Genomic DNA, 72,089 nt, shown 5'->3' with positions numbered 1-72,089 from the left:
GGTAGCATTTTGGGCGTTAAACGCCAGAATGTATACCATTCTGGGCGTTTAACGCCAGGATGGTGCTAGGGGGAAGATTTTGTTTTCAAATCAATTTTTTTTAAGTTTTTCAAAATCAAATCTTTTTCAAATCATATCTTTTCAATCAAATGCTTTCAAAATCAATTTCTCTCCTTTTTCAAAGATACTTACTAACAATTAATGATTTGATTGAACATTTTTTGCCTTTTCTGTTAAGGAAGGTTTTATGTTTGAATCATATCTTTTCTTGTTAGGCAAGTCATTAATTTTTCAAAATCATATCTTTTCAAATTGTTTTCAAAACATATCTTTTAAAATGGTTTTCAAATCATATCTTCTCAATCACATCTTTTTAAGACAATAACCTTTCAATCATATTTTTTTTATCATATCTTTTTCAAATTAGTTTTCAATCAAATCTTGTTAGTTTCTAATTTCAAAATCTTTTTCAAAAATCACTTGATTTCTCTTCCACTTTCAATTTTCGAAAATTATCAATCAAATTTTCAAAATGTTTTCAAAATCTTTTAATTGAATTTTCGAAAATCCTCTTCCCTCCTTCTCACATCCTTCTATTTATGGAGTACCACTCCTTCTAAATGCACAATTCGAACCTTATCTAATTAAAGTTCGAATTCTTCTTCTCCTTCTTCTTTCTATTTCTCTTTTCCTCTGACATTTCAAGGAATCTCTATACTGTGACATAGAGGATTCCACATTTTCTTTTTCTCTTCTCTTTCATATGAGCAGGAGCAGAGACAAAGGCATTCTTGTTGAAGCTGATCCTGAACCTGAGAGAACCTTGAAGCGAAAGCTAAGAGAAGCCAAAGCACAACTCTCTGTTGAGAACCTGACCGAATTCTTCAAGGAAGAAGCACCCATGGCAGCCGAAAACAACAACAATGCCAACAATGCAAGGAAGGTGCTGGGTGACTTTACTGCACCTACTCCCGACTTCTATGGGAGAAGCATCTCTATCCCTGCCATTGGAGCAAACAACTTTGAGCTTAAGCCTCAATTAGTTTCTCTAATGCAACAGAATTGCAAGTTCCATGGACTTCCAATGGAAGATCCTCATCAGTTTTTAGCTGAATTCTTGCAAATCTGTGACACAGTCAAGACTAATGGGGTTAACCCTGAGGTCTATAGACTGATGCTATTCCCTTTTGCTGTAAGAGACAGAGCTAGAATATGGTTGGATTCTCAACCTAAAGAAAGCCTGGACTCTTGGGAAAAGCTAGTCAATGCCTTCTTGGCAAAGTTCTTTCCACCACAAAGATGGAGTAAGCTTAGAGTGGAAGTCCAAACCTTCAGACAGAAGGATGGAGAATCCCTCTATGAAGCTTGGGAAAGATACAAACAATTAATCAGAAGATGTCCTTCAGACATGCTTTCTGAATGGAGCATCATAGGTATTTTCTATGATGGTCTCTCTGAACTATCTAAGATGTCCTTGGATAGCTCTGCTGGAGGATCTCTTCATCTGAAGAAGACGCCTGCAGAAGCTCAAGAGCTAATTGAAATGGTTGCAAATAACCAATTCATGTACACTTCTGAAAGGAATCCTGTGAACAATGGGACTAGTCAGAAGAAAGGAGTTCTTGAGATTGACACTCTGAATGCCATTTTGGCTCAGAATAAAATATTGACTCAACAAGTCAATTTGATTTCTCAAAGTCTGTCTGGAATGCAAAATGCACCAAGCAGTACTAAGGAAGCTTCATCTGAGGAAGAAGCCTATGATCCTGAGAACCCTTCAATGGAAGAGGTGAATTACCTAGGAGAACCCTATGGAAACACCTACAATTCTTCATGGAGAAATCACCCAAATCTCTCATGGAAGAATCAAGAGAGACCTCAACAAGGTTTCAATAACAATAATGGTGGAAGAAACAGGTTTAGCAATGGCAAGCCTTTTCCATCATCTTCTCAGCAACAGACAGAGAGTTCTAAGCAGAATACTTCTGACTTAGCAACAATGGTCTCTGATCTAATAAAGACCACTCAAAGTTTCATGAATGAAACAAGGTCCTCCATCAGAAATTTGGAAGGACAAGTGGGACAGCTGAGCAAGAAAATTACTGAACTCCCTCCTAGTACTCTCCCAAGTAATACAGAAGAAAATCCAAAAGGAGAGTGCAAGGCCATCAACATGGCCGAATATGGAGAGGAAAGAGAGGAAGAAGACGCCACTGAGAAAGACCTCAGTGGGCGTGCACCACTCTCCTCTGAGTTCCTCAATGAGGAACCTTGGGAATCTGAGGCTCAAAATGAGACCATAGAGATTCCATTGGACTTACTTCTGCCATTCATGAGCTCTGATGAGTATTCTTCCTCTGAAGAGGATGAGTATGTCACTGAAGAACAAGTTGCTAAATATCTTGGAGCAATCATGAAGCTAAATGACAAGTTATTTGGAAATGAGACTTGGGAAGATGAATCTCCTTTGCTCACCAAAGAACTGGATGACTTGTCTAGGCAAAAATTACCTCAAAAGAGACAAGATCCTGGAAAGTTTTCTATACCTTGTACCATAGGCACCATGACCTTCAAGAAGGCCTTGTGTGACTTAGGGTCAAGTGTGAACCTCATGCCCCTCTCTGTAATGGAGAAATTAGGGATCTATGAGGTGCAAGCTGCAAGAATCTCATTAGAGATGGCAGACAATTCAAGAAAACAAGCTCATGGACTTGTAGAGAATGTTTTGGTGAAGATTGAAAACCATTACATCCCTACTGACTTCATAGTCCTAGAGACTAGGAAGTGCATGGATGAATCCATCATCCTTGGCAGACCCTTCCTAGCCACAGCAAAGGCTGTGATTGATGTTGATAGAGGAGAGTTAATCATTCAAGTGAATGAAAAATCCTTGGTGTTTAAGGCCCAAGGACATCCCTCTGTCATCATGGAGAGGAAGCATGAAGAGCTTCTCTCAAAACAGAGCCAAACAGAGCCCCCACAGTCAAACTCTAAGTTTGGTGTTGGGAGGCTACAACCAAACTCTAAGTTTGGTGTTGAAACCCCACATTCAAACTCTAAGTTTGGTGTTGGGAGGTTTCAACACGGTTCTGAGCATTTCTGAGGCTCCATGAGAGCCCTCTGTCAAGCTAATGACATTAAAGAAGCGTTTGTTGGGAGGCAACCCAATGTTTTATAATTAATTATTTTCTTTTGTTATTTTATCTTTTTTGTAGGTTGATGATCATAAGAAGTCACAAAAACAATGAAAAAAGCAAAAACAGAATGAAAAACAGGAAGAAAAACAGCACACCCTGGAGGAGAAGAAACTGGCGTTCAAACGCCAGTAATGCTAGCTGTTGGGCGTTTAACGCCCAGTCTGGCACCATTCTGGGCGTTTAACGCCAGAAAGGGGCACCAGACTGGCGTTAAACGCCAGTAAAGGGCAAGAACCTGGCGTTAAACGCCAGGAATGGGCACCAGCCCGGCGTTTAACGCCAGAAATGGCTCAAAACGTGATTTTGAGCAACATTTGGTGCAGGGATGACTTTTCCTTGACACTACAGGATCTGTGGACCCCACAGGACCCTACCATCACTCTCTCTCTTCTTCCCCCATTCACCAATCACCTCAACACCTCTTCCCAAAACCCCTCACCTATCAAATCCATCTTTCTCTTCACCACTCAATCCATCCCTCATAAACCCCACCAACCTCACCCTTCAAATTCAAACCACTCTCCCTCCCAAACCCACCCATAATGGCCGAACCTTTACCCCCCTCTCCTATAAATACCCTTCTTCAACTCTTCATTTTCACACAACCTAAACACCCTTTCTTCCCCCTTCTTGGCCGAATACACCACCATCTCCCTCTTCTTCATTTCTTCTTCTTCTACTCTCTTCTTTCTTCTTTGCTCGAGGACGAGCAAACATTTTAAGTTTGGTGTGGTAAAAGCGTTGCTTTTTCGTTTTTCCATAACCATTTATGGCATCCAAGGCCGGAGAAACCTCTAAAAAGAGGAAAGGGAAGGCAAAAGCTTCCACCTCCGAGTCATGGGAGATGGATAGATTCCTCTCAAGGGTGCATCAAGACCACTTCTATGAAGTTGTGGCCTTGAAGAAGGTGATCTCCGAGGTCCCCTTTTCACTCAAAAAGGGTGAACATCCGGAGATCCGCCATGAGATCCGAAGAAGAGGTTGGGAAGTTCTTACCAACCCCATTCAACAAGTCGGAATCTTGATGGTTCAAGAGTTCTATGCCAATGCATGGATCACAAAGAACCATGACCAAAGTGTGAACCCGAATCCAAAGAACTATCTCACTATGGTTCGGGGGAAATACTTGGATTTTAGTCCGGAGAGTGTGAGGGTGGCGTTCAACTTGCCTATAATGCAAGGAGATGAGCATCCTTACACTAGAAGGGTCAACTTTGATCAAAGGTTGGACCAAGTCCTCACAGTCATATGTGAAGAGGGCGCACAATGGAAGCAAGATTCAAGAGGAAAGCCGGTCCAATTGAGAAGGCATGACCTCAAGCCCGTGGCTAGAGGATGGTTAGAGTTCATACAACGCTCAATCATCCCCACTAGCAACCGGTCCGAAGTTACCATAGACCGGGCCATCATGATCCATAGTATCATGATTGGAGAAGAAATAGAGGTTCATGAGGTTATAGCCCAAGAACTCTATAAGGTGGCGGACAAGACCTCCACCTTGGCAAGGTTATCCTTTCCTCATCTCATTTGTCACCTCTGTTATTCAGTTGGAGTTGACATAGAGGGAGACATTCCCATTGATAAGGACAAGCCCATCACCAAGAAAAGGATGGAGTACACAAGAGACCCCTCTCATCAAGAGATCCCTGAGATCCCTCAAGGGATGCACCTTCCTCCACAAAATTATTGGGAGCAACTAAACACCTCCCTAGGAGAACTAAGTTCCAACATGGGACAACCGAGGGTGGAGCATCAAGAACACTCCATCATCCTTCATGAAATTAGAGAAGATCAAAGAATCATGAGGGAGGAGCAACAAAGACAAGGAAGAGACATTGAGGAGCTCAAGCACTCCATAGGATCTTCAAGAGCAAGAAAGAGCCGCCATCACTAAGGTGGACCCGTTCTTTGATTTCCTTGTTATTGTTCTTCTGTTTTTCGAATTTTAATGCTTATGTTTATCCATGTTTGTGTCTTATGATCATTAGTGTCTTAGTGTCTATGCCTTAAAGTTATGAATGTCCTATGAATCCATCACCTTTCTTCAATAAAAACGTGCCTAATTGATAAAAGAAAGAATTGCATGAATTTTGAATTTTATATAGTTTAATTATTTTGATGTGGTGGCAATATTTTTGTTCTCTGAATGTATGCTTAAACAGTGCATATGTCTTTTGAATTTGTGGTTCATGAATGTTGGCTCTTGAAAGAATGATGAAAAAGGAGACATGTTACTGAGGATCTGAAAAATCAATAAAATGATTCTTGAAGCAAGAAAAAGCATTTCAAAAAAAAAAAACCGAAAAAAAAAGAGAAAGGAATAAGAGTTGTGATCCAAGGCAATAAGAGTGTGCTTAAGAACCCTGGACACCTCTAATTGGGGACTTTAGCAAAGCTGAGTCACAATCTGAAAAGGTTCACCCAATTATGTGTCTGTGGCATGTATGTATCCGGTGGTAATACTGGAAGACAGAGTGCTTTGGGCCACAGCCAAGACTCAATAATAGCTATGTTCAAGAATCATCATACTTTACTAAGAGAATCATTAACACTATCTGGATTCTAAGTTCCTAAAGAAGCCAACCATTCTGGATTTCAAAGGATAGAGTGAGATGCCAAAACTGTTCGGAGGCAAAAAGTTAAAAGCCCCGCTCATCTGATTAATACTGATCTTCACAGATGTTTTTGGAATTCATTGCATATTCTTTCTTCTTATCTTATTTGATTTTCAGTTGCTTGAGGACAAGCAACAATTTAAGTTTGGTGTTGTGATGAGCGGATAATTTGTATACTTTTTGGCATTGTTTTTAGTATGTTTTGATATGATATAGTTAGTTTTTAGTATATTTTTTATTTTTAATTAAATTCACTTTTCTGGACTTTACTATGAGTTTGTGTGTTTTTCTGTGATTTCAGGTATTTCTGGCTGAAATTGAGGGACCTGAGCAAAAATCTGATCCAGAGACTCAAAAGGACTGCAGATGCTGTTGGATTCTGACCTCCCTGCATTCGAAGCGGATTTTCTGGAGCTACAGAAGCCCAATTGGCGCGCTCTCAACGGCGTTGGAAAGTAGACATCCTGGGCTTTCCAGCAATATATAATAGTCCATACTTTGCCCAAGATTTGATGGCCCAAACCGGCGTTCAAAGTCACCTCAAGAAATCCAGCGTTAAACGCTGGAACTGGCACCCAAATGGGAGTTAAACGCCCAAACTGGCACCAAAGCTGGCGTTTAACTCCAAGAAGAGTCTCTACACGAAATTGCTTCATTGCTCAGCCCAAGCACACACCAAGTGGGCCCGGAAGAGGATTTTTATGTCATTACTCATTTCTGTACACCCTAGGCTACTAGTTTCTTATAAGTAGGACCTTTTACTATTGTATAGAAATCTTTTGATCACTTTTAGATCTCTAGATCATCTTTGGACATTTTAGTTCTTAGATCATTGGGAGGCTGGCCATTCGGCCATGCCTAGACCTTATGCTTATGTATTTTCAACGGTGGAGTTTCTACACACCATAGATTAAGGTGTGGAGCTCTGCTGTACCTCGAGTATTAATGCAATTACTATTGTTCTTTCATTCAAATTCCGCTTGTTCTTTATCCAAGATATCACTTGTTCTTCAACATGATGAAGGTGATGATTGACGCCCATCACCATTCTCACTCATGAACAAAGTGACTGACAACCACTCTTGTTCTACAAGCATCTGAGGCTTGGTGAATATCTCTTGGATTCCTGATTGCACGATGCATGGTTGATCGCCTGACAACCGAGTGCTCGCCTGACAAACGAGCCAACCATTCCGTGAGATCAGAGTCTTCGTGGTATAGGCAAGAACTGATGGCAGCTGATGAGCGGATAATTTGTATGCTTTTTGGCATTGTTTTTAGTATGTTTTTAGTATCCTTTAGTTAGTGTTTAGTATATTTTTATTAGTTTTTAATTAAAATTCACTTTTCTGGACTTTACTATGAGTTTGTGTGTTTTTCTGTGATTTCAGGTATTTTCTGACTGAAATTGAGGGTCCTGAGCAAAAATCTGATCCAGAGACCAAAATGGACTGCAGATGCTGTTGGATTCTGACCTCCCTGCACTCGAAGCGGATTTTCTGGAGCTACAGAAGCCCAATTGGCGCGCTCTCAAACGGCATTGGAAAGTAGACATCCTGGGCTTTCCAGCAATATATAATAGTCCATACTTTGCCCAAGATTTGATGGCCCAAACCGGCGCTCAAAGTCACCTACAGAAATTCCAGCGTTAAACGCCGGAACTGGCATAAAAATTGGAGTTAAACGCCCAAACTGGCATGAAAGCTGGCGTTTAACTCCAGAAAAGGTCTCTACATGAAATTCCTTCATTGCTCAGCCCAAGCACACACCAAGTGGGCCCGGAAGTGGATTTTTCTGTCATTTACTCATTTCTGTAAACCTTAGGATACTAGTTTACTACATATAGGATCTTTTGACTTTGTAATGAGAACCTTATGCAACCTTATGCAACCTTATGACATTGTACACGTTTTCTTCCACAGTATGAGTCTCTAAACCCCATGGTTGGGGGTGAGGAGCTCTGCTGTGTCTTGATGGATTAATGCAATTACTACTGTTTCTTATTCAATCATGCTTGCCTCCATTCTAAGATAACACTTGTTCTTAATCCGGATGAATGTGATGATCCGTGACAATCATCATCATTCTCAACTATGAACACGTGCCTGACAACCACCTCTGTTCTATCTTAGATTGAGTAGTTATCTCTTGGGTTCTTTCACCGGAATCTTCGTGGTATAGGCAGGACCTGATGGCAGCATTCAAGAGAATCCGGAAGGTCTAAACCTTGTCTGTGGTATTCTGAGTAGGATTCAATGATTGAATGACTGTGACGTGCTTCAAACCTGTAATCTACTGGGCGTTAGTGACAGACGCAAAAGAGTGATTCTATTCCGGTAGAGGAGGGAACCAAACCGGTGATTGGCAGCACTGTGACAGAGTGTGTGCATTAGCTTTCACTGCGCGGATGGGAGGTAGCTGCTGACAACAGTGAGACCCTACACGAGCTTGCCATGGAAGGAGACTTGCGTGTTTGATGAAGAAGACATAAGAAAGCAGAGATTCAGAAGATGGAGCATCTCCAAACCTCAACCTATTCTCCATTACTGCAATACAAGTAACCATTACATGTTCTTTTGCTTTTCACAATCAATCCTGATAATTTCTGATCTCCTGACTAAGATTTACAAGATAACCATAGCTTGCTCCAAGCCGACAATCTCCGTGGGATCGACCCTTGCTCACGCAAGGTATTACTTGGACGACCCAGTGCACTTGCTGGTTAGTTGTGCGGGATTGCAAAAAGTGTTATTGCAATTTCGTGCACCAAGTTTTTGGCGCCGTTGCCGGGGATTGTTCGAGTTTGGACAACTAACGGTTTATTTTGTTGCTTAGATTAGGACTGTTTTCTTTTTGTTGGTTTAGAGTCTTTTAGTTGAGTCTAGTTTCATATTCTAAGTTTGGTGTCAATTGCATGCTTTCTTTTGTTTTTCTTCTTTTAATTTTCGAATTTTTTTTCTTCTTGTTCTTAGTCCCTTTTTGATTCATAAAAGTTCTAAGTTTGGTGTCTTTTTGTGTTTTTCTCTTTCCTCTTTTTAAGAATCAAATCTTTTTCATAAAAAATTTTTCAATCATATCTTCTTAATTGCTGTTTTCAAAATCTTTTTCTTTACTAATTGATTCAGTTCTCATTTTGCTTTGATCTTATTCTATTTCTAATTTTCGAATTCTTTTTATTTTATTTTCCTTTTGTTTTATTTTATTTTAATTTTTCTTTTTTTTTCGGTTATTCCAAAAAAAAAAAAAAACAAAAATTTATCTCTTTGCAATTATTATCATTTCCCTTTTGTCCATTATGGACTTAAGTGGAATTAACCAGTCCAGAAGGACTCTGGGGTCCTATGCCAACCCCAGTACAGCTGCATATGGGAGTAGCATCTGTGTACCTCCCATCAAAGCAAGCAGCTTTGAGCTAAACCCTCAACTCATTATCATAGTGCAGCAAAATTGCCAGTATTCCGTCTTCCAGAGGAAGAACCTACTGAGTTTCTGGCACAGTTCCTACAAATGCTGACACAATACATGATAAAGAGGTAGATCAGGATGTCTACAGACTGTTACTGTTTCCGTTTGCTGTAAAAGATCAAGCAAAAAGGTGGTTGAATAACCAACCTACAGCAAGCATAAAGACATGGAAACAGTTATCAGAAAATTCCTGAATCATTTTACCCTCCAAAAAGGATGACCCAGCTAAGGCTGGACATCCAAGGCTTTAAACAAGAGGATAATGAATCCCTTTATGATGCCTGGGAGAGGTATAGAGGTATGCTAAGAAAATGTCCCTCTGAAATGTTTTCAGAGTGGGTACAGTTAGACATTTTCTACTATGGGCTTACAGAAAAAGCTCAGATGTCTTTAGACCACTCAGCTGGTGGATCTATACACATGAGAAAGACAATTGAAGAAGCTCAAGAGCTTATAGACACTGTTGCTAGAAACCAATACTTGTATTCCAGCAATAAGTACGTTCCAAAGGAGGAGGTCATGGCATTAGTCACTGATCCTAATCCTCAGGAACAGATGAATGAGCTCAATCAACAATTGCTCCTGATGACAGAACAGTTAGCAGAATTTAAAGAAATGCTCCATGATACTAAGGTTGCTAACAAGAGCATAGAACTGCAGTTGAATCAAGCAAAACAGCAAATATCTAAACAAATAACAGAAGAATGTCAAGCAGTTCAACTGAGGAGTGGGAAAACACTGAATGCCACTGCTCAAAAGAGCAAGAAGTCAATTAAGGAACAGTTGACAGAGGATGACCAAGTCACTGTTCAAAATCCCTCTGAGGACAGTAAGAGCCCAGAGAGGAATATTATTGGCGTTCAAACGCCAGAAAGGGAAGGAAAGATGGCGCTAAACGCCCATTCCTTGCCCAATACTGGCGTTCAAACGCCAGAACAGGGAGGAAAGCTGGCGTTAAACGCCCATTCCCTGCCCAGTTCTGGCGTTCAAACGCCAGAAAAGGGGGAGAAGTTGGCGTTTAACGCCCAAACTTCATCCATTCCTGGCGTTCAAACGCCCAAGGAGCATCAGACACCTGAGAGTTCTGATGATTATCCCCCTAACAAGGCCTCTTCAACCATTTCTGTAAGGAATAAACCTGCAGCATCTAAGGTTGAAGAATATCAAGCCAAGATGCCTTATCCTCAGAAACTCCGCAAAGCGGAACAGGATAAGCAATTTGCCCACTTTGCAGACTATTTAAGGACTCTTGAAATAAAGATTCCGTTTGCAGAGGCACTTGAGCAAATACCTTCTTATGCTAAATTCATGAAAGAAATTTTAAGCCATAAGAAGGATTGGAGAGAAACTGAAAAAGTGTTTCTCACTGAAGAATGCAGTGCAGTCATTCTGAAAAGCTTACCAGAAAAGCTTCAAGATCCTGGGAGCTTTATGATACCCTGCACATTAGAAGGTGCCTGCACCAAGATAGCTCTATGTGATCTTGGAGCAAGCATCAATCTAATACCTGCATCCACTATCAGAAAGCTTGGGTTGACTGGAGAAGTCAAACCAACCAGGATATGCCTCCAACTTGCTGATGGTTCCATTAAACACCCATCAGGCATAATAGAGGACATGATTGTCAAGGTTGGGCCATTTGCCTTTCCAACTGACTTTGTGGTGCTGGAAATGGAGGAGCACAAAAGTGCAACTCTCATTCTAGGAAGACCTTTCCTAGCAACTGGACGAACTCTCATTGATGTACATAAAGGGGAAGTAACCCTGAGGGTCAATGAGGATGAGTTCAAGTTGAATGCTGTGAAAGCTATGCAGCATCCAGACACACCAGAAGACTGCATGGACGTTGACATTATTGATTCTCTGGTAGAGGAGATCAATATGGCTGAAAGCCTAGAATCAGAGCTTGAGGACATCTTCAAGGATGCTCAAACTGATCAGGAAGAGCCAGAGGAGGCAAAGGAATTTTCGAAAATTCCTCAGGAGGAGGATAAGCCTCCCAAGCCTGAACTCAAACCATTACCATCATCCTTGAAATATGTATTTCTGGGAGAGGATGACACTTTTCCAGTGATTATAAGCTCTGCTTTAAATTCACAGGAAGAGGAAGCACTGATTAAAGTGCTAAGGACACACAAGACAGCTCTTGGGTGGTCCATAAGTGATCTCAAGGGTATTAGCCCAGCTAGATGCATGCACAAGATCCTGTTGGAGGATAATGCCAAACCAGTGGTTCAACCACAAGGAGGCTAAATCCAGCCATGAGGAGGTGGTGCAGAAAGAGGTCACTAAATTACTGGAGGCTGGGATTATTTATCCTATTCTGATAGCCCCTGGTGAGCCCTGTCCAGGTTGTTCCCAAAAAGGAGGCATGACAGTGGTTCATAATGAAAAAATGAACTGGTTCCTACAAGAACAGTCACAGGGTGGCGCATGTGTTTGACTACAGAAGGCTCAATACAGCCACCAGAAAGGATCATTTTCCCTTACCATTCATAGACCAAATGCTAGAAAGACTAGCTGGTCATGATTATTACTGCTTTTTGGATGGCTATTCAGGCTACAACCAAATTGCAGTAGACCCTCAGGACCAAGAGAAACAGCATTCACCTGCCCTTCAGGCGTGTTTGCCTATAGAGAATGCCTTTTGGTCTGTGCAATGCACCTGCAACCTTTCAGAGGTGCATGCTCTCTATCTTTTCAGATATGGTAGAGAAATTTCTGGAAGTCTTCATGGATGACTTTCAGTATATGGAGACTCATTTAGCTCCTGTCTTAACCACCTATCACTTGTCCTGAAAAGATGCCAAGAGACTAACCTGGTTTTAAACTGGGAGAAATGTCACTTTATGGTGACTGAAGGAATTGTCCTTGGGCACAAAATTTCAAGCAGGGGAATAGAGGTGGATAAGGCAAAGGTGGAGGTAATTGAAAAATTACCACCACCTGCCAATGTTAAGGCAATCAGAAGCTTTCTTGGGCATGCAGGATTCTATAGAAGGTTTATCAAGGATTTTTCGAAAATTGCTAAACCTTTGAGTAACCTGCTAGCTGCTGACACTCCATTCATTTTTGACAATGAGTGTCTGCAGGCATTTGAGACCCTGAAAGCTAAGCTGGTCACAGCACCAGTCATCTCTGCACCAGATTGGGCATTACCATTGAATTAATGTGTGATGCCAGTGATCATGCCATTGGTGCAGTGTTGGGACAGAGGCATAACAAACTTCTGCATGTCATTTATTATGCTAGCCGTGTTCTAAATGACGCACAGAAGAATTACACAACCACAGAAAAATAATTACTTGCAGTGGTCTATGCCATTGACAAGTTTAGATCCTACTTAGTGGGATCAAAGGTGATTGTGTACACTGACCATGCTGCTCTTAAATACTTACTCACAAAGCAGGATTCAAAACCCAGGCTTATCAGATGGGTGTTGCTTCTGCAAGAGTTTGATATAGAAATAAGAGACAGAAAAGGGACAGAGAATCAGGTAGCTGATCATCTGTCCAGAATAGAGCCAGTAGTTGGGGCGTCCCTCCCTTCTACTGAGATTTCTGAGACTTTCCCAGATGAGCAATTATTTGCCATTCAGGAAGCTCCATGGTTTGCAGACATTGCAAACTATAAAGCTGTGAGGTTCATACCCAAAGAGTACAGTTACATGCAGAGAAAGAAATTAATTTCAGATGCCAAGTACTACCTTTGGGATGAACCATATCTCTTTAAGAGATGTGCTGACGGAGTGATCCGCAGGTGTGTACCCAGAGAAGAAGCACAGAGGATCCTATGGCACTGCCATGGATCACAATATGGAGGACATTTTGGAAGTGAGCGAACAGCCACTAAAGTCCTCCAATGTGGCTTCTACTGGCCTACTCTATAAAGATTCCCGAGAGTTTGTGCGTAACTGTGACAGTTGCCAAAGAGCTGGTAACCTGCCTCATGGATATGCCATGCCTCAACAAGGGATATTAGAGATAGAGCTGTTTGATGTATGGGGAATTGACTTCATGGGGCCATTCCCACCATCATACTCAAACACTTACATTCTGGTGGCAGTGGACTATGTATCTAAGTGGGTAGAAGCAATTGCTACACCCACTAATGATACTAAGACCGTGCTGAAATTCCTCCAGAAAAACATTTTCAGCAGGTTTGGCGTCCCCAGAGTGCTAATCAGTGATGGGGGCACTCATTTCTGCAATAAACAGCTATACTCTGCTATGGTTAGATATGGAATCAGCCATAAAGTGGCAACTCCGTATCATCCACAGACAAATGGGCAAGCAGAAGTCTCTAATAGAGAGCTAAAAAGAATCCTGGAACGGACTGTGATGGCCCGAAGAAAGGATTGGGCAAAAAGCTTGGATGATGCTCTGTGGACATACAGAACAGCATTCAAGACTCCTATAGGCACCTCTCCATACCAATTGGTGTATGGGAAGGCCTGCCATTTGCCTGTGGAACTGGAACACAAAGCCTACTGGGCAACCAGATTCCTAAACATGGATGCACAGTTAGCTGGTGAGAAAAGACTGCTCCAGCTAAATGAGCTAGAGGAGTTCAGACTCAATGCCTTTGAGAATGCAAAAATTTATAAGGAAAAGGCAAAGAATGGCATGACAAAAGATTGTCAACCAGAGTCTTTGAGCCAGGACAAAAAGTTCTGCTCTTCAACTCCAGGCTCAAGCTGTTTCCAGGAAAACTCAAATCCCGATGGAGGGGTCCGTATGTGATTACAGGAGTCTCCCCATATGGATATGTTGAGCTTCAGGATATTGATTCTGACAAGAAGTTCATTGTTAATGGACAAAGGATCAAGCATTATCTTGAAGGAAATTTGAGCAGGAATGCTCAAAACTGAGGCTTGAGTGATTCTCAGTAAAAGTCCGCTAAAGACAGTAAGAAGCGCTTACTGGGAGGCAACCCAGTCATTAGGAAGTTGTATGATTAGTTCTTACAGAGGCAAGTATCAAAAATGAAGGAATTCACAGAGTTACAGAAGGATTCAGCTCAAAAAGCAGAGAAAATGAGCTTACTGGCGAAAAAAACGCCAGTAAGGGCATTTTGGGCGTTAAACGCCAGAATGGGCACCATTCTGGGCGTTTAACGCCAGTAATGGTACCATTCTGGGCGTTAAACGCCAGAATGGGCACCATTCTGGGCGTTTAACGCCAGGTGTGCAGCATCACTGGGCGTTCAGAAAAACGCCCAGTGAGGAAGGTTTTCTGGCGTTTAACGCCAGCCAGGGTACCTGGCTGGGCGTTAAACGCCCAAAAGGGGTGCCAAGTGGGCGTTAAACGCCAGAATGGGTGCCATTCTGGGCGTTTAACGCCAGAAAGGTGGGGGACCACATTTTGTTTTCAACTCAAATTTTTTCAAACTTTCCTCTTTTTACCCATAATCCTCTACATAAATGCACTTCAACCTTTCATCAATCACTTTCAAATCTTCACAATCAAAACCATTCTTCAAATCTATTTCAAAATAATCTCAAATCTTCTTCAAAAACTCACCCTTTTCTCAAATTTTTTCAAAATCTTTTCAAATTTCCTTTCAAATCTCTCTTTTGTTTTCGAAATTTCCCCCCTACTCTATAAATAAACGTTCCTCACCCCTCCTTCCTCACACCATTCGAATTTCCTCTCTCTCTCTCTCTCTTCTCTTCTTTCTTTTCTTTTTGCTTGAGGACAAGCAAAACCTCTAAGTTTGGTGTGCTTTTCCGTGATCACTAAGCTAAGATCTATCAAGATCATGGCTCCCAAGGGAAAACAAATCAACTCAAGAGGAAAGAAAGAGACTAATCCAAAGAATCTTTGGAATGAAGAGAAGTTCTTAACCAAAGAACATGAAGACCATTATCACAAAATAATGTGTCTGAGGTCAGTGATCCCGGAAGTTAAATTTGATCTGAAAGAAGATGAATATCCGGAGATCCAAGAGCAAATTCGAAACAGAGGTTGGGAAGTTCTGACCAATCCTGAGACAAAGGTTGGAAGGAACATGGTTCAGGAATTCTACTCAAATCTGTGGCTAACAGATAAGCAGAGAATGACTGGAACCGCTTACCATACCCACAGAACCATGGTCAGAGGGAAAGTTATATACTTTCATCTGGACAAAATAAGAGAAATCTTCAAGTTGCCTCAACTACAAGATGATCCTGATTCCTTTAATAGGAGGATGGTGAGAGTAGATAAGGGGTTGGATCAGGTTCTAGAGGACATATGCCTCCCTGGAACTAAGTGGATAACCAATTCTAAGGGTGTCCCAAACCAACTCAAGAGGGGAGACCTCAAGCCAATTGCAAGAGGTTGGCTAGACTTCATTGGGCGTTCCATATTGCCCACTAGCAACCGTTCTGAGGTCACCATCAAGAGAGCAGTGATGATTCATTGCATTATGCTTGGAAAAGAGGTGGAGGTTCATCATGTGATTGCTTGTGAGATCTACACAATTGCAAATAAGAATTCCACTGAAGCCAAACTGGCTTATCCAAGCTTGATTTCCTTGCTCTGTAAAGAGGCTGGGGTGAAGATGGGAGTAGATGAGTTCATACCCATTGAGCATCCAATCACCAAGAAGTCAATGGAAGGACAAGTGCAAGACAACTCCATCAAGAGGAGGGCGCAGGAATTCCTCCCTGAATTCCCAAGAATTGACTACTGGTCCAGCCTAGAAGCATCTATTAACAAGCTGCAAGAGACTATGGAGCAACTGAAGGAAGAACAGCAGAATCAGAACTTCATGCTCTGCAAATTGCTGAAGGAACAAGAGAAGCAGGGGCGTGAAATCCAAGAGATGAAACGCCAAAAGCTCTCCTCTCAAGCTGAGGGAGCATCCACTTCTCAAAATCAAGGTTGTTGAGTCCTAACTCTGTGAACACCTCTATCATTAGGAGCCTAATTTTTTTTTTCATTTTTCTTGTTTTGTTTTCCATTCCTATTTTTATTTTCTTATATCTATATTTGAGTCTTGTTCTTAGTTAATAATTAATAAAATTTGAGTTTATGCCTTAAAGCTATGAATGTCCTATGAATCCATCACCTCTCTTAAAAGAAAAATGCTTTAATCACAAAAGAACAAGAAGTACAGGATTTCGAAATTTATCTCTGAAACTAGTTGAATTAGTTTGATGTGGTGACAATACTTTTTGTTTTCTGAATGAATGCTTGAACAGTGCATATGTCTTTTGAATTTGTTGTCTTAAGAATGTTAAATTTGTTGGCTCTTGAAAGAATGAGGAGAAAGAGAACTGTTATTGAGGATCTGAAAAATCATCAATTTGATTCTTGAAGCAAGAAAAAGCAGTGAAAAAAAAAATATTTTCAAAAAAAAAAAAGAGAAAAGGAATAAAGTTGTGATCCAAAGCAATAAGAGTGTGCTTAAGAACCCTGGACACCTCTAATTGGGGACTTTAGCAAAGCTGAGTCACAATCCAAAAAGGTTCACCCAATTATGTGTCTGTGGCATGTATGTATCCGGTGGTAATACTGGAAGACAGAGTGCTTTGGGCCACAGCCAAGACTCATACACTGGCTATGTTCAAGAATCAATATACTTAACTAGGAGAATCAATAACATTATCTGAGGTCTGAGTTCTTATAGATGCTAATCATTCTGAACTTCAAAGGATAGAGTGAGATGCCAAAACTGTTCGGAGGCAAAAAGCTACTAGTCCCGCTCATCTAATTGGAGCTATGTTTCTTTGATATTTTGGAGTCTATAGTATATTCTCTTCTTTTTATCCTATTTTGATTTTCAGTTGCTTGGGGACAAGCAACAATTTAAGTTTGGTGTTGTGATAAGCGGATAATTTGTATGCTTTTTGGCATTGTTTTTAGTATGTTTTTAGTATCTTTTAGTTAGTTTTTAGTATATTTTTATTAGTTTTTAATTAAAATTCACTTTTCTGGACTTTACTATGAGTTTGTGTTTTTTCTGTGATTTCAGGTATTTTCTGACTGAATTGAGGGTCCTGAGCAAAAATCTGATCCAGAGACCAAAATGGACTGCAGATGCTGTTGGATTCTGACCTCCCTGCACTCGAAGCGGATTTTCTGGAGCTACAGAAGCCCAATTGGCGCGCTCTCAACGGCATTGGAAAGTAAACATCCTGGGCTTTCCAGCAATATATAATAGTCCATACTTTGCCCAAGATTTGATGGCCCAAACCGGCGCTCAAAGTCACCTACAGAAATTCCAGCGTTAAACGCCGGAACTGGCATAAAAATTGGAGTTAAACGCCCAAACTGGCATGAAAGCTAGCGTTTAACTCCAGAAAAGGTCTCTACACGAAATTCCTTCATTGCTCAGCCCAAGCACACACCAAGTGGGCCCGGAAGTGGATTTTTCTGTCATTTACTCATTTCTGTAAACCTTAGGATACTAGTTTACTACATATAGGATCTTTTGACTTTGTAATGAGAACCTTATGCAACCTTATGACATTGTACACGTTTTCTTCCACAGTATGAGTCTCTAAACCCCATGGTTGGGGGTGAGGAGCTCTGCTGTGTCTTGATGGATTAATGCAATTACTACTGTTTCTTATTCAATCATGCTTGCCTCCATTCTAAGATAACACTTGTTCTTAATCCGGATGAATGTGATGATCCGTGACAATCATCATCATTCTCAACTATGAACACGTGCCTGACAACCACCTCTGTTCTATCTTAGATTGAGTAGTTATCTCTTGGGTTCTTTCACCGGAATCTTCGTGGTATAGGCAGGACCTGATGGCAGCATTCAAGAGAATCCGGAAGGTCTAAACCTTGTCTGTGGTATTCTGAGTAGGATTCAATGATTGAATGACTGTGACGTGCTTCAAACCTGTAATCTACTGGGCGTTAGTGACAGACGCAAAAGAGTGATTCTATTCCGGTAGAGGAGGGAACCAAACCGGTGATTGGCAGCACTGTGACAGAGTGTGTGCATTAGCTTTCACTGCGCGGATGGGAGGTAGCTGCTGACAACAGTGAGACCCTACACGAGCTTGCCATGGAAGGAGACTTGCGTGTTTGATGAAGAAGACAGTAAGAAAGCAGAGATTCAGAAGATGGAGCATCTCCAAACCTCAACCTATTCTCCATTACTGCAATACAAGTAACCATTACATGTTCTTTTGCTTTTCACAATCAATCCTGATAATTTCTGATCTCCTGACTAAGATTTACAAGATAACCATAGCTTGCTCCAAGCCGACAATCTCCGTGGGATCGACCCTTGCTCACGCAAGGTATTACTTGGACGACCCAGTGCACTTGCTGGTTAGTTGTGCGGGATTGCAAAAAGTGTTATTGCAATTTCGTGCACCTGCAGCATTCAAGAGAATCCGGAAGGTCTAACCTTGTCTGTGGTATTCTGAGTAGGATTCAATGATTGAATGACTGTGACGTGCTTCAAACCTGTAACCTACTGGGCGTTAGTGACAGACGCAAAAGAGTTATTCTATTCCGGTAGGGGAGGGAACCAAACCGGTGATTGGCAGCACTGTGACAGAGTGTGTGCATTAGCTTTCACTGCGCGGATGGGAGGTAGCTGCTGACAACAGTGAGACCCTATACGAGCTTGCCATGGAAAGGAGTAAGAAGGGTTGGATGAAGACAGTAGGAAAGCAGAGAGACGGAAGGGAAGGCATCTTCATGCGCTTATCTGAAGTTCCTACCAATGAATTACATAAGTATCACTATCTTTATCTTTTATGTTATTTTCGTTCATCACTATATATATCTGAGTTTGCCTGACTAAGATTTACAAGATGACCATAGCTTGCTTCAATACTAACAATCTCCGTGGGATCGACCCTTACTCACATAAGGTTTATTACTTGGACGACCCAGTGCACTTGCTGGTTAGTTGTGCGAAGTTGTGTAATGCCATGGTATTGAGCGCACCAAGTTTTTGGAGCCATTACCAGGGATTATGAGAGTTGTGAAAAAGTATAGTTCACAATTTCGCGCACCAGGCGTTCATCTCCTTGCATCATGGGTAAGTGGAATGCCAACCTCACATTTTTCGGACTAAAATCTAAGTATTTCCCCCGAACCATTGTGAGATAGTTCTTTGGACTTGGGTTCATACTTTGATCATGGTTCCTAGTGATCCATGCATTGGCATAGAACTCTTGAACCATTAAGATTCTGATTTGTTGCATGGGGTTGGTTAGGACTTCCCAACCTCTTCTTCGGATCTCATGTCGGATCTCCGAATACTCATTTTTCCTGAGCTTGAAAGGGACCTCAGGGATCACCTTCTTCTTTGCCACAACATCATAGAAGTGGTCTTGATGGCTCTTGAAGATGAATCTTTCCATCTCCCATGACTCGGAGGTGGAAGCTTTTGTCTTCCCTTTTCCTTTTCTAGAGGATTCTCCGGCCTTAGGTGCCATTGATGGTAATGGAAAAACAAAAAGCTTATGCTTTTACCACACCAAACTTAAAATATTGCTCGCCCTCGAGCAAGAGAAGAAAGAAGAGAAGAAGAAGAAGAAGAAATTGGAGGAGAGTGAGGGGAGATGGATTCGGCCAAGGTATAATAGAGGGGGTAGTGTTGTGTGAAAATGAAGTAGAATGGAGGGGTATATATAGGGAGAGGGGAGAGGTTAAGTTCGGCCATTTAGGGTGGGATTGGGTGGGAAAATATTTTTGAATTTTGAAGGTAGGTCGGGTTTATGGGGAAGAGTGGATGGATGTGAGTGGTGAATAGGTGATGGGGAAGAGAGATTGAGGTGATTGGTGAAGGGTTTTTGGGAAGTGTGACATGGGGAAGAGTAAAAATAGGATTAGGAGGTAAGGTGGGAATATGTTAGGTGGGGATCCTGTGGGGTCCACAGATCCTGAGGTGATCCTGTAGGGTCCACAGATCCTGAGGTGTCAAGGAATTCCATCCCTGCACCAAATAGGCATGTAAAATGCCTTTGCACACCATTCTGGCGTTTAAACGCCGAGTGGTTCACGTTCTGGGCGTTCAACGCCCACATGTAACATGTTTCTGGCGTTGAACGCCAGCTTCATGCTTGTTACTGGCGTTCAGCGCCAGCTTTTCCTTTAGGCACATTCCTGGCGTTCAGCGCCAGAATGTTGCTTGTTTCTGGCGTTCAGCGCCAGTTTCATGCTCTGTTCTGGCGTTGAACGCCAGCCAGATGCTCCTTACTGGCGTTGAACGCCAGCCTGTGCTTCCTCCAGGGTGTGATTTTTCTTCTGCTGTTTGATTCTGTTTTTAATTTTTATATTTTTTTCGTGACTCCACATGATCATGTACCTAATAAAACACAAAATAACAATAAAATAAAATAAAATAAAAATTAGGTAAATAAAATTGGGTTGCCTCCCAACAAGCGCTTCTTTAATGTCAATAGCTTGACAGTGGGCTCTCATGGAGCCACAAAGGTGATCAGGTCAATGTTGTATAGTCCCAACACCCAAACTTAGAGTTTGGATATGGGGTCTTAACACCAAACTTAGAGTTTGGTTGTGGCCTCCCAACACCAAACTTAGAGTTTGACTGTGGGGGCTCTTCTTGACTCTGAACTGAGAGAAGCTCTTCATGCTTACTCTCTTTTGTCACAGAAGGATGGCCATGTGCCTTAAACACAAGGTAGTCCCCATTCAATTGAAGGACTAATTCACCTCTGTTGACATCTATCACAGCTCCTGCTATGGCTAGGAAAGGTCTTCCAAGGATGATGCATTCATCCTCTTCCTTCCTAGTGTCTAAGATTATGAAATCAGCAGGGATGTAAAGGCCTTCAACCTTTAGTAACACGTCCTCTACTAATCCATAAGCTTGTCTTAATGACTTGTCTGCCAATTGTAATGAGAACAAGGCAGGTTGTACCTCAATGATCCCCAGCTTTTCCATTACAAAGAGTGGCATAATATTTATCCTTGACCCCAGATCACATAGAGCTTTTTCAAAGGTCATGGTGCCTATGGTACAAGGTATTAAGAACTTGCCAGGATCTTGTTTCTTTTGAGGTAAAATTTGCTGAATCCAGGTATCCAGTTCACTAATGAGCAAGGGAGGTTCATTTTCCCAAGTCTTATTACCAAACAACTTGGCATTCAGCTTTATGATAGCTCCTAAATATTGAGCAACTTGCTCTCCAGTCACATCTTCATCCTCTTCAGAGAAAGAATAGTCTTTAGAGCTCATGAATGGCAGAAGGAGATTTAATGGAATCTCTATGGTCTCTATATGAGCCTCAGATTCCTTTAGATCCTTAATAGAAAACTCCTTCTTGCTTGAAGGACGTCCCAGGAGGTCTTCCTCACTAGGATTTTCGTCCTCCTCCCCCCTTGTGCATTCGGCCATATTGATTATATCAATGGCCTTGCACTCTCCTTTTGGATTCTCTTCTGTATTGCTTGGGAGAATACTGGGAGGAGTTTCAATGACTTTCTTACTCAGCTGGCCCACTTGTGCCTCCAGATTTCTAATGGAGGATCTTGTTTCACTCATGAAACTGAAAGTGGCCTTTGACAGATCAGAGACTAGATTGGCTAAATTAGAAGTGTTTTGTTCAGAATTCTCTGTCTGTTGCTGAGAAGATGATGGGAAAGGCTTGCCATTGCTCAGCCTATTGCGTCCACCATTGTTAAAGCCTTGTTGAGGCTTTTGTTGATCCTTCCATGAGAAATTTGGATGATTTCTCCATGATGAGTTATAGGTGTTTCCATAAGGTTCACCCATGTAATTAACCTCTGCCATGACAGGGTTCTCAGGATCATAAGCTTCTTCAGAAGCTGCCTCTTTAGTACTGTTGGATGCATGTTGCCATCCATTCAGATTTTGAGAGATCATGTTGACCTGTTGAGTCAACACTTTGTTTTGAGCCAATATGGCATTCAGAGCATCAATTTCAAGAACTCCTTTCTTTTGAGGTATCCCATTATTCACGGAATTCCTCTCAGAAGTATACATGAATTGGTTGTTTGCAACCATATCAATGAGTTCTTGAGCCTCTTCAGGCGTTTTCCTTAGGTGAATAGATCCACCTACAGAATGGTCCAATGACATTTTCAAAAATTCAGATAGACCATAATAAAATATATCTAATATGGTCCATTCTGAAAACATGTCAGATGGACATCTTTTGGTCAGCTGCTTGTATCTTTCCCAAGCTTCATAGAGGGATTCACCATCTTTTTGTTTGAAAGTTTGAACATCCACTCTCAGCTTGCTCAGCTTTTGAGGAGGAAAGAATTTATCCAAGAAGGCAGTGACCAGCTTATCCCAGGAGTCCAGGCTATCCTTAGGTTGTGAATCCAACCATATTCTAGCTCTGTCTCTTACAGCAAAAGGGAAAAGCATGAGTCTGTAGACTTCAGGATCAACTCCATTCGTCTTTACAGTCTCACAGATCTGCAAGAACTCAGTTAAAAACTGATAAGGATCTTCAGATGGAAGTCCATAAAACTTGCAGTTTTGTTGCATTAAGGCAACTAGCTGAGGTTTCAGCTCAAAGTTGTTGGCTCCAATGGCAGGAATGGAGATGCTTCTTCCATCAAATTTGGACGTTGGCTTTGTGAAGTCACCAAGCATTCTCCTTGCATTATTATTATTTTCGGCTGCCATCTCCTTCTCTTGTTCGAAAATTTCTGAAAGGTTGTTTCTGGATTGTTGTAATTTAGTTTCTCTTAGTTTCCTTTTCAGAGTCTTTTCAGGTTCAGGATCAATTTCAACAAGAGTGCCTTTTTTCCTGTTCCTGCTCATATGAAAGAGAAGAAAACAAGAAAAGAAGAGGAATCCTCTATGTCACAGTCTAGAGATTCCTTTATGTTAGTAGAAAAAGAAAGGGGAGAAGAATGTAGAAGAGTGGTTCGGATTTTTAGATGAAGAGAGGTGAAGAGAAGTGTTAGTAAATAATTAAATAATTAAATAGAATAAGAAAAGAGAGGGAGAATTTCGAAAATAATTTTGAAAAAGGGGTTAGTGATTTTCGAAAATTAGAGATAAGAAATAAGATTAAATTTAAATTAAAACTAATTAATTAATTAAAAAGAATTTTGAAAAAGGGTGAGATATTTTCGAAAATTAGAGAGGGAAAAGTAGTTAGGTGGTTTTGAAAAAGATAAGAAACAAACAAAAAGTTAGTTAGTTGATTGAAAAAGATTTGAAATCAAATTTGAAAAGATAAGAAGATAAGAAGTTAGATAAGATATTTTGAAATCAAATTTTTAAAAAGATAAAAGTTTTTTTGAAAAAGATATGATAAAAGATAAAAAGATTTAATTCAAAAATTTGAAATTACTTACTTCACAAACAAGAAATTACAAGATAAGATTCTAGAACTTAAAGATTGAATCTTTCTTAACAAGAAAGTAACAAACTTCAAATTTTTGAATCAATCACATTAATTGTTAGTGAATTCTCGAAAATATGATATAAAGATAAGAAAAAGATTTTGAAAATATTTTGAAAAAGATTTTTGAAATTTTCGAAAAAGAGGAAAAATTGGAAAAGATATGATTTTTGAAAAAGATTTTGAAAAGATAAGATTTTTAAATTTTTGAAAATTTGGAGAGAAATAAGGAAAAGATATTTTTTTTATTTTTGAATTTTTAATTATGAGAGAGAAAAACACAAACATGACCCAAAACATGAAAATTTTGGATCAAATACATGATGCATGCAAGAACACTATGAATGTCAAGATGAACACCAAGAACACTTTGAAGATCATGATGAACATCAAGAACATCTTTTTGAAAAATTTTTGATGCAAAGAAAACATGCAAGACACCAAACTTAGAAATCTTCAATGCATGGACTCTAACAAACAAAAAATGCATATGAAAAACAACAAATAACACAAAACAAGAAAACATCAAGATCAAACAAGAAGACTTGTCAAGAACATCTTGAAGATCATGAAGAACACTATGAATGCATGATATTTTCGAAAAATGCAAGAAAAAATTTTTAAAGCATGCAATTGACACCAAACTTAAAAATTGACTCAAGACTCAAACAAGAAACACAAAGTATTTTTGATTTTTATGACTTTCTAATTTTTTTTTTGGATTTTTATTAATTTTTTTTCGAAAATATTTTTGGAAAAACGAAAAAGAAAAGAAAAATTTTGAAAAAGTTTTTTTGAAAAGAAAATTACCTAATCTGAGCAACAAGATGAACCGTCAGTTGTCCATACTCGAACAATCCCCGGCAACGGCGCCAAAAACTTGGTGGACGAAATTGTGATCCTCTTTGTATTTGCAGGAGATTTAAAATTTGGCTCTATTGGAATTTATGATCACAACTTTATTCAACTTAACCAGCAAGTATACTGGGTCATCCAAGTAATACCTTACGTGAGTAAGGGTCGATCCCACAGAGATTGTTGGTATGAAGCAAGCTATGGTCACCTTGTAAATCTCAGTAGGCAGATTAAATGGTTATGGGTTTCGAAAATTAATAATAAATAGAAAATAAAAACGGATAGAAATACTTATGTAAATCAATAGTGGGAATTTCAGATAGGCGTGTGGAGATGCTAGAATCCTTTCGAATCTCTACTTTCTTATTGCTTTCATCCAATCCTTCTTACTCCTTTCCATGGCAAGCTGTATGTAGGGTATCACCATCATCAATGGCTACTTTTAATCCTCTCGGGAAAATGGTCTTATGCGCTGTCACTGCACGGCTAACCGTCTGGAGGCATCACCCTTGTTGATAGCTACATCCCATCCTCTCAGTGAAAATGGTCCAAATGCTCTGTCACAGCACGGCTAATCAGCTGTTGGTTCTCGATCATGATGGAATAGGATCCATTGATCCTTTTGCGTTTGTCATCACGCCCAGCAATCGCGAGTTTGAAGCTCGTCACAGTCATTCAATACTGGAATACTACTCGGAATACCACAGACAAGGTTAGACTTTCCGGATTCCCAGGATCCTACTCGGAATACCACAGACAAGGTTAGACATTCCGGATGCCCATGAATGCCGCCATCTATCTAGCTTATACCACGAAGATTCTGTTGGGGAATCTAAGAGATATGCGCCCGGCCTAAAGTAGAACGGAAGTGGTTGTCAATCACGCGCGTTCATAGGTGAGAATGATGATGAGTGTCACAGATCATCACGTTCATCAAAGTGTTATGCAACGTATATCTTGGAATAAGAATAAAAGAGAATTGAATAGAAAGTAATAGAGATTGTATTGAAACTTGAGGTACAGCAGAGCTCCACACCCTTAATCTATGGTGTGCAGAAACTCCACCGTTGAAAATACATAAGTGAAAGGTTCAGGCATGGCCGAATGGCCAGCCCCCTGAATGATCAAGAGACCGAATGATCAAAGACTAAACAGTCAAAAGATTAAACTGTCAAAAGATGTCTAATACAATAGTAAATTATCCTATTTATACTAGATTAGCTACTAGGGTTTACATGAGTAAGTAATTGATGCATAAATCCACTTTCGGGGCCCACTTGGTGTATGCTTGGGCTGAGCTTGATCTATCCACGAGCTGAGGCTTTTCTTGGAGTTGAACTCCAAGTTATAACGTGTTTTGGGCGTTCAACTCCGGATCATGACGTGTTTCTGGCGTTTAACTCCTGAACGCCAAGTTACGTCATCAATTTCCGAATAAAGTATGGACTATTATATATTGCTGGAAATCTCTGGATGTCTACTTTCCAACGCCATTGAGAGCGCGCCATTTGGAGTTCTGTAGCTCCAAAAAATCCATTTCGAGTACAGGAAGGTCAGATTCCAACAGCATCAACAGTCCTTTTTGTCAGCCTTTTTTAGAGTTTTGCTCAAGTCTTTCAATTTCAGCCAGAAATTACCTGAAATTACAGAAAAACACACAAACTCATAGTAAAGTCCAGAAATGTGAATTTAACATAAAAACTAATGAAAACATCCCTAAAAGTAGCTTGAACTTACTAAAAACTACCTAAAAACAATGCCAAAAAGCGTATAAATTATCCGCTCATCAGTAGGATTGGGGGAGAGGATAACATCGTTTTTAACTTTTGAAAAGCCGCTTCACAATCTGCGTTCCAGTTAAAGCGTGTTTGCTTCTTGAGTGTATTGAAGAAGTGTTGGGAGTGTGTAGATATTGCTGGTATGAAGCGGGATAGTGTGGCTAGTCTCCCGTTTAGTTGCTGTATTTCCTTTATTGACCGAGGACTCCTCATGTTGATTATCACCTCACACTTCTCGGGGTTTGCCTCGATTCCTCATGCTGTCAGCATGAAGCCGAGGAATTTGCCACCCTTGACCCCAAAAGCACATTTCTCCGGGTTGAGCATCATGTTGTGTTTTCTTATCTGATTGAATACCTCTTCTAAGTCAGTCTTGTGAATGTGGTCTTGTTGAGACTTGACGACCATGTCGTCGACATATACCTCCAAATTTCTTCCTATTTATTTGCTGAAAACCTTATCCATCAGTCGTTGATAAGTAGCACCTGCATTCTTAAGTCCAAAGGGCATAACTCTATAACAATAGTTCCCTAGTTCGGTTATGAAAGCTATTTTGTCTTTATCTTTTGGGTTCATTAGAATTTGGTTGTATCCAGAGTATGCGTCTAGAAAGCTCAAAATATTGTATCCTGATGCATTATCTACCAGTTTATCTATGCTTGGGAGTGGATAAGCGTCCTTAGGACATGCTTTGTTTAGGTTAGTGAAGTCTACACACATTCGTCATTTACCTAATGTCTTTCTTACCATGACCACATTCGAGAGCCATGTTATAAATCGTGGCTCCTCTATGAAACCTGCTCGCAAGAGTTTCTGGGTTTCCTCTAGACAAGCGGCTCTTTTTTCATCACCCATGTTTTGCTTCTTTTGTGATATTGGCCGAGCTTTTGGATCAATTTGTAGCTTGTGGCATATGAGGTCGGGATCGATTCCGGGCATATCTGCGGGCGTCCAAGCAAACAGGTCGGCATTAGCCCAGAGTAAGTTGATGATTCGTTGTTTAGCTCCTGAAAGAAGGGAACAACTTATATAAGTAAAATGGTCGTCATTGTTATCCAATTGTACCTTTTCGAGATCGTCTGTTGGTGCGGGCCTGTCTTGAAGATCTTCTCTGGGATCCAGGTCAGTGACGCCGACGATGTTGGCGACATCATATATTTCCTTGTTGGTATTGGCTTTCTGATTGTTTTCCGATCTTATCTTTAGGCTTTCGTTGTAGCATTGCCTAGCTTCAATGTGATCGGAATATATGGTGGCTATTTGGTCCCCCTGTACCTGAAATTTAACACACAGATGGATGGTTGAAACAATAGCCCCAAAAGAATTTAGAAAGGGCCTGCCTAAGATGATGTTGTAGGGGCTGTTGCAGTTAACGACTAAGAATTGTATATCTTTGGTTTTGCTCAGGGGATGGTCTCCAATGGTTATTTGTAACCATATGCTGCCGAGTATGGATACACGTTCTCCCGAGAATCCGACTAGTTCCCCGGAGGATGGTAGCATGGCTTGTTCGCTGAGCTTCATTTTTTTGAAGGTGGAATAGAAAAATACGTCCGCGCTACTGCCGGGGTCGAGTAAGACTTTCTTCCCGAGGAGATCTCCTGCTTGGACCGAGATTACCACCGAATCGTCTAGGTTATCTAACCTTGCTTGGTAGTCAGATTGTTTGAAAGATATGTTCGGTGTTTGTGGTTTGTTCACTGTTGCCTCAGTTGTTTGTTGCATTGTTAGCATTTCTCGGAATCGGCGTTTACGTGCCGAGTTGGTTTGACCACCGCTTGTAAATCCTCCCGAGATGCAATTTATAACTCCTCTTGGCGGTGGGGGCTGTGTTCTAAGTTTGTCTGGTGTGTTTGGTGTTCGTTCTTGGCGTCTGTCATTGTGACCATCTAAAGCTGGTCGAGCTTTGCTTATGTATTTGTCCAGGTGTCCTTGCCTCGCTAGTCTTTCCAGGAGGTCCTTGGCAATGACACATTCGTTGGTTGTATGCCCGAACTTCTGGTGAAAGGTACAGTGTTTCGATTTGTTGACGAACCTCTGGTCTTGGGATGAGCCGGCCCGGCTTGGTGGTTTGATGAGCTTGTTATGTAATATTTCTTTCAAGATGTCCTCCCTTCTTGTGTTAAATCTCGTGTATGAGTCAAACTTCGGGGTTAACTTGAAAGGCCTCTTGGAGTCCCTTGTTTGAGATTTGTCCTCCTCTTTTCGGGGCGGTTGTTTCTCGTTCCTTCGAGTTTCACACAGCTCCTCAATTTCAATATGCCCTGTTGCTTTGTCTCGAAATTCTTCCAACGTCTTTGGCTTTGCGACGGCTATGGCCTCTTAGAACTTCCCAGGTCGGAGGCCGCTCTTCAGGGCGTGGAGCTGTACTTCAGGATTGAGGTCGGGGATTTGCATGGCAGCTGTTGTGAAGCGCGTCATGTAATCTTTCAGGCTCTCGTGTTATCCTTGTCTGATCGTGCTAAGGTAGTCCGAGTCCCTTACATAGATCTTTGAGGCTGCAAACTGATTGATGAACAACTTAGAGAAGTCGTCAAAGCTGGTTATTGACCCTGCAGGCAAATTAGAGAACCATAATAACGCGACACCATCTAAAAAGGTGGAAAAAGATCGGCACAGAATGAAATCAGAGTCACTGTTCAGGAATATCATAGATTCAAATTTCGTAACGTGAACTTTAGGATCTCCGATCCCTTTGTACGGTGCCAGGGTCATAGGAAGTGTGAAATTTTGAGGCATTTTAAAACTCATAATCTCTTCAGAAAAAGGGTTAGCGCGTTGTCTCCCTGTTTTCGGGGGTGTTTCCCCTGTTTTTGCATTGGATTCTGACTGATGTTCTTCGTGCTGTTCGGTATTTGCTCCTTTGTTGACATTCTTCCTTTCGCCACCATTTTGTAGTGTGGCTAACAGTTCGGCCATGCACTGATTCTCTGTGAGCAAAACGGCGTTGGCCGCCATAAGATCAGCATTGGTATGAGAATATGGTTGGGTATCCGACTGATCCGTCATGCTTCGGTTTCTGAAATGAAAGCAGAGCACGAGGTGTGTGAAATAGTGTTATTACTGGAAAGAGAGGAAAAAAAAGAAGGGGGTTAATTATACTCGGCCCCACGGTGGGCGCCAAATGTTCCTTGCGGGATAAAGCTTCTGAGGTGTGGTCGGTTACGAGCTCCGTCGGAGACCCGGAAGCGCTTTCCTTGGAACTGAAGACCTCGACGTGGGACCTGCAAAAAGGACTCCGACGCCCAAGTTAGTGCTCGGTAATATATACTTCAACAAGTAAAAGTAAAAATAAGGAATCAGTAGGGTTTGATGCTATGGTGTTATTTTCCTCAATAGCTTATGATCACTGTTGCTGTTTTTATTGCCCCAGACGAGGTTTGCTCGTCTGTTTAAATAGACTGCGTAGTGGAGGAATGTGGACGTTTGAGTAGTGTTCGGCTTTTTAGGGTTTGTTACCGGGAATCAATGTATGGGTTAAGTGTGAGATTCTTGGCACTTGAGACGTGTTTGACCTGTTCTCAATTGTGAGATTGTTAGTTGAGGATATCGTAAGGTACATGTGTGTTGTGATATTTAGGATTTGGAGTTGTCCAATCTAGTTGACCCAAAAAAAAAAAAATTAGGACATTTTCCAATTTATTCATTATAATTTCATCAACTTAAAACCATCTATGCAATATTAAAAAATTGTGTACAGAAATAATCACAACCACAAAAACTGTATCTTCTTGTCTGATCCTTAAAAAACCCGGTTATTCTTTCTCTCGATAGACAAATCAATGGGGTGGAAGTAACGATTTGACGCTAAAAGAAGCGTTAAAACAGACATACAGTAGTGATGTGATTAATTAAACTTTTAAGTTATAATAAGACAAGACTGCTATTTAAATAAGAGTCGTGTAGGCAATTTGAATTATAAAACTAATGGTATAATGATAATGAGGAGTGTTTTTTCAAAAGAAAAAAAAAATGAGGAGTGGGGATAGACAGAGAAGAGTACTACACTGCTACTAACCCCCACTAAGATTCGTGAATTAAGTAGTGCATTGGTTAGAGCTTGATTTAGAGCTTTGTTTTAGAGAAACTTTTCAGAAGTGGTGCTTTTTTTCTTCGGAGTCCGAAAATTTCATACACTGGCACAACTCACAACTAAAAAGGAGTGTTGCGGGTATTGATGTACATGATTCGGTCCAACTTGAAAATTCGGTTCGGATTCAAACATTTTTTGAATTAATTTGGTGTAATTTCATTGAATTTATGATAGAATAGATGCCTCAAAAATAGATTTGGTTATTATTTGGATTTGAGTTTGGATTAAGGTGAATCTAGTTTCACTCAACTCTTTGTACATTTAAGAAAATTAAAAAAGGTATATATATTTTAAATTAATTCCAATGTTATGTTATATTAATTATAAATTTATTATTTTATTTTTAGGGGGATGCTACGGTAAAGATGCCATTTTCATCTTTTCGTAAAGACGTTTTCATTTTGTGGTTGTTATTGATTTAAAAGCGTATCACTAAAAGTGTTGCTTAAAGAGAAAGTGTTACCCTTAATTGTTAACTTGGCTCTGATACCAATTTTTTAATGTCGACTTTTCTTTTAATTTCTTTTTCGAAATTTCTATTAACTCTTCATATTTTACTTTTATAATTTGTATAGATTCAATTGGTGGTGCTTTATTTAAAGGATTTTGATAAAAATAATTTGCAAATTCATAATCTAAAGTATTGATCATTTCTACTATTTCTCTTGAATTTATTACTAATCCTTGATGTATATTTATAATTTTGATTTATAACTTTTCAATCTTGTTTTAGTTTATAATATTCTTTTTTTGCATGGATTATTGTATATAAAATCTTTTATCTGTTTGTCTTTTTCTTTAATATAATTTCTCAAATCCTCAATAACTTCTTTTATTTCTACACTTTCTCTTGTTTCTAAATATCTGTTTAATTTTTCAATTTTATTCTCCATTTTTTCTTTCAACATCTTTAATTCTTTTAAGTCATAATATGGTTTTCCAGGCATTTATAAATTTTTTAAGTTTAATTCCAACTTGTTTATATTTATTCTTATTTCTATCCTTTTATTATAAGATCATCAATTTCAATCTGAAGATTATTTAATTCCTTTTTATACTCCTTTATTTTACTTTTTAATTTTCTCGCCCTTTTTCTTTTTATTTTATTTTCTGGTTTTTCAATCTTTTTATGCTTCATTATTTATTTTAAAATTTCTGCAAACTCTATCATCGATTCATCACTATTTTCTAGAGATTCTATTAATTTTTCTAGCTCTTCAACTTCTCTTTTCAACTTGTCATAGATTATTTTTAGGGCTTCAAATGATCTTTGATTTATTTCAGAAAACTGTAAATAATTCAAACGATTTTCTCTTTCAAAGAGCTCTTGTTTCTTGTCTTGATAAGTTACATATATTTCTTCTTTATTTATTGTCATAATTTAGTGTTTAGGGTTTCATTTAATTTTTCGACCTTTTTTGTTAGTTCTTTTATTTCAGAATTTTCTTCTTTAATTTTTAACTTAGATAAACTTAAAGGGCTATTAATTTTAGATTCTCTTATTTGAAAATTCGATGAAACTAATTTTCCTGATGTTTCTTTTAATAATAGAACTGGGTTTTCAATAGCTTTATATTTTGGTATTTCTGTTTTTACAATTTTCTGGAACAATTCATCAACATAAATTCTTTCTCTGTTTTTAAATATTATACTATGATGGCTATTTGTTAAAGCATAATTTATTGCATATGTAATTGAAAATGGTTCATCATCTTGTTCCATTAGATTCTTTTTGTGAAATTTATAAGCCAAACTTATAGATCTTCCAAGATTTTCAGTTGATAAAGGTATAGCGTATCCAAGATGGGCATTGAATTTAACATTTACGTTTGCCAAGTTTCCATGAACAATTCCAATTATTTGATCTATTGGGTCATCCGTATTTCTTTTGTCACAGATTGTTAAGCTTATTGGTGAATTAATTCCTTTCATATATGTAGATTTGATTAAGACTTGTATAGTACTAATATGAATCCATCCAATTTTAGATCTTTTTTGTTGATCCTTAATTTTCTCAATCTGTTTACTCAATTCTTCATCATTTATCAAAACTATTTCAAGTTCTCCATTGGCGGATTTTATCTTTATAGGGGCTTCAAGTTGAATTTTTTCATAGTATATTATATTTTTTCTATTAAAAACTTCTTTTAAAAGATTTTGTTTATTAAAATTTTCATTTGATTTGAGATTTAATTCTGTTTTTAGAACAGCCTGTTTTTCATTATCTAATAAGGCAGATAATCTATAATAATCAGATTCTTCCGTTAATTCTAAGATTTCTAAATAATTCATAACTAAGAGATTAGGATAAAGGCGTACCTTTCTGGAGAAAAACTTCCTTTATTTAGTATATTTTACATAAGATGTTTTTATCTCCAGAGGGGAGATTATAGATATTAACTCCAGAGGGGAGTTTAAAACTATTTTTTTTCTAAGGGAATTCTTTTGTCAGACTACAGAATCGCCTCGGCAGCTTCCTCCTTGCTCTCCTAGCATATGAGTACTCTTAGCCTTCTGCTTTCTATTTTCTGATACTCCTACAATTGCCTAACCAATCTATTTATAATGGTTGGGTCTGATAGACAATTTCCATCCTTACCCTTCTTATGACGTCATTGCTTACGTCATTGTTCATTATCTTGCACCAGCTACATCGTTGGTGCTCTATGACCTAAGCGCTTACGTCATTATGCAATAATGTTGAGGGATTCTCCAGATGCGCTGTCTCCTTCTTTTATCATGTGGGTGGATGCGCTGTCTTCTTCTTTTATCATGTGGGTGGATCCCATTTCATTATTGCTTTCTTCAGATATTTCTGAGACACACAGCTGGCACTTGTGGTCTTCTCTGTCTTTTATCAAATAGCAGAGATTCCTTTTTATCCATTCAGGGAGCTTTTCTAAAAGTCCGGATAGATTGTAGAATACAGATTCAAATTCCACCAAAAGTCTCATCTCTCTTTCTTCAATTTCATTTCTTTTACTGGACACAAGCAAAGTATTTCTGCTTTTATAATTAATTCTTGTGTGAGATTCCCTTGTTATCTTTTGAGTTCTTCCAAAGACCCTTGCTAATGTGCTGGCTAGCCTTCCTTTATGACTGTAAACTGTTAAATCTTGAATCTGATCAATTGGTTGAAAATTTCCTGGGAAGACGGACATGAATATTACTTGGTGTGCTGGAACCAAGCATTCTTCTTCTTCATTAAAAATAGGTTGACTGTTTATAAATTTTAGGGATATATCCCTTGGATTTACATTGTCAATCATATTTTTAAATCTCTTTATTGCATCAACGAATCCTGCAGGAAACTCACTAATAATTTTTATATCATTAAAAATTAAAATTGTATCAATTAATCCATACTGAAAAAACTGATAGGTGTCAGATGGGGAAGCATCTGGAAATATAACCAGCTTTGTTAGCTGTTCTTTGGCAATAGGATAATATCCCAAAATTGCCCTTTTTTCTTCAGTCCAATTCAGGACTATGTTAAGGGTTTCTCTGAGATTTGATCTACAGACCCTTCTTTTCCTTGATTTCAGCCCTTGTAGGAATGTTTCTTATTATCCCTGTTCTCTGGGTTTGAATTGGAGCTTTATCTGCTCTTTTTCGGGTTTGCTCTGGATGAAGAGCTTCTTATTCCCTGAAGGATTCCTTTGCCTCTTCCAGTGTTAAAAACCATCCTTTATGAATTATCCTTGATTGATGTGTAAATGGTGCTGCTTTTTCCCAGGCATCATATACTCCTTTCATGGGGCCATTATAAATTACATAATATTTTTTATCTTGGGTGGATTTTTTAATAATTTCAGCAATTGTTTTATTTTCTGAAATTTTTCTTCACCTGATTTGTCCACCATGCTTAGCTGGCTGAACTCTGATGGTTTTGGTTGTTGTGTCGATTTCATTGCTTCGATTGCCTTCTTGAGGGATTGGATCTGTGTCCTTATTTGCTGACAATGCTTGCATTTTTTGAGTTCTTGCTCATATTTTTGAATTTCTTGATCTAATGCGTTGTAGACGAACTCCATTCTCTTGTTAATGTATCTGCAATAATATTTTTGTCACCCTTAATATATTCAATTTTTATTGGATATTGTAACAAAAATAATTTCCATCTTACCAGTCGTCCATGATTATAATCAACTTTTAAATTATATATGATGATTGGATTTTTGACGGTTTAGAATTTCACAAATGAAATCTCGTTGAAGTATAGTCTCTAAACCAACAATAATCCTTTCATGCAAAAATTTGTTTGTCACAAGTACAAACCCCTAAAATCTATAAACCGAAGTATTTAAACCTCGGGTCGTTCTCCCTAGGATTTACAATAAAGTGTCTTGTTATTGGTTATGAGTTATATTTGGGGTTTTTGAGATTTTATACAAGAAATATAAATGGCAAAGGAAATAAACTAATAACTAACAAAGCTCTTGGCGAGATATGAGAACTAGAAGTCCTATCCTAGTTATCCTCCTCAATTGTGATGAGAATTGTTCATTGCTCCCACTTAGTTAACCTCTAACCATGGAGGAAAGTCAAGTGGATGAATCAATTTGATTCCTCAAGTCCTAATCAACTCCTAGAGGAATGACTAGCTTTAGAGGCATTCAAATCAATTAGCAATCCCTAATTATCAATCAACAAAAGAATTAGATAACTCAAGAGTCACTAATCACTCTACCAAAGCCAAGAGGGATAAAATCTATACTAAAATCCAACCAAGCATTTCATCAAACACTTGGAAGGCACAAAAGAAAAGTATAGTAAATCACAACAAGAATGAATTCTAACTACAATTGAATACAAAGAATTAACAACAACAATCAAGGAAATCACAATTATCATGAATTACCTCAAATTGCATTATTGAAAGAAAACAAATGAACAACAATCTATCCAAAACAAAATGAAGAATTACAATTATTAAAGCATCTAACTAGAAAGAGGAAGAGGAGAAGATTAAGATTTGATAAAGAAGAAGTGAATTAAAGCATGAATTAAACGTAGATCTAAGAAGAGAGATTAACCTAAACCTAATCCTAATTCTAGAGAGAAGTGAGAGCTTCTCTCTCTAAAACTAACTAATCCTAATTATGCTATATGATAGATTGACGCCTTCCCCTCAATCCTTGATCCTTTTATTCCTTTCTATCAGTAATTGGCGCCAAAATGGGTTCAGAAACCCTTCCAAATCACCAGGCACGTGTTGCTTTAATGAAGTCATGTGCGGGCTTCGACGCGCGCATCCCTGGTCGATTCTGTAATGTGCCCGCGGGCGCCTTGTGCGCGTGCGCGTGCTTGGCCGAGATCAATTCTTTGTCTTTTGTGCTTCTCTCCACTTGCATGCTTCCTTCCTTGCTCCTTTGATCCATGTCTAGCCTATTTCAACCTGAGATTACTAGCAAACACATCAAGGCATCTTATGGAATCAAAGAGGAATTAGAATTCATCAAAACAAGGCTTAAAAGGCATGTTTTTACACTTAAGCACAAATACGGGAGAGATTACAAAACCATGCTGATTCATAGGTTAAATGCGAGAAAAGGTCATCAAAATACTCTAAATTCAATACAAGATAAACCCTAAAAATGGGGTTTATCAATATCGTATGAAACCTGTTAGGTAACTTGAATCTGTCCTTAATGTAAATTCTCTGGGTAGTAAATCAATTTTCCATTTCTTAAGAGATTTAATTGCTGCTAGAGTTTTCTTTTCATGAGTGGTATATCTCTGTTCTGTTGGAGTAAAAGTCCCTGAAATATACCTGCAAAGTAGTTCCTTTGGGGAATATTTAGAATCTAGTGATTCTTTTTCTTGTTCCAAACTATTTATAGCTTTCTTAGCTTTTAGACATCCTGACCAGGTTATGTCTGAAGCATCTGTTTCTACTATTAAGTAGTCATTTTCTTCTGGAATATAAAGTTCTGGAAGTTTTTCACATAATTCTTTAACTCTTTGAATTTGCATACTATCTTTTTCATCCCATTTCCATTCTTTTTTAGTACTTATTTTTGGAAATAAGCTTTTAGTGTATTCTGTTATATTCTTTAAAAATCCTTGATCAGAAATATAATTTATACACCCTAAAAATCTTTGTAATTGTTTTCTATCTTCTATTTTATTAGGAAATAAATTTACCTTTTCTAAAACATTTGGTTGAAGTTTTAGTTTTCCTTGAGTGGATAGAATTAATCCAAAAAACTCTATTTCTTGTTTTGCTATTCTTGCTTTCTTTTTGCTAAGAACTAATCCTTTTTCTTTACATCTTTCTAAAACTATTAATAATTTTTGAAGATGATCTTCTTTATCCTGTTTTGTAAAAATTAGTATATCATCAATGTATACTAAAACAAATTCATTTAACTCTTTTAGATTTTCTTCCATAAATCTTTGATAAATACCTGGGGCTTGTTTTAATCCGAATGGTAATACATTCCATTCATAGAGCAACACACTTGTTGATTCTTTTGTTGGGCAAGTAAAAGCAGTTAATTTCTTTGTTTCTTCGTCTAAACGAAGTTGCCAATATCTTGATTTTGCATCAAGAGATGAAAACCAAGTTGCTCCTTTGATTTTTTCTAAAATAGAATCTTTTCTTGGAAGTTTACGAGCATCACCAATAGTTGCTTCATTCATCTTCTTATAGTTAATAACCATTCTTCGTTTTCCCCTTTTAATTTCATTATTATTTTCGACATAAAAGGCCGGAGCCGCATGAGGACTTCTACTTAATCTTATAATTCCTTTTTCCAAAAGATCTCTACATTCTAATGAGAACTCTTCTCTATCTCTTGCAGAATAAGGAATTTTATTTGGAACATTTATCTCTTTTGTAGGATCTTTTAATTTAATGCTTACTAATTCGTTATTTGTATTTTTAATATCTAAAGGATTTTTAGCACAAATTTCATCCAAAAGTTCTTCTATCTTTATTTCAAGATTATTTTTTGGAATATTTATCTGAAAGTATAAATTTAAATAACATGTCTCTAATATAGAAAATATTTTGAATTTTAAGATCTTATCTATAGTAGTAGTTGGTATTTTTATACGTTTTGATTTTTGATTTACTGAAGAATCTTGTAGAGCTTTTAAAACTATATATGTTAATTCTTGAATGAATGGATGATATAGCTTTAAAAAGTTATTTCCTATGATAAAATCCATTCCAGAATCTAACATATATATATAGATGGAATGATGAACCTATAATTTTGAATAAAAATTTCAGCCATCTCTGCTTTTTGGTCAATTTTATGTATTGATTTGTCAGCTATTCTAACTCTTAATGGTTTCTTTAATTTTTTCCAATCAAGTTTTATATTTGTACTAGCAAAGCATTGTGTTGCTCCAGTATCTATGAAAGCATTTATAAACTTTTTTGTTATTTTTATAGTAATAAACGTGGCATTATTACTCAGTCTCTGAGTCTGTTTCTGAGACATATTCAAAAATATAGTCTAAGTTATCATCAGATTCTTCTAATGGTTCCATGAAACAAGACTTAGCAATTTCTATTTGTTTGGTAAGATCTTTTTTATCCTTCTTTTTTGGACATTTATTTGCATAGTGTCCTTCTTCTTGGCAATACCAACACTTATAATTTTCTTTTTTATTTGGGCAATAGTCATTTTTTTGTCTTTTGTTTTTATTGTTATTTCTTTTTCTAAAATACCTCTTTTTTCTCCAGTTTGGATAGTATTTTCTTTTTCTAAATTGATATTTTCTTTTTCTTTGAAAATTTTTATTAAAACCATATTTTTGGGGTATCTCTTCATTATCCTGACAGCAAATTCTAATTATATTTGTAAATCTTTTTTGAGTCGCTTCTTGCATACAACGTTCTTTTATTTCCTCTCTTATTGCAGAGGTTGCTCCACCAAAATTATTTTCAATTGTCCCTCTATTTATTTCTCTTATAAATCTCCCTATTATAAATTCATTAGCAAGATATGGAAGTTTTGTTATATACATACTAAGATAATGATTTTTATCTTCTTCTTTTAATTTGTAATAATGTATTCTATATTCACATATATAAGACTCTACATTACATAAATCATATATCTGAATATTAGCTAAATAGTTTTTTGCTTCTTGATATTCTTTATCATAGACTTCTTGTCTATGATCTATAATATTTTTTCCAAAAAATTCCTTATATAGAATCATCATTATATGTAATATCTTATCATAAGCTGTTGTTTTTGTTGCTAATTCTTCTATTATTTGGTTTTCTATTGATGTCATATAATCTCTTATAGTTTCTTTAGTATGAAACCTTATGTAATTTCAAATATCTCTTCCAGACAATTCACTAAGTTTTGGATTAGTAAAGGCTTCTAATAAGAAGGACTTCAACCAATTTTCGAAAATTTCTTTTTCATTCTTTTTACAGTCTAAATCGAGCATTCTTTCTCCTTCCATTTTCTGGATTTTAGGAACATATTTTGATGGTATTTTTGTATATTTTGAATCTTTATTTATAAACCCTTTTTTAAAAGCATAATTATCAAAACCTGTTTCCCATTTAAATTGGGATTGATTATCATTAGATGTTCCAGCTTCATTTTTTACTTGTATTGGAATTGTTGGTTCTTCGTCACTTGAATAATCTAGGATGTGTTCTTCATTTTCTATATTTTCAGAATTTACTAATTCTTCTTCTATTTGAAATCCTTGTTCCGTAATATTATTTTCTTGAGCCATTTTTAATTGTTTAAAGAGCATTGTAACTTCTTCTAATTTTTCTTCAATATTTATAATTTCAATGGTGGTTTTACTTTTAAATCTGTTATGTTGATTATATTTTGAAAATTTTCTTCTTTGGGATTCTCTTTTTCCTTATTTCTTTGAAATTTTATTGATACTAATATTTTTTCAAGCATATCTACTATAGAATTTAATTGTGGGTTAAAAGTATGATAAAGATGTGGGGAATCATTTCCATGATAACATTTTTTTGAAATTCCGTGTGGAAAATAAGTTTTTTCAGGTTTTTGAAGTCCTTCAATAAAACTTATAGTAAAATAAAGATTTTGAGAAAAATCATTTTGTATTGATTTTAAGAATTCGATGTCATTACAATTAACATTAGTTAAAATCATTAATTTTTGATCTATTAATTTTGATAATTTAATTATTTCTTCTCTTAAATCTTCTAATTTACTTTTTTCCATTAGGTGACGCTTTTCTTTGTGAAGAGTTACTGTTTTAAGTAAAAAGTGTGGCTTTAGAATGTATGGTTTAGGCTTTGCCACGTAGGCGTCTTTACCATAAAGTCATTTTTGGGATCTTTATTTAAGTGGTGCCTTTATTTTTAATTACATTTGTTGAATTAGAAAATAGATAAAAAAATATGAAATTAAAATTTATGGACAAATTCAAATTTAAATATAGAAAAGGTAATAATTTTCTTATTATTAAATTTATCATTTTTATTATATATAAATTTTATTATCTTGATTAAAAAATCATTAAATTCTTGTTTTCTTATTTTACTAACCTCTTCATTTAAAAAAAATTTAATTCTACAATAATATCATAAGTTATGAATATATTTTTTATTTACTTTTAATTTGTTATTTATGAAAAATATAAACAAGAATATCCAATTACGTATTATTATATTATTAAAATTAATTAATTTTTATATTTTATTATTTTAATAACCATTCGAAAGAATATTTTATTGTTGATAATATTTTTAATACATTGAAAATATATATATTCTTAATAATTTTTAGTAAGATTTTTATGGTGTTTATATAATTATATTAACAAGAGCAGAGGAAAACAGCAAATTGAAGGGAAGATAAGGAGGCTGAAGCAAATTTTGATTGCAAATGATTCCATGTTTTGAGTTTTGACATTCACAATAGAGACGTGATTGACTAACCATTCTCATGCATCTGAACGTGAACATGCCAATTGTTAATAAACCTTTTTTTTTTCTTTTTCCCATTTTCCTTGTTTTTCGTATTAGAACTTTAGAAGTAGAAGTGGAACTCTTTTGACCATTCGCGCCAACCTCGTCCTTTTTTCTTATTTATAAAATTTTTTATATTTATTTTATAGTTAGCAATCGGCATTCGGCAATATCATCATCTCCGTCATCGCATTTAATTCAATTCAATTCAATTTCATATATATCTCTCTCTCTGATTGGATCTATATTCATTTTTTATTTTCTTCCCTTTCTCTTTCTCTTCTGAGCTACGTTCTGCACTGAACTAATCAAAACACAGGTAACAGAATCTTCCATTCCAGTTCACGCTTCAATCACTCTCTTATTTCGATTTCTCGTGTTTTCCTCTGATGAATTCTCACACACATACACATATCGCAATAACTTCTTCTCTCTTTTCCTGATGAATTAGTTATGAACTTATGATGTTTATATATGCGATGAACTTTGCTGTTATTTGATCGTGTCGAAGTTTGAATTTTCGTTCCATATCACTCTGTGCAACCGATTATCAGTGTTTGATTTGTTAGTTGCTTTAATTTATATATATTTTTGTGTGCGAATGAATGAATTGATGATGACGAGGGAGATATACCTGTATGTGTTTATGTAGATTCAGTTTCCGACTTTGTACCTAAGCAATTGAGATGGAAAGTAGGAAGATGCTTAGCGAGGCTGAGACTAATAAATCTGCGGATCAAGTGGCCAGTTTTGACTTTGACTTGTTCGTTATTGGTGGTGGAAGTGGTGGCGTTCGTGCCGCTAGGTTCTCAGCTAATTTTGGAGCTAAGGTATCAAATTTACTGACATAACACCGTTTTTATACTGAAACAATTTGTAATTAAGTGACAAATACCTATATGCTCTCAAATAATATTTAATCTGTATTCCAAAATCGTTTACTCTTTTTTTTTTTATTATTATTATTCAACTTTTAACTATTTGTACATGAAACTTAGTAATCGTGAAGTTCTTAGGTGATAGTAAATTATCAATTTGAAGATGTGTAAAATCACGTTTCTTTGTGAGTCAACACTAAAATAGGGAATGCAATTTTGTAAGTGGTCGAGAAGCATATCCGAAGTGCTGCTCTCATGAGTTATGACCACTCAAGAATTTATCTTTTGATGAATGTAATCTAGTGTATGAGAGTCTTGACATTAACAACAGATTTTAAGTTGTGAAGTTTTTCAGCTTGGAACATGGATGTATTTAGTAACAGGGAATAGTAAAATTGGAGACATATAATGCTAGTAGAATTCTAGTTTATCCTCCCTTTCGACCTCCATATTCTTCTTCTTTTATTGGATCATCTAATAATATTCTAAAACTTGCTTTAAAAAGGTTGGAATTTGTGAGCTTCCGTATCATCCAATTAGCTCGGACAAGCATGGAGGCTTTGGTGGAACGTAAGTTCATTATAAGCTTGTACATTCTGTGCTAACATCTACATTAGCTCCAAGCAGTTACTTTTACGGTTATTTTTTATTTTGCGCCTTCTTTAAGCTGCATTCGTAGATATACATTAATTTGGCTTTATGCTTCCGTTGTGTTATTGTCCCTCATTCTCCTTGCTGCTCAATAATATCACTTCAAGTACTGAGCAGTTCTTCAAAAATCTTATAATTTTTAAGTAATTAATTATTTTATTTTTCATTTCAAAGGTGTGTGATTCGTGGTTGTGTTCCCAAAAAGATTTTAGTCTATGGAGGAACTTTTGGAGGTGATCTTGAGGTTAGTATTCGATAATCGATATAAAGCTTATAATGCCAGCCATTATGTAGACCGATTGACATACTTTGCTCAATTGGTGTGTCTTTTCTTGCTGATTAAAGTTGATCTTTTGGAACTAAATGGAAAACAGTACAATTTGGTGGACAGAAGAGTATTTGATAATCGAATTAGAAAACAACTCATATTTTATAATTAGTATAACTATTAATTTGATAGCAGCAAGCAACCAAAATTATTCAGTTATTAACAAATAAACAGAAGGTTTTCTGTTACCTGTGAATAACTCTAGGAAGTCTAGGTTTAAGTTCAGCCCTATATATTCTTCTAAGCTTTTGCAGGACTTCTTACACTAGGTTCATAAGATTAGATAAGATCTGTTGCTGTTCTGTACGATTGGTTCAATTTCTCATGAAATATGCGATGCAAACGGAATCCATATTTGATTTTCTCTAGTTGATCTATCAGAGTGTGTGTGTATGTGTGTGTGTGTGTGTACACCGCTATACTCAATTCATCAGTAGATAATTCTTATTTCAGACTTTCAGTACTTCCTGTATCTTCATTTTTTTGTTCACCTGTTATAACGATTTAAGAAATTTGACTGTTGTAGGATGCCAGAAATTTTGGTTGGGAATTAAGTGAGAAAATTGATTTCAACTGGAAGAAGCTCTTGCAAAAGAAGGTATTTCAAGTATCTTATGATTTTATTTGAGTAGAATTTTTAATCTTCTATTCATGTTATTTGTAGTTACTTCTACCAAAATTAGAAATATATTAATTGTTTTCTGTGAAGATGTTATTATCAAATCAAAATACGCAAGTGAAATTTCACAAAAAGATTAAAAATTATAAGGAGGGATAATAACTTAACATCGGTATATCATTCCACCTTATTCTGTAATTGTATTATCTACAAAATAGTGCCAGTAAAGTGTTGAACAAGGAAACTATTTCAAGATATTATATCATCCAGGTTCTGACTGGCCTTTTTCTGATTATATGTATAAAGTTGTCAACTTACATTTATTTTAACTTCCGACGAAATGTAATTGGAAAATTTGGTTCTTATATTGACTTTTATGAGACTGGCCAATTGAGATGAGAGATTAGCATATCTCTTTTATGTTATGTATTGCTTGATATCGCTGTACCTAAGAACCTTTATGAGGTGAACCTTTTATTATCTTTGCTTTTCTGGATGCTGATTTGTTTATAAAATCTTAATGTTTGTCCTCCTAACTATGCTTATATGCGGAAGCATAAAGGAATCTACTAATTACCGGAGAAATTTAGAAACTGTTTATCTATCTGTCGCTCAATATTCAAAAATTGTGTTGCAAAACTGCAGACAGACGAAATAAGCAGATTAAATGGAGTATACAAGCGGTTGTTATCCAGTGCTGGAGTTAAAACATTTGAAGGCCAGGGAAAGATAACGGGTCCAAATGAAGTTGAGGTGACCCAAATTGATGGCACAAAGTTGTCCTATACAGCGAAGCACATACTGATTGCAACTGGTAGCAGGGCCCAATTCCCAAATATTCCTGGACAGGTGAGTTTGTCTCTTTCAGAATACCGCTGCAAAATGGTGCAACCAAGGTGCAGTTGTTTACCAATCTATCTGATTATCATAGGCATATACCTTTGATCTTGTGATACCTATATTATGAAGTATTACTTAATAAGCTACTTACTTTAAAACGTGATACTTGTGAATTTCTACGTGCAAATCTGTTTTAGCTAAGTTTGAATATTTAAATTTCCTTATTGAAGGAAAGTATCTCTCTGAAAATTTTATTTGTCTTGTTTTATCATTCCAAAGCTGAAAGATGGGAATGACAAAAAACTTGTCAGGTTTGTTTTGTTTAGAGGGATGCATAATGCTTAATGTGGAATGCGCCAACTAATATGAATGTCGTGACTTTTTGTATATACAGGAGCTCGGTATAACATCTGATGAGGCATTAAGTTTGGAGGAAATTCCAAAGCGGGTGGTAGTTCATGGCGCTGGGTCTGTGTCTCTATCTTCTTAAGATGTAAATATCGGTTAACCTGCATACCGTGTTACTATGATTAATTTGTGCTATGTTGTTTTCAGTTATATTGCAGTTGAGTTTGCATCCATATGGCGCGGGATGGGTTCCGAAGTCCATCTAGTCTACAGGAAGGAACTTCCGTTGAGGTTGGACTATAAGGCTCTTATTTTATTAAACTTCATTATTGTGAAATCTTCTAGACAGAGGGGGAAAAAAATGGAAAGACAAGCTATGGGTATACACTAAGTGAAAATAAGACCAAACATATAGCTTCCAAATTGTGTTAGCTTGAATTCTTGCTCTGTATGTTTTTGCATACTCGCATTCTGAATAATGTTTTTTCGCAGAGGTTTTGATGATGAAATGAGAGCAGTGGTTGCAAAAAATCTTGAAGGCAGGGGGATTGTTTTACACCCGTCGACAAATTTGGCTCAGGTATTCCCTTTTGGGAATTTGCAACTCATGTTGAAGTAACTTCTAAGAAGTATAAATTATTTTTTCATCCCTGTCTTCAAGACTTCTCTGATTGCAAATTCGATACACTTATTTTCTAGTTGATCAAAACGGAGGATGGTATTAAAGTCATCACAGACCATGGTGAGGAGCTGATGGCCGATACTGTACTATTTGCCACTGGTAAGGATACATACTAATTCTCAAATGATGAAGAGCCGGACAAGTTAGTATATACATATTGTGCAACAACAAATGCCATAGGGCTCAAATGTCAAATCAGTTATTCTGTCTTTAAGTTAGTCACTCGGTTCAGCAATATACTAATTTAAGTGATAAATAATGCTTTCTGCAAGCAATTTTTTCTTGTGGTATTTAAGTGTTCTTTTGTTGGCTACAGGTAGGGCTCCTAATTCCAAGAGGTTAAATTTAGAAGCTGTAGGTGTGCAAGTTGACAAGATTGGAGCCATCAAGGTTTGCAGCTTTATCTTTCTATCTTTTGTTAATATCTTGAAAGTTGAACTTCAACTATGTTTTTCAGGTTGAAATGAGCTGAGAATGAGTGCCATCCATATGTTATGCCAGTATCTGTAATATGTTAATTCATTTCTTTTTATTTTGGGTTAAAAAAAATATGAATCCAGTTTGATTATGTATTACTAATGATCTCCAAACTTAAGTATGATATTTTCTATTGGAATTGTGTTTTGCAACAAGGAAATACAGTGAATAAAGCTAAAAATCCCGTAAGATTATTATAACGTTGATTAGATGCTGCTCTAGTTTGTCGTTAACTCCGGATAAATTATATTTATAAGGAATTTGTAAATCTAGTCTACATACATATGAAGTATAAGACAGACCCATGTCTGCTCTATCTTATATTGTTATACATACAGAACATACACATTACAGAGAAGTTAAGGTCCAAATTATCTAGTATTTTGCTTTGTATGTTCTAGTATTTATTTTATTTCTTCACCCCCATCAATTCCATGATCTTCATGTTATGCAATGCTTTTGTGAGTGGATGATTAGTAAATAGGTAAATAATGATTGCGATATTCATATAACTTATACATTTTCTGTGTTTTTAATTTTTTTTCCAGGTTGATGAATACTCACGCACTAATGTACCTAGCATATGGGCAATTGGTGATGTGACGAATCGAATGAATCTTACTCCGGTGGCCTTGATGGAAGGCACATACTTTGCAGTAAGTGTTCCTCTTGCTGAAGTAATATCCCCTTTCATTTGTTTTTTCGTTTTAAATTTGGTGTTTGTCTGTGTCACCAATTACACCAACATAGTGAGGTATAGTATATCAATTTATTTGCTACTCTATGCAGAATACGGTATTTGGTAACAGACCATCGAAGCCAGACTACAGTAATATCCCCTGTGCAGTGTTCTGGTATGATTTTCTATCTCCTTACTTCTCAGTGTTACTCTTTTTTCATTTTCAATTATTCTATCGGCTGAATATTTCACTAACACATTTTTCTTCTGCAGTAATCCACCACTTTCTTGTGTTGGTCTCAGCGAGGAGCAGGCAATAAAGCAAGCAAATGGAGATGTGTTGGTTTTCACATCATCCTTTAATCCTATGAAAAACACCATCTCCGGGTATGTGTAGACTGTGCATGTGTAGTGATTATAGAGTTTTCAGCCATTTGTCATTTATTGAAGAGCAATGACTTACAGAATTCATGATAGCCCGATCCTTGGAACTCTTTTTTTCATATCGTGTTTTCCTTAATAGTTACAAAATATGTTATTTTGTGTCTTATTTTCAAAGCTTTGTGAAGGAAATGGTAAAAACAATTTTACCTTGATTCAAGTATTTATATATCAATACATTGAATAGGAGCCTGAATGAAAATTAACATGAAGTCAGAATGAAATTCGAAAATTATATCAGACACCCCATGTTGATTTACATAGAACCACCGCATTTGGAAATCGCTATCAATCTATTTTAAATGGAAAAAAAAAAAAGAAAAAGAAAAAGCCCTGGCTAGTCGTGAGCTTTTTTCTGAGTTCGAGCTCTTCAATATTGGATATTTTTCTTACATCCTTTGTCTATGTGTATCCTTTTCATAATCATCTCAAAATGCTTAAAATTTTGAAATAGGCGACAAGAAAAAACTGTTATGAAGCTGCTTGTGGATGCTGCGACAGATAAGGTCCTTGGAGCATCCATGTGTGGACCAGATGCACCTGAAATCATGCAGGTATCTATCTATCCATCTTAATGCCCTCACACAGGCTGTTAGCTATGAAGAAATCCTTGGCTATCTGATAAAATTTCATTTCCTCATGATGGTTTATAGTTATGATTCCTGATATGCATTTTGATGATCAATAGGGTATTGCTATTGCCCTGAAATGCGGTGCTACAAAGGCTCAATTTGACACCACAGTAAGTTCAGATCTTCATGAATCTTGTATTATTTTTGTTAATATTTTCTTAGGTACTAGTGGCTTTAATGATATTGCCACTCCTAAACGCATTTACTAACACATTTCAAATAGTTGTGCAAGTTCCATTTATAAATATATATTTCTCTAATTGCGTGACTTGACTTTTTTACTCTAGGTGGGAATACACCCATCTTCTGCAGAAGAATTCGTTACCATGAGGTCCGTGACAAGGCGCATCCCTGTTGGTACCACACCTAAGACAAACCTATGAACTATGCCAAGTTTGAACTTTAATTTATTTCCCTCCCTTAGAATTACTTGTATTATTTTATATATTAAATATCTATCTTAAATGTACCAATATGGAGGTTCTTTGTTATCATTTAGTATCTGTAAAATGCATTTCATTAAAAGTTTCACATGAGAGCTGCTCAATTCACTGCCTTTTCGTCTTTGATGCGTTCTCTTAGTCATTTTTTTCACTATGGTCCTGCTAAATTTGCAGAGTCCCCTTCCTTATGAGTGGCTATGACAAATAGGATTTTTTATTTAAATAAATAAAATAAATTTAATAATTATCAAAATAAAAAATATTTATCGAAATAAATACTCATCTCTTATCTCGTTTACACTAGATAATTTTGCATATATTTCGTTTACACTATAAACGAAATACATGCAAAATTATCTCGTAAACGAAATAAGAGAAAAATATTCATTTCGATAAATATTTTTTAAATTATTTATTTCGATAATTATTATAATTAATTTATTATTAAAATAAAAAATCCATGACAAATATTGTTCGTTTGACGATAACTGACATTAAGAGTATATGAAATAAGACATTATATTATATTATATAGTACTCCAAAACTATGAAACATTTAATTCTATTATCCACGTCGCGTCTTACCTGTCTCGTATCCTATCATTTCTTCATAGACTTGAAAATAAATTCAATAAGTCTCCTTGTGAAAAATCTTCAAATTAACAGAGCGTTACGCAATTTTGTTTTTGTGATAAAAAATATATTAAGTCTGTAGCAAACGCAGTTCGTACATGGGAGGAAGAGGAATTGTAGGCTTCCGACAGCAATAAAATTGTTGGCCTCTGTAAAGCTTCAGTAAGCTCCAAAGCCCCTAATCATTTTTTATATTCAACTTATTTAACTTTTCACTCCAAGGTTGTTTTGTATTAAATAGTTTTATCTGTTTGAAGAAAATCTCAGAACACAAAATTCGTAATGCACTGATATTGATAATCATATACATGTTTGAAATCATAAGGAAATGTATGGCATACCTATACCCTAGCTTTCCCTCCACAAATATCACATATAGTATACCCTAGGCCTTCACAATATGGACATTTTGCATCCTCATCTACCCATTCCAAAAACTGCATTGAGGGATTCATTGGTGAGTTCAAAGCTTTGTTCAACACAAGAAAATTACAAAATAAAGCTTTCTTGGAAATAAACAATATTACTTACTTGAGGTTCAACATTTGGCTCACCACTTCCATCACACTCTGCCAAAAAGGAAATGGAAAACTGAGTGGAGATAAGTAGGATATTTTCAGAGTTGATCATGAATAGTAATTTAAGTAGACAGTGTTATCATAACTCATAAGCAAGTCAAAAAGCAATGATTTTCCTTGTAATGGTTATTATAAGAGACCTGAATGAAGTTTAATAGTATCAGTTAAACTAACATGAAATAGAATATTTTCTCACCAAAATTATTTATAATAAAAGAGTATTAATCAAAGAAGTTAAATAAACAAACATTAGTATGAACAGGGCAAAAATAAAATATCTTCTCACTTCAAAGCAAAACAAAAATCTCAATATTAATTACTCCCATTATTATTGTCCTTTTAACAATCTCAATAATTTTTTTTCAAGTAATCTAAGCACAATAGCAAGTGATAGCTCTAAGGAATATTTTCTACTTGATACTAGAAATGAAACTATCCATCATGTATCCTGCAAAATCAGGCAGCTAAGAAATGGAATGGTGTTTTATAGAAGTTACTTGTGTACTACTTCTATTCCAAATGAATTATGAAAGCTCTTGAAACAAATTTCCTTGGAATTAAGAGTTCCTGAAGAGACTAATTGGTAGTCACTGGACCGTACATACCTGTACATAACAAACGGCCTTCCCCACGACATTGAAGGCATTTGGTTGTTCCATCCTTCTTCTTGCTCTTATCAAGTCCATCACTTGAGGTGAGTCTTGAGGGTTCTTCCCACCGATTCTCTCCAAGAAGAAAAACTCCCCGACGGGTGGCTTCTATTTCTGTGTCACCTTTCTTCACAACTTTCTGCTGAACTTCTGAAATTTCTGTCACAGAAGCAACCACAGCTCCATTTTCCCCTTCCTAGAACACATGGAGAATAGAAATTCAATTCAAAACCATTTTTATATTTTCTCTCATCATTATTTTATACATATATAACCAATCGTATGAGTGAAGAGCATTTAAGCTCTATCAGAAACCAAGTTTTCAGACAGAAATTTAATAAAAGCAACATAGAAGATTAACGTAAACAAGAAGCTACAAATTAATAACCAGCATACATGCGATGAAACACTAGTGGATTTTCTGTTTTCATTGGCATTGCCTGAATCCTTGGTTTGTATCTCCAAATAAAGCCTTTCAAGAAGTTCAGATGTCATAACACCATCCTCAGAGGCACCTAATGCAGCCTGTCAATAAAATGTCATTACCCTTATATGAAAAAAACCCATGAAAAACAAGTCAACAGGGCGTGATATACAGAAAAACAGTTTTTGAAAGTGAGCTTTGAAACAATAGTTGAGTTGTCCACGAGACCACAAGGTCACTGAGTTCAAATCAGGTTTAGAGGCCTACGTTCCTACATAACATATAATGCTGGATGCTTTGCACCAAGCTGTCTTTTAACTCTTTTAGTACAATAAGTTTATAACAAAAATACAATAATCTTCTCTCAGCAATTTCACATAAAAAAAACTTTATGCAAAATAATATTAATAACAAGTTAACAACACCATTAACGATTTTTTTTAAATAGAAAAATGGGGGACTAACTTGCCAAGTCTTGACAGCTCGTTCAGTGCCACTGGAGAAGCTGGAAAACTCCATGTCCTCCTCGCCTGAGTAAAATCCTAATTTCAGCAACGCTTCCTATCATTATTTCATTCCACACAAAATAAATAAATAAATAAATAATCACAAAAACACCAATTCCCAGCACAAACAAGTAAAGAGGGAATTAATAACAATAATTGTAATAATGACAATAATAGAAAATTGCAACAAACCTGCATCTCTCGAACTTGTTCTCCTTCGGAACCCATCCGCAGAGTGATCCTCTTCTCAACCTTAGCAGCAGCGTCCTCAATAAGCACAACCTCCTTTTCATGCTCAAGAACCTCTTCTTCTTCTTTTTCTGCATCGAGTTCCTCCTTCTTCTTCTCGACCAGTACCAGCCTCTGCTGCTGCGAATTCGATCCACTCTCCAAAACAAGGTTCTTATCCTTCAAAGCTTGCAACAGCGCTGCCACATTCGGAACCGCCTCCGAAGAAGAAACCTCCTGCGCCAGAAGCCGTCGCTCCAGGGCCTGAACCTGCATCCTGAGCTCGGCAATCTCCCGGAGCAGAGCGTCCCGCTCACGCGCCCAACGCTGCTCCTCCCGGAGCCAGCGCTGCTCTTCGCGGATCCAACGCTTCTCCTCGCGGAGCCAGCGCTGCTCCTCGCGGTCGGAACTGGAAGGAGAAGAGGTGGAGCAGCGGCATGTGAGGGACGAGAAGTTGTTGGAGGGAAGAAGGAGGAGTAGAGTGGGGGATTTAGGAGAGAAGAGCGGGGAGTGGCTTTTGGTGGTTAGGGAGAGAGGGGGAAGAGGTAGGGAGGCAGAAGAAGACATTGATGAGAAAGAGAGTATGCTTTGAGTGTGGTTGCCATGGATGCTCCCGTAATAGTGATGGGTAAGAGGAACTCAGGAACGAAGATATTTTCGTTGCTAATTGCGATTACTCTATTATCTCCAGCACAAGGCGCTTTTCAAAGAATTGGTACTCACAGAATTTAAAACTAGACACTTTAGTTTCCAACTAAAATTAATTACTCGATTGATTCCTAATAATTAATTCTGTCGGTTATTTAGGTTCTTTACTTCGTTAATTCTAACGGATGATAAAATAGTCTCTGACAACTCTAATGGAGGACAAAATAGTCCTTGAAAACTCTAATAAGGGATAAAATGATCCATAACTCCTTTATTCGAAAACGACACTGTTCTTTCCCAATTTTTATCGTATCTCGCATAACCCTAATATTCATATTCTCCTTCTTCACCTTCACAGTCTTTTTTTCCATCTTTTCCTTCCTCCTCTTTATCTCCAAGATTAAGTCATGGTGTGATTGTCACACGTGTCGCACCTAGCTCAACATGCCATAGACCACACACTTCCTAAATATTTGTGACCGGTACATCCACCTCCTCTGCACTTCACTCATCAAAAGCATTCACTTTCACGTCTTCGATAACATCACCTCCAACCCTGACACGTCCACGACATCCTCAACACCAAGTTCCACTCAACACCAAGTTCCACAACTACTCCAAAGGCACGCCTTTCTCCACTCTTTGACAAGTAATATAGATTGTTGGACATTAGGACATCATGAGAAGATTCTCCTTCGACATCATATACAAATTCTCATTTGAAATAGACACCGAGTGCTTCATTCCTTCTTTTCCAGAGTCTAACTTGGCAGACAGTTTCGACCTCGCATCCAAGTTATTAGTACAACGAACAATGTCGTCGTTGCCGCTCATATGGAAACTGAAGCGATTACTGAGCATTGGGTCAGAGAAGAAGCTAAAGGAAGCGATCGGAGTGGTGGATAATGTGGTCATGGAGATGATAGGGCAGAAGAGGAGGGAGATGGCAACGATGACGACGGGTCTTAACAAATCAGACTTGCTGTCTAGATTCATGGGATCCATTGAAGACGATAACTAGTTGAGAGACGTAGGCATTATTTTCCTGAGTATGAATTAGTTGAGAACAAGTTGAGGATTTTTTCTTGTGAACATTAAATTTATAGAGTGTGCATTCTGTAGTTTGAAGTTACAGTGTTAAACTGCTAGTGTTATGCGAGATATGATGAAAATTATGAGAGAACAATATCGTTTCCGAACAGAGAAGATCAGGGACCATTTTGTCCCCTGTTAGAGTTGTCACTTGTCAGGGACTATTTTGTCCTCCGTTAGAGTTAACGGAGTCAAGGACTTAAGTGACTGATGGAATTAATTGTTAGGGACCAATCGAGTAATTAATTTTAGTTGGGGACTAAAGTGTCCAGTCTGAAATTCTTTAAGGACCAAAATGGATATATACTCAAATTTTTTCAATCATGTACCACTAAAATTAGTTATTTGCGTAAAATATATATTAAAATATAAAATATATATTAAAATTAATTAAATTAAATATATTAATATAAAAATATAGTAGTTAATTTTAATTAGGAGTGGCAATATATATCTAATCTGCGTGTACCCAATTCGACTTTATTCTATGCCAATACGATCCGTAGTGGGTAGGGTGCGGGTAGGGCTCTTGTGCGAATGCAAAAGATTTTGTCACTAAAAAAATCGTTAATTGATAATTTAATTTTTTTTTACATAAAATTCAGTTTTATTTTAAATTATCATCAAGTTATATAATAATGTTGTATCTTTTTTGTAATTCGCGGGTAAGGCCAGATACCCGCAAATTAATAACGGATAGGATTATGGTTAAGTTTATATAAAAATATTAACCTGCGAGTAGGGTTAGGGTTGGATCAGGATTGGATCCAAACCTTACCCTATCCTACCCTACCCATTGTCAGCCCTAATTTTAATATATAAATAATATTTTTAAAATTTTTAATCTAGAGATAACATATATTTGTTGGATATAGTTCGATAAACTTAGTACATAAGCTTGTGAATTGAATTTTAGTGCGAATTTAAATTCATATATTAAATAGAGTAAAGACTCAATCCAATTTTTATCCATTTTTACGAAAGATAACTTGATTTTCGTCCAAAAAAAATAGACACTTCTTTCCTCAATCTTTTTATTTTGGGACAATATGATCTCTCTGCTAAAAGAATTATTAAATAATAACAAAAATTAATTTTGTGGCGGTTTTAAACCCCTCAAAATTCTTTTCAATAATATAATCAATTACTACCATTATTACCACTATCTTCTTCATGCTTATTATTATCACTCCTACCTTTATTATTTTTATTGTGAAATCATATTCTATCATTATCATCATCTCCTCTACCGTCATCATCACCAATACCAATATTATTAACATTAAAGTTCTCTTCTTTTATTTTTTATTAGGTATTATTTTTTTCCTTTAAAAGGTATTGTACTACAATTACTTTTTTTGCGACATTATTTTAATCAATGATTTTTCTTCACTTAACTATCATTGGTGAAAGAATTTTTCAAAAACAAACTTATTAATAGTTTGTGGAGGTTTAAAACCTCCACAAAATACAAATAAAATTTTCACAAAACTAATTTTTGTTATTATTTAACAAATTTTTTAACAGAAATATCATATTGTCCCAAAATAAAAAGGTTGAGAGTCGAAGTGTCCCATTTTTTAAGACAAAAATCGCTATATCCTTCGTAAAAATAGACAAGAATCAGATTGGATATTTACTCTATTAAATATGATAATCTCATTTCATTAATTCGTAAGTTAATTCATATATATATATATATATATATATATATATATATATATAATAAAAAATGATAACTTATAATTTTTGTATCTAACTTTTATAATTAAAAAAAATATTTTTAAAATTTTATTTTATTTAATTCTATTCACAACAGCTTCGATTTATTTTAAAATGTTAACTTCATCTAATTAGTTAAGGAATAAAATCAATTCAAAAATAATTTTAAACCAAATAAAAAATATTAAGAATAAAAAAATTAAAATTAAAATATTTAAAAAATTAAAAACGTTAACAAAAAAATATCTTTTATCCTAATAAAAAAATGTTAGCAAAAGAAAAATGGTCTTTAAAAATTATTTAAAATCTTACAAATTTCTAAAAAATAATAAAAATAAATAATATTTTAGGTAAAAAAAGTTTATAAATTAAAATAATATTTTAAAATTTATAATTATAACCAAAAAGTGATTATTTTGGTATGGTAATAATTTTATAATTTTTTTTGTGACTAATAATTTTATGAATTTAATCTAAGAATTAACTATTAAATAATACAAACGATAAAAAAAGATAACAGAATACAATGTTAATTTGTAATGAATAAACACATGATATTATTTGGGAAGAAAAAGAAAGACATTTTAATATTGATAATACTCACTATTGAAATTTGAGGTCGGACTCAAGTTGACCCCTAAAATTATAATTGACTCAATTCAATCTTAAAATTTACAATAGTAACTCATATTAATTTTTAAGCTAATTTTTATAAATGGCATATTGATTTTGTATCTTAACTTGCTAAGATTTAGATTTCTCGTCTAAGATTTCATATGACTAAGACTTACTAGGTTTCCTAACAATTTGATTGCCTCTCCAACATTCTCAAGAAGACGATAATAACAAGTTCAATTTGAAAATTTTGTGGTTCTGAGAGCAATAATCAAACTTTAGAGGATCTAATAAATCATGATTACATAGAATTTGGGTTAAAAATCTAAATCACAACAAGTTAATGTATCAATTAATGGAGATTAGCTCAAGGTTAATGTGAGTTGCGATTATAAATTTCATGGTGTAATTTAAGTCCATTAAAATTTTAAGGATCAAATTGAATCCGACTTTAAATTTTAAGGGACAAATTGAATATTAACTCGCACAACTACAACATCTTTCATGGTTGTCCTTTCCTTAGCTGATTCAGCTAAGTAATTCAAAGTAAGTTTCATGAGAGATGATAGGCAAAATTGTGATTTACTCTTTTCATAACTTGAACAATTCTTAGCAATGGCTCCAAAAACTTGGTGCACACTACAATGGTTCACTCACATTCTTCACAACTTCGCACAACTAACCATCAAGTGCACTGGGTCGTCCAAGTAAAACCTTACGTGAGTAAGGGTCGATCCCACGGAGATTGTGGTATGAAACAAGCTATGGTCATCTTGTAAATCTCAGTTAGGCGGATTCAAATGGTTATAATGGTTTTTGAAAATAATAATAAATAAAGCATAAAATAAAGATAGAGATATTTATGTAAATCATTAGTGGGAATTTCAGATAAGCGCATGAAGATGCTGTGTTCCTTCTGAATCTCTGCTTTCCTACTGCTTTCATCCAATCATTCTTACTCCTTTCTATGGCAAGCTGTATGTAGGGCATCACTGTTGTTAATGGCTACTTTCCATCCTTTCAGTAAAAATGATCTAAATGCTCTTGTCACAGCACGGCTAATCATCTGTCGGTTCTCGATCATGTCGAAATAGAATCCATTGATTCTTTTGCGTCTGTCACTACGCCCAACAATCGCGAGTTTGAAACTCGTCACAGTCATTCAATCCCTGAATCCTACTCGGAATACCACAGACAATGTTTAGACTTTCTGGATTCTCAAGAATGGCTACCAATAATTCTAGCTTATACCACGAAGATTCTGATTAAAGAATCCAAGAGATACACGCTCGATCTAAGGTAGAACGGAAGTGGTTGTCAGTCACGCGTTCATAAGGACGGATGATGATGAGTGTCACGGATCATCACATCCATCAGGTTGAAGTGCAGCGAATATCTTAGAATAAGAATAAGCTTGAATTGAATAGAAGAACAGTAGTACTTGTATTAATTCTCGAGGTACAGCAGAGCTCCACACCTTAATCTATGGTGTGTAGAAACTCCACCGTTGAAAATACATAAGTGATGGTCCAGGCATGCCGAATGGCCAACCTCCAAAACGTGATCAAGGGATCAAAAGATAATCCAAAGATAGATACAAGATGAAATTACAATAGTAAAAAGTCCTATTTATACAAGACTAGCTACTAGGGTTTACAGAAATAAGTCTAAGTGCAGAAATCCACTTCCAGGACCCACTTTGGTGTGTGCTTGGACTGAGCTTGAGCTTTACACGTGCAGAGGCTTCTCTTGGGGTTAAATGCCAAGTTGTAACGTCTGTTTGGCGTTTAACTCTGGTTTGTGACGTGTTTCTGGCGTTTTACTCTAGAATGCAGCATGGAACTGGCGTTGAACGCCAGTTTGTGTCATCTAAGCTCGAACAAAGTATGGACCATTATATATTGCTGAAAAGCCCTGGATGTCTACTTTCCAACGCAGTTAAGAGCGCGCCATTTGGAGTTTTGTAGCTCCAGAAAAGTTATTTCGAGTGCAGGGAGGTCAGAATCCAACAACATCAGCATTCCTTTTTTAGCCTGAATCAGATTTTTGCTCAGGTCCCTCAATTTCAGCCAGAAAATACCTGAAATCACAGAAAAACACACAAACTCATAGTAAAGTCCAGAAATGTGAATTTAACATAAAAACTAATGAAAACATCCCTAAAAGTTGCTTGAACTTACTAAAAACTACCTAAAAACAATGCCAAAAAGCGTATAAATTATCCGCTCATCACAACACCAAACTTAAATTGTTGCTTGTCCCCAAGCAACTGAAAATCAAATAGGATAAAAAGAAGAGAATATACTATAAATTCCAGAATATCAATGAATATTAATTATAATTAGATGAGCGGGACTTGTAGCTTTTTGCTTCTGAACAGTTTTGGCATCTCACTTTTTCCTTTGAAGTTTAGAATGATTGGCTTCTCTAGGAACTTAGAATTTCGGATAGTGTTATTGACTTTCCTAGTTAAGCATGTTGATTCTTGAACACAGCTACTTATGAGTCTTGGTCGTGGCCCTAAGCACTTTGTTTTCCAGTATTACCACCGGATACATAAATGCCACAGACACATAACTGGGTGAACCTTTTCAGATTGTGACTCAGCTTTGCTAGAGTCCCCAGTTAGAGGTGTCCAGAGCTCTTAAGCACACTCTTTTTGCTTTGGATCACGACTTTAACCACTCAGTCTCAAGTTTTTCACTTGGACCTTCATGACACAAGCACATGGTTAGGGACAGCTTGATTTTGCCGCTTAGGCCTGGATTTTATTTCCTTGGGCCCTCCTATCCATTGATGCTCAAAGCCTTGGATCCTTTTTACCCTTGCCTTTTGGTTTTAAGGGCTATTGGCTTTTCTGCTTGCTTTTTCTTTTTCTTTCTAATTTTTTTCGCCATTTTTTTTCTTTTTTTTTTCGCAAGCTTTTTCTTTTTCACTGCTTTTTCTTGTTTCAAGAATCAATTTTATGATTTTTCAGATCATCAACAACATTTCTCTTTTTCATCATTCTTTCAAGAGCCAACAATTTTAACATTCATAAACAACAAGATAAAAAATATGCACTATTCAAGCATTCATTCAGAAAACAAAAAGTATTGTCACCACATCAATATAATTAAACTAATTTCAAGGATGAATTCGAAACTCATGTACTTCTTGTTCTTTTGTATTAAAAATATTTTTTATTTAAGAAAGGTGAAGGATTCATGGAATTATTCATAGCCTTAAGACATAGTTACTAAATACTAATGATCATGTAGTTAAGACACAAACATAGACAAACATGAAGCTTAAAAATTGAAAAACAGAGAGATAAGAACAAGGAAGTTAAGGAATGATTCCACCTTAGTGATGGTGGCGTCTTCTTCTTGAAGGACCAATAGCGTCCTTGAGCTCCTCTATGTCTCTTCTTTGCCTTTGTTGCTCCTCCCTCATAGCTCTTTGATCTTCTCTAATTTCATTGAGAATGATGGAGTGCTCTTGGTGTTCCACCCTTAATTGGTTCATGTCATGACTCAATCCTTCTAGAGAAGTGTTGAGTTGTTCCCAATAGTTGTTTGGAGGAAAATGCATCACTTGAGGCATCTCAGGGATTTCTTGATGATGAGCTTCCTCATGCGTCTCTTGAGATCCATGGATGGCCTCTCTTGGTTGCTCCATCCTCTTTTTAGTGATGGGCTTGTCCTCTTCAATGAGGATGTCTCCTTCTATGACAACTCCAGCTGAGTAGCATAGATGGCAAATGAGATGAGGAAAAGATAGCCTTGCTAAGGTGGAGGGTTTTTCGGCTACTTTGTAGAGTTCTAGAGAGATGACTTCATGAACTTCTACTTCTTCTCCACTCATGATGCTATGGATCATGATGGCCCGATCCACAGTAACTTCGGATCGGTTGCTAGTGGGGATGATGGAGCGTTGGATAAACTCCAACCATCCTCTAGCTACAGGCCTAAGGTCCAGTCTTCTTAATTGAACCGGCTTGCCTTTTGAGTCTCTTTTCCATTAAGCTCCTTCCACACATATGTTCATGAGGACTTGGTCCAACCTTTGATCAAAGTTGACCCTTCTAGTGTAGGGGCGTGCATCTTCTTGCATCATAGGCAAGTTGAATGCCAACCTTACATTCTCCGGACTGAAATCTAAGCATTTCCCCCGAACCATTGTAAGATAATTCTTTGGGTTCGGGTTTATACTTTGATCATGATTCCTAGTGATCCATGCATTAGCATAGAACTCTTGAACCATTAAGATTCCGACTTGTTGAATGGGGTTGGTAAGAACTTCCCAACCTCTTCTTTGGATCTCATGTCAGATCTCCGGATACTCATTTTTCTTGAGCATGAAAAGGACCTCGGGGATCACCTTCTTCCTGGCCACAACTTCATAGAAGTGGTCTTGATGGGCTTTTGAGATGAATCTCTCCATCTCCCATGACTCGGAGGTGGAAGCTTTGTCTTCCCTTTTCTCTTTCTAGAGGTATCTCCGGCCTTAGGTGCCATCAATGGTTATGGAAAAACAAAAAAGCTATGCTTTTACCACACCAAACTTAGAATGTTGCTCGTCCTCGAGCAAAAGAAGAAAGAATAGATGATGAAGAAGAAGAAATGGAGGAGAGGGAGAGAGATGTGTATTCGGCCAAGGAAGATAAGAGAGGGTAGTGATGTGTGAAAATGAAGAAGGATAGAGGGGTTTATATAGTGGAGGGAGATGGGTTAGGGTTCGGTCATTTAGGGTGGGTTTGGGTGGGAAATAGATTTTGAATTTGAAGGTAGGTGGGGTTTATGGGGAAGAGTGGATGGATGTGAGTGGTAAAGAGGTGATGGGGAAGAGAGATTGAGGTGAGTGGTGAAGGGTGTTTGGGGAAGAGTGTTATTGGATTGTGTGAAGAGGAGAGAAGGTGAGTTGAGGTAGGTGGGGATCCTGTGGGGTCTACAGATCCTGAGGTGATCCTGTAGGGTCTACAGATCCTGAGGTGTCAAAGATGAATCATTCCTGCACTAATTAGGCGTGTAAAACGCCCTCTACCTGCAATCCTGGGCCAGACTGAAGCTTGTTTCTGGCGTTAAACGCCCAAATGTAGCATGTTTCTGGCATTTAACGCCAGCCTAATGTTTGTTGCTGGCGTTAAATGCCAGCTTTCCTCAGGGTGCAATCCTGGCGTTTAAACGCCAGACTGCTGCTTGTTTCTGGCGTTCAACGCCAGATTCATGCTCTGTTCTGGCGTTGAACGCTAGCCAGATGCTCCTTACTGGCATTTAAACGCCAGTAAGCTCTTCTTCCAGGGTGTGCTTTTTCTTCTGCTATTTTTGATTCTGTTTTTAATTTTTGCAATTATTTTGTGACTCCACATGATCATAAACCTAATAAAACATAAAAGAACAAGAGAAATATAGATAAATAAAAATTGGGTTGCCTCCCAATAAGCGCTTCTTTAATGTCAATAGCTTGACAGTGAGCTCTCATTGGAGCTTCACAGATCATCAGAGCATTGTTGGGACCTCCCAACACCAAACTTAGAGTTTAAATGTGGGGGTTCAACACCAAACTTAGAGTTTGACTGTGGGGGCTTTGTTTGAATTTGTATTGAGAGAAGCTTTTCATGCTTCCTCTCCATGTTTACAGAAGGATAACCTTGAGCTTTAAACACAAGGTAGTCCCCATTCAATTGAAGGACTAGTTTACCTCTGTCAACATCAATCACAGCTCCTGCTGTGGCTAGGAAGGGTCTTCCAAGGATGATGTATTCATCCTCCTCCTTTCCAGTGTTTAGGATTATGAAATCAGCAGGGATGTAAAGGCCTTTAACCTTCACTAACACGTCCTCTACCAATCCATAAGCTTGTTTTATTGACTTGTCTGCCATCTCTAATGAGATTCTTGCAGCTTGTACCTCAAAGATCCCCAGCTTCTCCATTACAGAGAGTGGTATAAGATTTATACCTGACCCCAAGTCACACAGAGCCTTCTCAAAGGTCATGGTGCCTATGGTACAGGATATTAAGAATTTACCAGGATCTTGTTTCTTTTGAGGTAGAGTTTGCTGAACCCATGTATCTAGTTCACTAATGAGCAAGGGAGGTTCACCTTTCCAAGTCTCATTACCAAACAACTTGGCATTCAGCTTTATGATGGCTCCTAGATATTGAGCAACTTGCTCTTCAGTTACATCTTCATCCTCTTCAGAGAAAGAATAGTTCTCAAAGTTCTAAATGGCAAAAGGAGGTTCAATGGAATCTCTATGGTCTCTAGGTGAGCCTCAGATTCCTTAGGTTTCTTAGTTTGGAACTCCTTTTTGTTCAGAGGACGTCCCAGGAGGTCTTCCTCACTGGGATTTGGTGCACGAAATTGCAATCACACTTTTGCAATCCCGCACAACTAACCAGCAAGTGCACTGGGTCGTCCAAGTAATACCTTACGTGAGTAAGGGTCGATCCCACGGAGATTGTCGGATTGAAGCAAGCTATGGTTATCTTGTAACTCTTAGTCAGGATATCAAAAATTATCAGGATTGATTGTGAAAAGCAAAAGAACATGAAATAAGTACTTGTTTTGCAGTAATGGGGAACAGGTTGAGGTTTGGAGATGCTCTATCTTCTGAACCTCTGCTTTCCTACTGTCTTCTTCTTCAAGCACGCTAGGCTCCTTCCATGGCAAGCTGTATGTAGGGTTTCACCGTTGTCAATGGCTACCTCCCATCCTCTCAGTGAAAATGTTCAACGCACCCTGTCACGGCACGGCTATTCAGCTGTCGGTTCTCGATCATGTCGGAATAGAATCCAGTGATTCTTTTGCGTCTGTCACTAACGCCCCACAATCGCGAGTTTGAAGCTCGTCACAGTCATTCAATCATTGAATCCTACTCAGAATACCACAGACAAGGTTTAGACCTTCCGGATTCTCTTGAATGCCGCCATCAATTCTAGCTTATACCACGAAGATTCTGATTAAGGAATCCAAGAGATATCTACTCAATCTAAGATAGAACGGAGGTGGTTGTCAGGCACGCGTTCATAGTTGAGAATGATGATGAGTGTCACGGATCATCACATTCATCCGGGTTAAGAACAAGTGATATCTTAGAACGGAAGCAAGCATGATTGAATGAGAAACAGTAGTAATTGCATTAATCCATCAAGACACAGCAGAGCTCCTCACCCCTAACCATGGGGTTTAGAGACTCATGCTGTAGAAGATACAATGAGAAACGTGTAAAGTGTCATGAGGTAGAGATACAATGTCAAAAGATCCTATTAATAGTGAACTAGTAACCTAGGGTTTACAGAAATGAGTAAATGAAAGAAAAATCCACTTCTGGGCCCACTTGGTGTGTGCTTGGGCTGAGCATTGAAGCATTTTCGTGTAGAGACTCTTCTCGGAGTTAAACGCCAGCTTTTGTGCCAGTTTGCGCATTTAACTCCAATTTTTATGCCAGTTCCAGCGTTAAACGCCGGGAATTCTGAAGCTGATTTGCAACGCCGGTTTGGGCCATCAAATCTCGGGCAAAGTATGGACTATTATACATTGCTGGAAAGCCCAGGATGTCTACTTTCCAACGCCGTTGAGAGCGCGCCAATTGGGCTTCTGTAGCTCCAGAAAATCCACTTCGAGTGTAGAGAGGTCAGAATCCAACAGCATCTGCAGTCCTTTTCAGCCTCTGAATCAGATTTTTGCTCAGGACCCTCGATTTCAGCCAGAAAATACCTGAAATCACAAAAAAACACACAAACTCATAGTAAAGTCTAGAAAAGTAAATTTTAACTAAAAACTAATAAGAATATAATAAAAACTAACTAAAATATACTAAAAACATACTAAAAACAATGCCAAAAAGCGTACAAATTATCCGCTCATCACAACACCAAACTTAAATTGTTGCTTGTCCCCAAGCAACTGAAAATCAAATAAGATAAAATGAAGAGAATATGCAATGAATTCCAAAAACATCTATGAAGATCAGTATTAATTAGATGAGCGGGGCTTTTAGCTTTTTGCCTCTGAACAGTTTTGGCATCTCACTCTATCCTTTGAAATTCAGAATGATTGGCTTCTATAGGAACTCAGAATCCAGATAGTGTTATTGATTCTCCTAGTTAAGTATGATGATTCTTGAACACAGCTACTTTATGAGTCTTGGCCGTGGCCCAAAGCACTCTGTCTTCCAGTATTACCACCGGATACATACATGCCACAGACACATAATTGTGTGAACCTTTTCAGATTGTGACTCAGCTTTGCTAGAGTCCCCAATTAGAGGTGTCCAGGGTTCTTAAGCACACTCTTTTTGCCTTGGATAACAACTTTATTTCTTTCTTTTTCTTTCTTTTTTTTCTTTCTCCCTTTTTTTTCGTTTTTTTATCTTTTTCTCTTTTTTTTCGCTTCCATTTTTTTTTGTATTCACTGCTTTTTCTTGCTTCAAGAATCATTTTTATGATTTTTCAGATCCTCAGTAACATGTCTCCTTTTTCATCATTCTTTCAAGAGCCAACCAATCATGAACAACAAATTCAAAAGACATATGCACTGTTTAAGCATACATTCAGAAAACAAAAGTATTGCCACCACATCAAAATAATTAATCTGTTATAAAATTCAAAATTCATGCAATTCTTCTCTTTTTCAATTAAGAACATTTTTCATTTAAGAAAGGTGATGGATTCATAGGACATTCATAACTTTAAGGCATAGACACTAAGACACTAATGATCACAAGACACAAACATGGATAAACATAAGCATGAAATTCGAAAAACAAGAAAATAAAGAACAAGGAAATTAAAGAACGGGTCCACCTTAGTAATAGCGGCTTGTTCTTCCTCTTGAAGATCTTATGGAGTGCTTGAGCTCCTCAATGTCTCTTTCTTGCTTTTGTTGCTCCTCTCTCATGATTCTATGATCTTCTTTAATTTCATGGAGGAGGATGGAATGTTCTTGGTGCTCCACCCTTAGTTGTCCCATGTTGGAACTCAATTCTCCTAGGGAGGTGTTGATTTGCTCCCAATAGTTTTGTGGAGGAAAGTGCATCCCTTGAGATGAATCTCTCCATCTCCCATGGCTCTGAGGTGGAAGCTTTTGCCTTCCCTTTCCTCTTTCTAGAGGTTTCTCCGGCCTTAGGTGCCAAAAATGGTTATGGAGAAACAAAAAGCAACGCTTTTACCACACCAAACTTAGAAGGTTTGCTCGTCCTCGAGCAAAAGAAGAAAGAAGAGAGAGGGTGGTGGGGTAGGTGGGGATCCTGTGGGGTCCACAGATCCTGAGGTGTCAAGGATAATTCATCCCTGCACCAAGTGGCGAGCAAAAATGCTCCTACTGCCAATCCTGGCGTTAAACGCCGGGCTGGTGCCCATTTCTGGCGTTTAACGCCAGCTTGGTGCCCATTCCTGGTGTTTAACGCCAGTCTGGTGCCCCTTTCTGGCGTTAAACGCCCAGAATGGTGCCAGACTGGGCGTTAAACGCCTATTTGCTGCCCTTACTGGCGTTTAAACGCCAGCAAGGTTTTTCTCTAGGGTGAGCTGTTTTTCTTTCTGTTTTTCATTCTGTTTCTGCTTTTTCAATTGATTTTGTGACCTTCCATGATCATCAACCTATAGAAAACATAAAATCACAAAGGAAAATAATAAATATAACATTGGGTTGCCTCCCAACAAGCGCTTCTTTAATGTCAGTAGCTTGACAGTGGGCTCTCATGGAGCCTCACAGATGTTCAGAGCAATGTTGGAACCTCTCCAACACCAAACTTAGAGTTTGGTTGTGACTTCCCAACACCAAACTTAGAGTTTGACTGTGGGGGCTTTATTTGACTCTGTTTTGAGAGAAGCTCTTCATGCTTCCTCTCCATGGTTACAGAAGGAGAACCTTGAGTCTTATAGTTTGCACTGTCTGCAAGCCACGGAGCTTCCTGAATAGCAAATAATTGCTCATCCGGAAAGGCTTCAGAGATCTCAGTAGGAGGGAGAGATGCTCCTGCTACTGGTTCTATTCGGGACAGGTGATCAGCTACTTGATTTTCTGTCCCTTTTCTGTCTCTTATTTCTATATCAAACTCCTGCAGAAGCAACACCCATCTTATGAGCCTGGGTTTTGAATCCTGCTTTGTGAGTAGATATTTAAGAGCAGCATGGTCAGTGTACACAATCACTTTTGATCCTACTAAATAAGATCTGAACTTGTCAAGGGCATAAACCACTGCAAGTAATTCCTTTTCTGTGGTTGTGTAGTTCTTCTGTGCATCATTTAGAATTTGGCTGCCGTAATAGATGACGTGCAGAAGCTTACCATGCCTTTGTGCCAAAACTGCACCAATGGCATGGTCACTGGCATCACACATTAGTTCAAATGGTAATGTCCAGTTTGGTACAGAGATGACTGGTGCTGTGACCAGCTTAGCTTTCAGAGTCTCAAACGCCTACAGGCACTCATTATCAAAGATAAATGGAGTGTCAGCAGCTAGCAGATTACTCAGAGGTTTGGCAATTTTTGAAAAATCCTTTATAAACCTTCTGTAGAATCCTGCATGCCCCCAGAAAGCTTTTGATTGCCTTAACATTGGCAGGTGGTGGTAATCTTTCAATTACCTCCACCTTAGCTTGATCCACCTCTATTCCTTTGTTCGAAATTTTATGCCCAAGGACAATTCCTTCAGTCACCATGAAGTGACATTTTTTCCAGTTTAAAACTAGGTTGGTCTCTTGGCATCTTTTCAGAACAAGTGCTAGATGGTTAAGGCAGGAGCTGAATGAGTCTCCAAATACTGAAAAGTTATCCATGAAGACTTCCAGAAATTTCTCTACCATATCTGAGAAGATAGAGAGCATGCACCTTTGAAAGGTTGCAGGTGCATTGCACAGACCAAAAGGCATCTTTCTGTAGGCAAATACTCCAGAAGGACATGTAAATGCTGTTTTCTCTTGGTCCTGAGGATCTACTGCAATTTGGTTGTAACCTGAATAGCCATCCAAAAAGCAGTAATATTCATGACCTGCCAGTCTCTCTAGCATCTGGTCTATGAATGGTAAAGGAAAATGATCCTTCCTGGTGGCTGTGTTGAGCCTTCTGTAGTTGATGAGCGGATAATTTGTATACTTTTTGGCATTGTTTTTAGTATGTTTCTAGTATCTTTTAGTTAGTTTTTAGTATATTTTTATTAGTTTTTAATTAAAATTCACTTTTCTGGACTTTACTATGAGTTTGTGTGTTTTTCTGTGATTTCAGGTATTTTCTGACTGAAATTGAAGGTTCTGAGCAAAAATCTGATTCAGAGACCAAAAAGGACTGCAGATGCTGTTGGATTCTGACCTCCCTGCACTCGAAGTGGATTTTCTGGAGCTACAGAAGCCCAATTGGCGCGCTCTCAACGGCATTGGAAAGTAGACATCCAGGGCTTTCCAGCAATATATAATAGTCCATATTTTGTCCAAGATTTGATGGCCCAAACCCGCGTTGCAATCCGGCCTCAGAAATTCCAGCGTTAAACGCCGGAACAGGATTAAAAGTTGGAGTTAAACGCCCAAACTGGCACCAAAGCTGGCGTTTAACTCCAGAACAGGTCTCTACACGAATTTCCTTGATTGCTCAGCCCAAGCACACACCAAGTGGGCCAGGAAGAGGATTTTTCTGTCATTTACTCATTTCTGTAAACCTTAGGAGACTAGTTTACTACATATAGGACCTTTTTACATTGTAATCAGCACCGAATACTACTCTAAGACATTGTACACGTTTCTTCCACAGTATGAGTCTCTAAACCCCATGGTTGGGGGTGAGGAGCTCTGCTGTGTCTTGATGGATTAATGCAATTACTACTGTTTCTTATTCAATCATGCTTGCTTCCATTCTAAGATAACACTTGTTCTTAATCCGGATGAATGTGATGATCCGTGACAATCATCATCATTCTCAACCATGAACACGTGCCTGACAAGCACCTCTGTTCTATCTTAGATTGAGTAGTTATCTCTTGGATTCTTCGGAGTCTTCGTGGTATAGGCAGGACCTGATGGCAGCATTCAAGAGAATCCGGAAGGTCTAAACCTTGTCTGTGGTATTCTGAGTAGGATTCAATGATTGAATGACTGTGACGTGCTTCAAACCTATAATCTACTGGGCGTTAGTGACAGACGCAAAAGAGTGATTCTATTCCGGTAGAGGAGGGAACCAAACCGGTGATTGGCGGCACTGTGACAGAGTGCTCTGCATTAGCTTTCACTGCGCGGATGGGAGGTAGCTGCTGACAACAGTGAGACCCTACACGAGCTTGCCATGGAAGGAGACATGCGTGTTTGATGAAGAAGACAGTAGGAAAGCAGAGATTCGGAAGATGGAGCATCTCCAAACCTAACCCATTCTCCATTACTGCAGTACAAGTAACTATTACATGTTCTTTGCTTCTTACAATCAATCCTGATACTTTCTAATCTCCTAACTAAGATTTACAAGATAACCATAGCTTGCTTCAAGCCGACAATCTCCGTGGGATCGACCCTTGCTCACGCAAGGTATTACTTGGACGACCCAGTGCACTTGCTGGTTAGTTGTGCGGGATTGCAAAAGTGTTATTGCAATTTCGTGCACCAAGTTTTTGGCGCCGTTGCCGGGGATTGTTCGAGTTTGGACAACTAACGGTTTATTTGTTGCTTAGATTAGGACTGTTTTCTTTTTGGTGGTTTAGAGTCTTTTAGTTGAGTCTAGTTCATATTCTAAGTTTGGTGTCAATTGCATGCTTTTTGTTTTTCTTTTAAATTTTCGAAATTTTCTTGTTCTTAGTCCCTTCTTGATTCTTAAAAGTTCTAAGTTTGGTGTCCTCTTTGTGTTTTTCTCTTTAAAATTTTTCGAAAATATTAGTGTTTGATTTTCTAAAATTTTAAGTTTGGTGTCTTTTGTGTTTTTCTCTTTCCTCTTTTTAAAAATCAAATCTTTTTCATAAAAATTTTTCAATCATATCTTCTTAATTGCTGTCTTCAAAATCTTTTTCTTTACTAATTGATTCAGTTCTCAACTTGCTCTGATCTTATTTATTTTTTATTTTCGAAATTTTATTTTATTTCCCTTTTAATTTTCGAAATTTTTATTTAAATTTCTTTTTATTTTAATTTTTTTTTCGGTTATTTCAAAATAAAAATAAAAATAAACAAAATTCATCTCTTTGCAATTATTCTCATTTCCCTTTTGTCTATTATGGACTCAAGTGGAATTAACCAGTCCAAAAGGACTCTGGGGTCCTATGCCAACCCCAGTACAGCTGCATATGGGAGTAGCATCTGTATACCTCCCATCAAAGCAAGCAGCTTTGAGCTAAACCCTCAACTCATTATCATAGTGCAGCAAAATTGCCAGTATTCCGGTCTTCCAGAGGAAGAACCTACTGAGTTCTGGCACAGTTCTTACAAATTGCTGACACAATACATGATAAAGAGGTAGATCAGGATGTCTACAGACTGTTACTGTTTCCATTTGCTGTAAAAGATCAAGCAAAAAGGTGGTTAAATAACCAACCTACAGCAAGCATAAAGACATGGAAACAGTTATCAGAAAAAATTCCTGAATCATTTTTACCCTCCAAAAAGGATGACACAGCTAAGGCTGGACATCCAAGGCTTTAAACAAGAGGATAATATGCTAAGAAAATGTCCCTCTGAAATGTTTTCAGAGTGGGTACAGTTAGACATTTTCTACTATGGGCTTACAGAAAAAGCTCAGATGTCTTTAGACCACTCAGCTGGTGGATCTATACACATGAGAAAGACAATTGAAGAAGCTCAAGAGCTTATAGACACTGTTGCTAGAAACCAATACTTGTATTCTAGCAATGAGTTGTTCTAAAGGAGGAGGCCATGGCATTAGTCACTGATCCTAATCCTCAGGAACAGATGAATGAGCTCAATCAACAATTGCTCCTGATGACAGAACAGTTAGCAGAATTTAAAGAAATGCTCCATGATACTAAGGTTGCTAACAAGAGCATAGAACTGCAGTTGAATCAAGCAAAACAGCAAATATCTAAACAAATAACAGAAGAATGTCAAGCAGTTCAACTGAGGAGTGGGAAAACACTGAAAGCCACTGCTCAAAAGAGCAAGAAGTCAATTAAGGAACAGTGACAGAGGATGACCAAGCCACTGTTCAAAATCCCTCTGAGGACATTGAGAGCCCAGAGAGGAATATTGGCGTTCAAACGCCAGAAAGGAAGGGAACTTGGCGTTAAACGCCCATTCTTGCCCAGTTCTGGCGTTCAAACGCCAGAAAAGGGGGAAAAGCTGGCGTTTAACGCCCAAATTCCTCCCAATCCTGGCGTTCAAAACGCCCAAGGAGAATCAGGCACCTGAGGGTCCTGATGATTACTCCCCTAACAAGGCTCCTTCAACCATTTCTGTAAGGAATAAACCTGCAGCATCTAAGGTTGAAGAATATCAAGCCAAGATGCCTTATCCTCAGAAACTCCGCAAAGCGGAACAGGATAAGCAATTGCCCGCTTTGCAGACTATTTAAGGACTCTTGAAATAAAGATTCCTTTTGCAGAGGCACTTGAGCAAATACCTTCTTATGCTAAGTTCATGAAAGAGATCTTAAGTCATAAGAAGGATTGGAGAGAAACTGAAAAAGTATTTCTCACTGAAGAATGCAGTGCAGTCATTCTAAAAAGCTTACCAGAAAAGCTTCAAGATCCTGGAAGCTTTCTGATACCATGCACATTGGAAGGCACTTACACCAGGGTGGCCTTATGTGATCTTGGAGCAAGTATTAATTTAATACCTGCATCCACTATCAGAAAGCTTGGGTTGATTGGAGAAGTCAAACCAACCAGGATATGCCTCCAACTTGCTGATGGTTCCATTAAACACCCATCAGGCATAATAGAGGACATGATTGTCAAGGTTGGACCATTTGCCTTTCCAACTGACTTTGTGGTGCTGGAAATGGAGGAGCACAAGAGTGCAACTCTCATTCTAGGAAGACCTTTCCTAGCAACTGGACGAACTCTCATTGATGTACAAAAGGGAGAAGTAACCTTGAGAGTCAATGAGGATGAGTTCAAGTTGAATGCTGTAAAAGCAATGCAGCATCCAGACACACCAGAGGACTGCATGGGCGCTGACATTATTGACTCTCTGGTAGAAGAGATCAATATGGCTGAAAGCCTAGAATCAGAGCTTGAGGACATCTTTAAAGATGCTCAAACTGATCAGGAAGCGCCAGAGGAGGCAATGGAATTTTCGAAAATTCCTCAGGAGGAAGATAAGCCTCCTAAGCCTGAACTCAAACCATTACCATCATCCCTGAAATAGCATTTCTGGGAGAGGGTGACACTTTTCCAGTGATTATAAGCTCTGCCTTAAATTCACAGGAAGAGGAAGCACTAATTAAAGTGCTAAGGACACACAAGACAGCTCTTGGGTGGTCCATAAGTGATCTTAAGGGCATTAGCCCAGCCAGATGCATGCACAAGATCCTATTGGAGGATAATGCCAAACCAGTGGTTCAACCACAAAGGAGGCTAAATCCTGCCATGAAGGAGGTGGTGCAGAAAGAGGTCACTAAATTACTGGAGGCTGGGATTATTTATCCTATTTCTGATAGCCCCTGGGTGAGCCCTGTCCAAGTTGTTCCCAAAAAGGGAGGCATGACAGTGGTTCATATGAAAAAAATGAACTGGTTCCTACAAGGACAGTCACAGGGTGGCGCATGTGTATTGACTACAGAAGACTCAATACAGCCACCAGAAAGGATCATTTTCCTTTACCATTCATAGACCAAATGCTAGAAAGACTAGCTGGTCATGATTACTACGCTTTTTGGATGGCTATTCAGGCTACAACCAAATTGCAGTAGACCCTCAGGACCAAGAAAAACAGCATTCACCTGCCCTTCAGGCGTGTTTGCCTACAGGAGAATGCCTTTGGTCTGTGCAATGCACCTGCAACCTTTCAGAGGTGCATGCTCTCTATCTTCTCAGATATGGTAGAAATTTCTGGAAGTCTTCATGGATGACTTTTCAGTATATGGAGACTCATTTGGCTCCTGTCTTAACCACTTATCACTTGTCCTGAAAGATGCCAAGAGACTAACCTGGTTTTAAACTGGGAGAAATGTCACTTTATGGTGACTGAAGGAATTGTCCTTGGGCACAAAATTTCAAGCAGGGGAATAGAGGTGGATAAGGCAAAGGTAGAGGTAATTGAAAAATTACCACACCTGCCAATGTTAAGGCAATCAGAAGCTTTCTGGGGCATGCAGGATTCTACAGAAGGTTTATAAGGATTTTTCGAAATTGCTAAACCTCTGAGTAACCTGTTAGCTCTGACACACCATTTGTGTTTGATACACAGTGTCTGCAGGCATTTGAGACCCTGAAAGCTAAGTTGGTCACAGCACCAGTAATCTTTGCACCAGATTGGGCATTACCATTTGAACTAATGTGTGATGCCAGTGATCATGCCATTGGTGCAGTGTTGGGCAGAGGCATAATAAACTTCTGCATGTCATTTATTATGCTAGTCGTGTTCTAAATGATGCACAGAAGAACTACACACCACAGAAAAAGAATTACTGCAGTGGTCTATGCCATGACAAGTTTAGATCCTACTTAGTGGGGTCAAAGGTGATTGTGTACACACTGACCATGCTCTTAATACTTACTCACAAAGCAGGATTCAAAACCCAGGCTTATCAGATGGGTGTTGCTTCTGCAAGAGTTTGATATAGAAATAAGAGACAGAAAAGGGACAGAGAATCAGGTAGCTGATCATCTGTCCAGAATAGAGCCAGTAGTTGGGGCGTCCCTCCCTTCTACTGAGATCTCTGAGACTTTCCCAGATGAGCAACTCTTTGCCATTCAGGAAGCTCCATGGTTTGCAGATATTGCAAACTATAAAGCTGTGAGGTTCATACCCAAAGAGTACAGTCATGTGCAGAGAAAGAAACTAATTTCAGATGCCAAGTACTACCTTTGGGATGAACCATATCTCTTTAAGAGATGTGCTGACGGAGTGATCCGCAGGTGTGTACCCAGAGAAGAAGCACGAAAGATCCTATGGCACTGCCATGGATCACAGTATGGAGGCATTTTGGAAGTGAGCGAACAGCCTAAAGTTCTCCAGTGCGGCTTCTACTGGCCTACTCTCTATAAAGATTCCCGAGAGTTTGTGCGTAACTGTGACAGTTGCCAAAAGAGCTGGTAACCTGCCTCACGGATATGCCATGCCTCAACAAGGGATATTAGAGATAGAGCTGTTTGATGTATGGGGAATTGACTTCATGGGGCCATTCCCACCATCATACTCAAACACTTATATTCTGGTGGCAGTGGACTATGTATCCAAGTGGGTAGAAGCAATTGCTACACCCACTAATGATACCAAGACTGTGCTGAAATTCCTCCAGAAAAAACATTTTCAGCAGGTTTGGCGTCCCCAGAGTGCTAATCAGTGATGGAGGCACTCATTTCATCAATAAACAGCTATACTCTGCTATGGTTAGATATGGAATCAGCCATAAAGTGGCAACTCCATATCATCCACAGACAAATGGGCAAGCTGGGTCTCTAACAGAGAACTAAAAAGAATCCTAGAACGGACTGTGATGTCCCGAAGAAAGGATTGGGCAAAGAGCTTGGATGATGCTGTGGGCATACAGAACAGCATTCAAGACTCCTATAGGCACCTCTCCATACCAATTGGTGTATGGAAGGCCTGCCATTTGCCTGTGGAACTGGAACATAAAGCCTACTGG

The 72,089-nt window shown here is 37.7% G+C and overlaps 2 protein-coding genes and 2 non-coding genes across 5 annotated transcripts; 2 read left to right on the top strand and 2 right to left on the bottom strand.

The window, feature by feature from the left end:
- Positions 1-1,306: 1,306 nt before the first annotated feature.
- LOC130953014 (small nucleolar RNA R71) lies at positions 1,307-1,414 on the bottom strand. The gene has a single exon (XR_009075188.1). It is a non-coding gene; the product is annotated as a small nucleolar RNA R71 (small nucleolar RNA).
- A 20,950-nt stretch (positions 1,415-22,364) lies between these two features.
- On the top strand, positions 22,365-22,468 carry LOC130952925 (small nucleolar RNA R71). Its single transcript, XR_009075100.1, has one exon. It is a non-coding gene; the product is annotated as a small nucleolar RNA R71 (small nucleolar RNA).
- Positions 22,469-40,311: 17,843 nt separating this feature from the next.
- LOC130947428 (glutathione reductase, cytosolic-like) lies at positions 40,312-47,393 on the top strand. The gene is made up of 17 exons (XM_057876127.1): positions 40,312-40,573; positions 40,907-41,084; positions 41,638-41,702; positions 41,958-42,027; positions 42,638-42,709; positions 43,376-43,579; positions 43,965-44,038; positions 44,126-44,209; positions 44,411-44,498; positions 44,618-44,699; positions 44,917-44,990; positions 45,626-45,733; positions 45,867-45,931; positions 46,030-46,143; positions 46,652-46,751; positions 46,886-46,939; positions 47,117-47,393. The coding sequence occupies exons 2-17, from the start codon at positions 40,941-40,943 to the stop codon at positions 47,210-47,212; spliced, it is 1,494 nt and encodes a 497-aa protein (XP_057732110.1). The 5' UTR covers positions 40,312-40,573; positions 40,907-40,940; the 3' UTR covers positions 47,213-47,393.
- Positions 47,394-47,850: 457 nt separating this feature from the next.
- On the bottom strand, positions 47,851-50,967 carry LOC130947429 (protein disulfide isomerase pTAC5, chloroplastic). 2 transcript variants are annotated; one of them, XM_057876129.1, is made up of 7 exons: positions 50,256-50,967; positions 50,023-50,118; positions 49,530-49,658; positions 49,089-49,329; positions 48,437-48,474; positions 48,247-48,342; positions 47,851-48,083 (listed from the first exon to the last, which is right to left on the bottom strand). In XM_057876129.1, the coding sequence occupies exons 1-6, from the start codon at positions 50,856-50,858 to the stop codon at positions 48,247-48,249; spliced, it is 1,203 nt and encodes a 400-aa protein (XP_057732112.1). In that variant the 5' UTR covers positions 50,859-50,967; the 3' UTR covers positions 47,851-48,083. The 2 variants fall into 2 exon arrangements, with proteins under 2 accessions (XP_057732112.1, XP_057732111.1); XM_057876128.1 differs by lacking the exon at positions 47,851-48,083 and having other exon boundaries at positions 48,107-48,342.
- Positions 50,968-72,089: the final 21,122 nt, after the last annotated feature.

Source organism: Arachis stenosperma, chromosome 9 (assembly GCF_014773155.1).
Source record: "Arachis stenosperma cultivar V10309 chromosome 9, arast.V10309.gnm1.PFL2, whole genome shotgun sequence".
NCBI classification, from domain to species: Eukaryota; Viridiplantae; Streptophyta; class Magnoliopsida; order Fabales; family Fabaceae; genus Arachis; species Arachis stenosperma.
Note: the sequence above shows the minus strand (reverse complement) of the source record. Positions and strands in the feature narration are given on the sequence as shown.

Bases quoted from the DNA above. Each gene is read 5' to 3' on its own strand.
- LOC130947429 (XM_057876129.1), bottom strand. From the start codon at position 50,858: ATGTCTTCTTCTGCCTCCCTACCTCTTCCCCCTCTCTCCCTAACCACC. The intron at 49,330-49,529 runs GTATGCTGGTTA...CATGTGTTCTAG, and splicing joins CCACTAGTGTTTCATCGCAT to GAAGGGGAAAATGGAGCTGT. The intron at 48,475-49,088 runs GTATGTACGGTC...CCTTTTTGGCAG, and splicing joins AGGCCGTTTGTTATGTACAG to AGTGTGATGGAAGTGGTGAG.
- LOC130947428 (XM_057876127.1), top strand. From the start codon at position 40,941: ATGGAAAGTAGGAAGATGCTTAGCGAGGCTGAGACTAATAAATCTGCG. The intron at 44,039-44,125 runs GTCTGTGTCTCT...TGTTGTTTTCAG, and splicing joins GTGGTAGTTCATGGCGCTGG to TTATATTGCAGTTGAGTTTG. The intron at 45,932-46,029 runs GTATGATTTTCT...TTTCTTCTGCAG, and splicing joins ATCCCCTGTGCAGTGTTCTG to TAATCCACCACTTTCTTGTG.